The 72,089-nt window shown below is 39.3% G+C and overlaps 1 protein-coding gene across 1 annotated transcript; it reads left to right on the forward strand.

Moving 5' to 3' along the window:
• The first annotated feature begins 3,516 nt into the window (after positions 1 to 3,516).
• Positions 3,517 to 22,819, forward strand: RPA2 (replication protein A2). Its single transcript, XM_053704785.1, has 9 exons — positions 3,517 to 3,672; positions 6,919 to 7,028; positions 8,162 to 8,263; positions 13,498 to 13,611; positions 13,731 to 13,805; positions 15,244 to 15,357; positions 19,739 to 19,867; positions 21,927 to 22,021; positions 22,116 to 22,819. Exons 1-9 carry the CDS (start codon positions 3,657 to 3,659, stop codon positions 22,198 to 22,200), a joined length of 840 nt encoding a protein of 279 aa, XP_053560760.1. The 5' UTR covers positions 3,517 to 3,656; the 3' UTR covers positions 22,201 to 22,819.
• Positions 22,820 to 72,089: the final 49,270 nt, after the last annotated feature.

Below are 72,089 nucleotides of genomic sequence, written 5' to 3' on the forward strand. Positions count from 1 at the left end.
ATCCGTCAAAATCCGACTGTTTTCTGTGAAAAAGTGTTTGTTCTGAATGGACCCAGATGTTTTTGTGTAAAAAATTGGTGAATCCAGAAGTGTCTGGATGTGTTTGTGTGGAAAACATTTAAATTTGTGTATATCTGTCTAAATTAGACATGGATCTGGTTGTTTTTCTGCAAAAAAGTGTTGGTTTTGAAAGGACCCAGATGTTTATGTGTAAAAAATTGGTGGATCCAGAAGTGTCTGGATGTGTTTGTGTGGAAAACACTTAGGGGCTGATTTATCAAATGTCTGTCCGACAATATCCGATCAGCGGATCATGTTTGACAGACATCGCTGAATGCGGACAGCATTACGCTCTCTGCATTCAGCATTGCACAAGCAGTTCTTATGAACTGCTGGTGCAATGCCGCCCCCTGCAGATTCGCAGCTAATCGGACGATAGCAGGGGGTGTCAATTAACCTGATTGTATTCTATAGGGTTGATTTCCGGCGATGTCTGTCCGACCTCCTCAGAGCAGGCGGACAGGTTATGGAGCAGCGGTCTTTAGACCGTTGCTTCATAACTTGTGTTTCTGGCGAGAAGCCTGAAGGCTTGCCAGAAACACGGGGCATCAAGCTCCATAGGAGCTTGATGAATAGCTTACATCCCAACCTGCAAAAATTCATTTCAGGGAGATGGCTTCACCGGCTACTGCGCGCCCCACCCCTCCCCTCCCAGTTATATACTGGACACCTGGAAACCCTAAATAAGATAGAGACTTATCATTAAAGTGACTTCCCACTAAACTAAAAGTACCTTTATTGCACAACCACATACAACAAACCTATTTTGCAGTGATCGTATGTTTGTTGAATGTTTAAATATTTTAGTTACGTGCAGTAAGGTAGTATTTGTGTATTATTTTATTAAAATCAGTGGAGGCTTTTTGGTTACTGATGCATGCTTTAAGGGTTCCATAGCGTTCCAGCTTGTGAAGTACTCAGTATAGTTGTCTGTGTACGACTTTCGGATTTTGTGTTTGGGAGCGTGTGTGATTTTGAGTTTGAGAGGCTATTTGTAATTATGTTTTGTACTCACAGTAGAGTCAGTTTTATAAGGACCTGACAGCAGGGATGTCTATCTCCTCCCTCACAGGGGCGCACTCTCTTTGCCCTCTTTCTCAGTTCTCACTCAGCCTATGCTGCAGCTGATATTGCCTGCTGATAATTCTCCTCCTCCCCCAAGAGCCTTATCACCGCCTCCACAGCAGGAGGGAGGGTGGCAGACACTGTGGCTGAAAGTAAAAACAGAGCTGCTGTGACAATATCAGATAAGCCTGAAGAAACAGTATTGTATACTGAGAAACGCGTTGCTGTACTCTTATTGTATTAAATAAACACTTGATTTTAAGCAACTTGCTACTTTCTGAATCCTTTTGCATTTTCACTCCAAATACCTGACGGTATGGGCCAGAGAGGTGGATCCCCTAGTGCAACTACACACCACCTGCGGCGAGGGGAGAGAGACAACAGTCATCTGTGCTTTGTGAGCCAAGAGGAGAGTTTTACCGGACAAGTCTGAGGATCCGATCTGCCCAGTTTGCTCTACATTTTAGTGCTTCACCAAATGTGATTGTATTGTATTAAGTTTACCACTCCAGTTTTCTTATACAGAATTATGCTATGTGATGCCTTCTTTACTCTTTTTTAGAACTTTGCTGTGACAATGACTTCCTGCTCGATGACTTCACCGCAACTAAAGTAATTCTTTAAAGGGCCAGTAAACCTAGAAAATAATGTTATATAATTCTGCACAAAGTGCAGAATTATAGAACATTATATTAGTGCTAGCTTTATGCAACATATTATTGCGGTTACATTTTTATTAAAAAAAGAGGGTTTTTCAGACCCGCCCTCTGTGCTCTACTGAGCGGGTCTGTTTTTTTCACTGAGCGCATCTGGGCAGATGTCTAGTCACAGCCCGCCCCGATCGCGCCATTACACTCAATGTAGCTCTCTCCCGCTGTCAGACAGAGCAGGAGCATTGAGTGTAATGGCGCGATCGGGCCGGGTTGTGACTAGACAGCTGCCCAGATGCGCTCAGTGAAAAAAACAGAAACTCAGTAGATCACAGAGGGCGGGTCTGAAAAACCCTCTTTTTTAATAAAAATGTAACCGCAATATTATGTTGCATAAAGCTAGCACTAATATAATGTTATATAATTCTGCACTTTGTGCAGAATTATATAACATTATTTTCTAGGTTTACTGGCCCTTTAAAGAAGCACTGTTTCTGGATTTGGGCCACGTTGGATCATGGTACTTGTAGTTTGGAAATTGCATTTGCATTTCATTTGCAGGCGTAAGGGAGCAGCTATTACAATGAGGGAGACTCCCTGAACTTCAGGGAGAGTTGAGATGTCTGGAATAGGACCCTTAAATTTGTGTGTATCTGTCTAAATTAGACATGGATCCGGTGGGATCCGGCTGTTTTTCTGTAAAAAAGTGTTGGTTCTGAAAGGACCCAGATGTTTTTGTGTAAAAAAAGTGGTGGATCCAGAAGTGTCTGGATGTGTTTGTGTGAAAAACACTTAAATTTGTGTATATCTGTGTAAATTAGACAAGGATTCGGCAACATCCGGCTTTTACCCACACCCTTTTATTTTCTATGTTTCTTTAAGGCATTACCAATGAAAATAAAGTGAATGTCAATTTTGATGCTAAAGTGCCCGGTTTTTAAAAATTTGATTAAAAACAGGGGCACTTTAATTCATCAAAATTTACATTTCACTCCTGTTGAGAAAAAAAACAACTTACCTTTTAAACATGAAAGCCGCTCCAGCTTCCTTCACCCGTCGCAAAGCCTCTTCCTGGGTCTATCACGGCGTTGAATCAGACACTGATTCCCCAGGGGGGGGAAGCCGTGATAATTGGAGGATGACCTATCCATCATTTCTGACGTCAGAAATGGCTTGCAACGACCGGAGGAAGCCGGAGCTGCTGTCAAGTTTAAAAGGTAAGTTTTTTTCACAACAGGAGTTAAATGTAAATTTTGATGAATTAAAGTGCCCCTGTTTTTAATCATTTTTTTAAAACAGGGCACTTTAGCATCAAAATTGACATTCACTTTACTACACCAGTTTCGTCATTATCCTTCTTTTCAGAGTTAAAATGTTTAGCTATAGCTATAATAAAGTGATCTGCAGAAAAGACTCGAAAATGCAGGGACACTATCAAATACATTTTTTTTATTAAAATACGTGCTCCAACTTTGATTTACTGAAATTTATTTTATGTTACAGTGTATATAGGATGTGTTATTTGACTTAATATAATCGTAACAAAAAAAATAACACTCTTTGGGAGAGAAGAAAAAAAAGCAGTTTTGCCCTGTACAAACATGGAACCTGTAACTTTAAAATGTGAGCAAAACAGGTACTGTATGTCGAAAACTCCAACACCGTCGCCTAGTAGTGACGTTGGTTGAGAGTAAATTATCTGAAGCCATGGCACAGAAGGTACTCACTGATTGGTAGAACAAGTTGGCGCGGTTACGACAGCACGTTCTGATTGGATGTACAGGTTAGCGCGCTGAGGGTTGTTAACACCGATTTGGCAGAAGATTTCGCGGGCTGAGTACTGTAGACTTTGGTGTTGGAGAAAGGTGAAAACCCAACAACATGTGGAACAATCACGGTGAGTATCGACCACCCGTTCCGTAGCACAGTGCGTGATATTTGTTGTTCTCGAGACACGTTATGACAGTGCACGAATAAAGTTACGGAGTCTATGTATGCGCGTCATCTCGCATGATGTAAACACAAAATACGTAGCTTTCATTTGGCATTTTATAAAACAGGTCTCTAACTTCGGTTTTAGCGCGTGTTAAATATAAAAGTCCTAATAAATTAAAATGGGATTTAATTTTCCTGCGTCACAATTGCTACATACTAATATCCCGACTTGTTTGTCTTTTATTCAATTACATGTCTTCTAGCGTGGTGTTAAGGTTTAGTTAATGCAGACATTGTGAAGATTAAATTCAGTAGAAGTTAATATTGAAATGTTATGTGCCAAAAAACATGTTAATGCTTGCGTATTTAAACTCTTAAGTACCATGGTCCAGAGATAGTTATAAACCCATCAACCTGTCCCATCATGTAACAAATGGGGCATGCAGATGAAATGGGCTGCAGGGTGGATATAAATCAATTATTGTAAAAAAAAAAAAAAAAAATCTGTTTAAAGGGGCATAAAACCCAAACATTTTCTTTCATCTTTTAGAAAGAGCATGCAATTTTAAGCAACTCTATAATTTCTATTATCCTGCTTTATTCTCTTGATATCCTTTGCTGAAAAGCATATCTAGATAGTCTTAGTAGCTGCCTATTGGTGGCAGCACATAGATGCCTCATGTGATTGGCTCATCCATGTGCATTGCTATTTCTTCAGCAAAGGATATCTAAATAATAAAGCAGAATAGATCATAGAAGTCAATTTGAAAGTTGGTGCAGATGCAATGTACTGCTGTCTCACCATTGCTCCTTCAACAAAGGATGCCAAGTGAATTAAGTGCGTTTTAATATGATTATGTCCTGTTAAGGTCTATTTCTCAACTCTGTATGTTTATTTTATAACATTTTGCTGTGAAGAAGTATCTGTTATTTCTGCAGACACAAATTCTCATTTTGAGAACTACAGAGCCAAGATAGAAAAATTGCCCAAAATAATTTGACAGAAACCTCTGGGATAGCATGACGTGCTTACAACCATGAACATTACAGCATCTTGTTGAAAAATTAAAAATTAGTCTATATTTCAGGTTTTAGATTATAATGTATCTTAAATAGAAACTATTTTAGCAATGACTCCCCTGCAATTCTATGTACACAAAATCAACCCATACTAAGTTTTAAGAAGCTTGCTGAATAGAAGATTGGTGTTGAATAGATCTGCACAAGGACCTAAGTTTGAGGAGGGAGGGGCAAGCATTAAAAATGAAATGTAATTGGTTTAGTTAAATAAAAATATTTAAATGAAGGTAATTTTTATTCTTTTTCTCCTCCCAGTAAAGTACAGTTGAAAAGTTGATAAAATATGATCGATTAACCTATTAAACTGGAGAGAGTTTACTTTCCAGTAATTTTATTGATTTCAATGCATATATGATATATAACCAAATCAGTAATGGTCTGATATAACTAGGGGAAAAAAATCATAAACCTTTATTCTAAAAATGAAAACGATGATTTAAATCAAATCCACCCTAATGGGTGGCGCTTGTCTGTTGGTAACGTATGGGTATACTTCAGTTTATGGGGCTGTCAGTTTTTGTGAGTCAACTGAACAGCAGGCACAGTTTGTTTCTTGAGGGGTGCAACTGCACATCACTGCAGTTAAAGTGAAGGTAAATTTCCCCTTTGTATAAACATCCGGAATGTTAGCAATATTATTGATGTAGTTTAATTCATCAGTTGTAATGAAATGACTCTTAACTTTTTAATGTGCTGAAATTCAAATACCCCGTGCCCTGGCCACCTACTTCAAAACATACTTTTTTTTTTTTTTTTTTTTTTGAGCTAACTGAACTGTTCTCCCGTCGGTGCTCTAGTCATACGGCCCTCACTTAATAATTTATTATTTTTTTTGTGTGCCTAGCGCACCAATTGGAGAACAGTTCAAACTGTTAGCTCACAAAAAATTGTTTTGAAGTGGGCGGCCAGAGCGTGGTGTTGTTTACATTTTAGCACTACATTAAAAAGTAAGTTAAAGTGTATTTTCATTGAAACTTGTGAATTAAACTGTCTAAAATATGGCTGTATAAACACTCTGGATCTGTTTATACAAACGGGAATGTTTATCATGACTTTAAGGTTTTAGGTGGTTACTGTGAGGGTAACACTAGTGTAAGTTGCTACACCAAATTCTTTTTGGGCATAAGAAGCATTAACATCTGTATTTGTAGCTTTCAACTCTTTACATGATTTATCAGTTCAAGCAGCTCCATTGTCAAGAAGGAGTGCAGTCCTTTCACATGTTATCTTTCTCCTGCAGTTTCTGTGGCCTACCTTTTTTGAGCTTTATATTTCATTTAGTGTTATGTGTTTAAAGGGACACTGAACCCAATTTTTTTTTCTTTTGTCATTCAGATAGAGCATGCAATTTTAAGCCACTTTCTAATTTACTCCTTTTATCAATTTTTCTTCGTTCGCTTGCTATCTTTATTTGAAAAAGACATCTAAGCTTTTTTTTTTTATATAGTTCAGAACTCTGGACAGCTCTTTTTTTTATTGGTGGATGAATTAATCCACCAATCATCAAGAACAACCCAGGTTGTTCACCAAAAATGGGCCGGCATCAACTTACATTCTTGCATTTCAAATAAAGATACCAAGAGATTGAAGAAAATTTGATAATAGGAGTAAATTAGAAAGTTGTTTAAAATTGCATGCTCTATCTGAATCACAAAATAAAAAATTTGGGTTCAGTGTCCCTTTAAGTTTGTGAACAGATTTTTCTCAGGCTCTGCTTTGTTACAGAGAGGGAGACTATAAAGTGCATCACAGCAGCAGCTTATTCACTCCTTGGTATCTTTGCCATTGATCCAACATCACTATCGGCAATCTTTGTAATTGACAGCACTGATTTGTAATATTCCTATGCTAGGTTATCCTTCATTGTCAGGCTGTATCTGAGCCCTGCAGCCTCAGTACTGTTGTGGGTGCTAATTATTTTTCATTCCCTGGATTTGAACATGCATTTTAAAACTGGTTGTAGAAATTTGTATGCATATGAGGAGACCATTAAAATGGATGTTAACCAAGTAACTTAACGTTTTTAAGTTTGTATGTTATGTATCTCACATGCGCACACACTAATGGACATTTTGAGTTACATAATGGACTACAATGGTAACTGGATTGTGTTGTTTCCCCTCTTTAGGTGGATTTGATGGTGGTTATGGTGGTTCAGGGGCAGGTGGTGGTGGTGGCTATATGCAGTCACCTGGAGGCTTTGGATCCCCTGCACCCACACAAGGAGAGAAGAAATCGGTGTGTATGGCAGTGGTGTATTAAAAAAATAAACATTATAGGTGGAGAGATGCATTTCTAATTATGGTGTTTGATGCATGATATTTTACATAAACAGTATTAAAAAAAAAATACTAATGGGATCCTCAACACTTTTTTTTTTTCTCCCCCCTCAAAATTTAGGAGCCAGCCCATACATTTAGGAGCCAGAAACTCTGCACATACTTTTGGCCATATAGTGTGTGTATGTATGTATATAGCAACATCATAATATAAAACTATATATATTTTTTTATAGCTTATCTGTGTGTGTGTGTGTATATGTGTATATATATATATATATATATATATATATATATAAGTGTGTATTTGTAATAAATGAATAACTGAAAAATACAAAAGTTGTTTTTGTATTTTACAGTTGTGAGGCCTAAAAAAAGATCCAGCTGCACCAAGTTTAAATCAGATTTGCTAGACACCTCATTTTTAAGACCCTTTATTTGTAAAATTCATACCATTGTTTAACACCAGTCACTGTCTGGTTAGCTTGTGCATTACCACATTTTTTTAAAGGGATAGGAAAGTCAAAATTAAACTTGCATGATTCAGACAGAGCATGTCATTTTAAGACACTTTTAAATTAACTTTTATTTTTAAATGTTCTTCTCTTGGTTTCCCCTGTTGAAAATAATTTTTTTCTTTTTTTTATAATCTTTTTCCTTAGCATCAGTATGACCTTTATATAATTTTTAAAGCTGTTGTGTACCATAATGAACTACAGTAACATTCAAGGTGATTTACCCTCTAGCCGATGAGGTTGGGTTAATATTAGCATTATTGTCTTTTACTTTGAAAAACGTAGTCATCCGTACAAGACATTGATTAGAGTTAGTGCTTCTTATGCTGACAGTCTTCATTGCCTCTGCATTTAATTGTAACTGCAACTCTTATTTCAAAGTAGCACTGGTTACTATGAGTGCTACAACTCAAATATATAATAATACTTTTAGAATTCAAGAGGCATTTGTTTATTTGCTTAGCTATTAAATACAAGTTAAGGCATATTTGGGCATCTTGTAGCAATAATAACATAATTATTTTGTTTGTCTTCTTCTTCTTCTTTTTTTTTTTTTTTTTTTTTTTTTTTTTTTAAGAGATCCAGAGCACAGCAGATAGTACCTTGTACCGTGTCCCAGCTGCTTTCTGCCTCCCAGAGTGATGAGGTGTTCAGGATAGGGGAAGTAGAACTTTCACAGGTGTGTAATGATCTTTCTTGTAAGTAGAAACCAAATACACAAACATGGGAATTTCTCAGATTTTTTTTTTTTTAAATGAAAGGTCTGCATTGTAAAATTAGCTTTGGTGTACATGCTTGCAAACATGTTATAGAAATTCTGTTAAATTAAATACTTAAAAATGTTCAGGTATAGTGTGGTATACCTTGCAGAAATATTGCCTTAAGTACAACATTCTGTATTTTTTTAAACACTGTCCCAAATATGTATGGTCCTCAGAGAGAGTGAAAAAAGCCCAAAAGATGCCTTGGCTGATCTTATTTTTCAGGAAACTACTGTAGAGGAGATCCAGGATAGGATCAAAGCTCTTAAATTGGCCAATACCTTTTATCTGTGATGCCAACATGCAAATGATTAGACTGGGAGCTAAGATGTCTAGTTTCACTGTGCTAGCTCGCAGAGCCCTGTGGTTAAAATCTTGGTCAGCTGATGTCTCTTCTAAGGCCAAGCTTTTAGCTTTACCTTATAAGGTCTGTTTGGACCTGGTCTGGCGGAAATCATTTTGGAGATTACAGGTGGAAAGGGATCTTTCCTACCTCAGGACAAGAATAGACCTAGGGGTCGACAATCTTCTAATTTTCGTTCTTTTTGCAACTTTAAGGAACAAAAGTCTTCCTCTTCTAAACCAGAGCAATCCAGGTCCTCTTGGTCAGCCAGCCTTGGAACAAGGGAAAACAAAACAAAAAGCCCTCAACTGACACTGACTTTACTTTTTCAGGAAGGCCTGGATTCGTGATGTCCCAGATCCATGGGCTGTGGGCATAGTATCTCAGGGTTAAAAGATAGGATTCAAGTCTTGCCCTCCAAGGGGCAAATTTCTCCTGTCAAGATTATCCTGAAACCAGGTAAAGGAGGCCTTCTTAAATTGTGTAAAGGACCTTTCCTCCCTGGGTGTCATTGTACCATTTCCTCTAAGGGAACAAAGTCTAGGATTCTACTCAAATCTGTTTGTGGTTCCCAAAAAGGAAGGGATTCTTCGTCCCATCCTAGATCTCAAGTGTCAACAAATTCCTCAGGGTTCCGTCCTTCAAGATGGAAACTATTCGTTCCATTGGTCTAGGAGGGTCAGTTCATGACGACCAGTGACCCGAAGGACGCGTACCTACACGTCACCAGTTTCTCAGATTTGCTTTTCTTGTCAAGCATTTTCAGTTTGTTGCCCTTCCGTTTGGTTTGGCCTCAGCTCCCAGAATATTCACAAAGGTTCTGGGAGCGTTATTGGCAGTAATTTGATCCCATGGAATTGTGGTGGCGCCTTATCTAGGCGACATTCTGCTTCAGGCGTCATCTTTTCAACTAGCCCAATCTCATATAGAGATACTGTTGTCTTTTCTACGTTCCCACGGTTGGAAGGTGAATTTGGAAAAGTTCTCTAATCCCATCTACCAAAGTGTGTTTCCTAGGGGCAATCATAGATTCCCTGTCCATGAACATTTTCCCGACGGAGGTCAGAAAATCCAAACTTCTTGCTGTCTGCCTTTCGTCCATCAGTGGCTCAATGCATGGATGTGATTGGTCTGATGGTGGCATTCATGGACATCATTTGTTTTGCTCGGTTCCATCTGCGACCGCTGCAACCTTGTATGCTCAGTCAATGGAATGGAGACTATTCGGATTTATCACAGAGAATAAATCTGAACCCTCTAACAGACTCTCTTGGTGGATGTCGCAGAAACATCTGTCTCGGGGCACTTGCTTTCTGAGACTTTCCTGGGAGATTGTGACTATGGACATCAGGCTCGGGAGCTGTTTGGGCTTTTCCGAAGGCTCAGGGCCTTTGGCCTCGGGAAGAGTCTTCTCTTCCCATAAACATCTTGGCGTTGAGAGCTATCGTCAATGCCCTATCAGCGTGGCCTCATCTGTCTTTAGTCCGGTTTATCAGATTAGTCAGACAACATCACCTCAGTGGCTTACATCAACCACCAGGGAGGAACTCTGAGTTCCTTAGCCATTAAGGAGGTGACTTGCATTCTGCAGTGGGCTGAAGCCCATGATTATCTTCTATCTGCCATCCACTTTCCAGGAGTGGACACTGGGAGACGGATCTTTCATCCTGGGGAGTGGGCTCTCCATCCAGAAGTGTTTTCTATCAGATAACCCTCAGGTGGGCGTTCCAGCGTTGGATCTGATGGTGTCCCGCCAAAACTCCAAGGTTCCAAAGTATGGTTTGAGGTCGAGGTCCTCAGGCCGTTCTGATAGATGCTCTAGCGGTTCCTTGGAGGTTTTCTCTGACACATCTGTTTGCTCTCCTTCCAAGAGTCATTGATTGTATTAAACAGGAGGAAGCATAGGTGATCCTAATAGCTTCTGCGTGGCCTCGCCGGATCTGGTAAGGATGTCATCTCTACCCAAACCTTGATACTCTAACGCTGACTGCTTGGAGATTGAACGCCTAGTTCTGACTAGACGTGGATTTTCTGAAGCGGTCATTGAAACTATGCTTAAGGCTTGCAAACCTGTTACTCACAAGATTTACCATAAGATATGGAGTAAATATCTTTATTGGTGCAAATCTAAGGGGCTCTCCTGGAGCCGGATGAAGATTCCCTGGATTTTTTTGTCCCCAGGATGACCTGGAGAAGGGTCTATCGGTCAGTACTCTAAAGGGTCAGATTTCTGCATTATCTATCCTTTTGCACAAACGTGTGGCAGAATTATCAGACATTCAAGCCTTTGTTCAGGTCCTGGTAAGAATCATTCCTGTGTTTAAACCTGTCGCTCCCCTGTGGAGCCCTAATCTAGTTCTTAGTTTTGCAGCAGGCTCCGTTTGAGCCAATGCATGTTGTTGATATAAAATTATCTTGGAAGGTTGTGTGTTGCTATTTCTTCCGCTGGAAGAGAGTCTGCAGTGTGATTTTCCCGGTACCTTATTTTTCATGCTGATAAAGCGGTCCTTCATACTATACTTGGTTTTCTCCCTAAGGTGTTGGTGGATCGAAACCTTAATCAGGAAATTGTTGTTCCTTCTTTTTGCTTAACTTGGATGTTTTGCGGGCTCTAAAATTTTACTTACAAGCTACTGAAGATTTTCGGCAGTCTTCTGCCTTGTTTGTTTTCTCTGGAAAGCGTAAGGGTCGGAAGGCCACTTCTACTACTCTGTCTCTCTGGTTGAGAAGTTTGATTCGTTTGGCTTATGAGACTGCTGGACAGCAGCCTCCTAAGAAAATTACGGCTCATTCCATTAGGGCTGTCTCCATTTCTTGGTCTTTTAAATATTGAAGCGTCTTTGAAACAGATTTGCAAGGCGTCAACATGGTCCTCTGCATACTTTTCCAATTTCTACAAATTTGATACTTTTGCCTCGGCCGAGGCTTCTTTTGGGAGAAAGGTTCTTCAAGTGTTGGTGCCTTCTGTTTATGTCCTCATGCCTTTTTTTTTTTTTTTTTTTTTTTTTTTATCTCTCTCCTCCCTCCCTGTTCATTTTGTGTCCTCTAGCTTGGGTATTGGTTCCCCCAGAGGCAGAACATTTTACTTTCTGCAATGAGATTTTTTTTGAAATGGAAAATTTTCCTGTAGGTTATTTTTGAATAAAATGTTAAATTAGACAACACATCTCAGATCACTGCATGTTCTGCCTTGGGGTTGGTTCCCACTAGTAATTGGAATGACTTTGTGAACTCTCCATGTATTAGGAAAGAAAACAAAATGTATGCTTACCTGATAAATTTCTTTCTTTCCGGACATGGAGAGTCCACGACCCCGCCCTCTTCATAATTATAATTCAGCAGTTTTGTTGAGTAAACCTCAGGCACCTTTTAACCCTTGTGTTTCTTCTTTCTCCATTTTTTTTTCTTCGGCTGAATGACTGGGGATTATGGGTAAGGGAAATGACACTTAACAGTTTTGCTATGGTGCCCTTTGCTTCCTCCTTCTGCTTGCCAGGAGTTAAATATCCCACTAGTAATTGGAATGATGCTGACTTTACATGTCCGGAAAGAAAGAGAAATTTATCGGGTAAGCAAAAATTTTGTTTTTGTGTAGGATGTCATTGATGATTTAAATATAAAAAAATGTTTCTCTGATCTGTAGGATCTCGTGTGATGTCATGCAAAGCACCCAGGGCAGGGGCAGTTTAAGTTGTGAATCTCCTTCCTCTTAACGTTTTATTAAGAACTTGATCTATAGACATTACGTAATTTCCTTTTTTTTTTTTTTTCCTCTTTAATTCACATGCACAATGCATGGTTTTTATACTTAAAGAAAATATACATATCACAAAATACACAGGAACATCAAAAGGAAAATTAAGATTAAACAGCATTTAGTAATTATTTGAACACTGTACAATAAGTCTGACATGCTGAGCTTTGCACCACACACAATGATTACTTTACAACACAAATAGCTCAAACACTAATTTGACAAATTTTCACCCAATGTAACAGCAGATCCTTACAAACACAATTTATTCAAATACCATTTTCATCTAATACCAGTTTCAATTTAAAATATCTCCTAAGCTACTAAACCTAATCCCTTAAAATTTTGTTGCGATTCCTCGTTTGTACAGTGTCTCGGGCCATAGAATCACATTTCATGAAGCTCCCAACGCACAGTTTTTGTGCAGATGTTTCTTCCAGAGACAGTTTGGAACTCTGTCGTGATGCAACAGATTATAGACTATTTTTACGTGCCTTAGCACTTGGCAGCTCTGCTTTATGTATACGCATGGTCTTTCACTTTGTGGTTGAGTTGTTTTATTTGCTCCTAGCCGCTTCCACTTCACAATAATAGCACTTGAACTTTTTAAGAAATTTCACAAACTAACTTGTGGCAAAAGGTCGCATTCCATGACAGTGCCACGTTTAAAGTCATAGCGCTCAATTGTCTATGGCGATTTCATTGCTATGTGCTGGATTTTATGCACGTTATCACTAGGTGTAACTGAATCAGGACATTTTGCAAGCCGGTTGGTATTATGAAATAGCCGGGTGGGTGGCATTGTAATACATTGTAATAAAATTTTCTCCTATCCAAAAGCACATATTGTATAATTTAACCTGTATTTAATGTCGTAATAAAATGTTAATATTGGCTAATTTTTAGATTAATATTGTTTTTAATTTTAGCCTGGTGGTTAGTAAAATCAGCCGGGTTGTGCATCCATTAAAAAGATCCTTGGTGTATATAACATACACTTATGTTTTATGTATATTCATAATTGCTTTTCAAGTAATATGATCCTTATATTGCAGGTCACAGTGGTTGGGATAGTAAGACATGCAGAAAAGGCTCCAACAAATATTTTGTATAAGGTGGATGACATGACTGCAGCACCCATGGATGTCAGGCAGTGGGTGGACACTGATGTAAGTATTTAACACATTGCAAGTGCTGTTATGTTCTTGATGCAGCTGTCTTTATTAATCTAATTTTAGTATTAATCTATAGAGCACTACTTTTGACCAACTAATTTGTATTTTGTTAGGAGGCAAGCTGTGAAAATATGGTAGTTCCTCCTGGCAGTTATGTTAAAGTGGCTGGTCACCTTCGCTCCTTTCAAGTAAGTACATTTTGATTTAAAGGGACAGTCTACTCCAAAATGTGTGTTTTTTTTTTTTTTATTATTTATTTTTTTTAAAGATGGATAATTGTGCACAACCAACACTTTCATGTTGTACTTTTTTACCTCCTGATTACCTTGTTCTAAGCCTTTGCAGATTGCATTGCATTACTTTGCAGTACCCTTTCAAAATCTTTTGTACGACTACAGTGATCGACCAACTAGTGTGTAGAATGTTGCAGGGTTAGGCTTGTAAAATCTGTAGTAAACACTTCCAGTTCTCATTGCGTTTAAAAAGCCTACACTTTTGAGTGTTAAAGGGAAAGGGGAATAAACAAATGATAAAATATTTTTTTTTTTTTTAGCTACTCTTAATTATACAGTGTTTAATATTGCTTTTAATACTGCATGGAAAAGTTGAACAGAAGATAAATCTAAAATTAAAATGCACGTGTACACAACAACGGTTAAAGGGACAGTCAACACCAGAATGTTTGTTGTTTAAAGGGACACTCAGATTAAATTAAATGCTCACGATTCAGATACAGCATGTAATTTTAAACAACTTTCCAATTTACTTCCATTAAAAAAAGTGCAGTCTTTTATATTTACAATTTTTGAGTCACCAGATTCTACTGAGCATGTCCAAGAATTCAGACTATACGTATATGCATTTGTGATTGGCTGATTGCTATCACATGGTACAGGGGGGAGTGGAAATATACATAACTTTGAAATTTGTTATAAAAAAATCTACTACTCATTTGAAGTTCAGACTAAGTGCTATTGGGTTGTCTTATTATCTTGCATTTGTTGATTATGCAAATCTAATGTGTTGACTGGTCCTTTAAAAAGATAGATAATTCCTTTATTACCTATTCCCCAGTTTTGCATAACCAACACTGTTTTATATTAATACACTTTTTACCTCTGTGATTAACTGGTTTCTAAGCATCTTCTGACAGCCCTCTGATCACATGACATTTTATTTATCTGACTTTTAGCCAATTAGTGCAGTGTCTGCCACAAGTCACAGGCGTGATCCGTGTTATCTATATGGCTTACACGAAATAGCTCTCCCCTGTTGTAAAAAGCAAATATAAAAGCATGTGATTAGAGGCGGCCTTCAAGGGCTTAGAAATTATCATGAGCCTTCCTAGGTTTAGCTTTCAACTAAGAATACCCAGAGAATAAAGCAAAATTGCTGATAAAAGTAAATTGGAAAATTGTTTAAAATTGCATGCCCTATTTAAATCATTAATTTTTTTTTTTTTTTTTTTCACTTGACTGTCCCTTTAATCAAGTACCGGTTGCTTGTTGGCTGATAATGTACAGACATGTCCCTGTCCACCAATTTACAAGTATAACACGTTTTTGTTCACCAATATATATTTTCCTGTGTTGGCAACTTACATCAGTGTCCTTTTTTTCATTTTAGAATAAGAAAAGTGTTGTAGCATTTAAGATAACACCAATTGAAGATATGAATGAATTTGTATCGCACATGCTGGAGGTTGTCCAGTCTCACATGATTCTCAACAGCCAGGGAGCAGTAAGTTCTATATATTATCATTTCCTACCTAAACACTGTAATATGATGTGACTGGCCAAAAAATATTGGTTCCCCCCCCCCCCCCAAGTCAAATCCTTAGCATGATTATTTTTTTTTTTCTCTCCCTAAGAAATAATCACATTTCCAACCTTTTTCATTGTACCTGTCTAACTTAACTTTAAAGATACTAACATACTCATGTGCTGTAATGAGCACATACAGGGTTTGGACAAAATAATGTGAACACCTGGGAAATTGGCGATTTAAGGTGTTTGGACCACTATATGCCTTTTTATACAGCTTACAACCTTCTTGGAATAGATTCATACAACTTTTTTGAATAGTCTCCAGCGGAATGTTGTACCATTCGTCTTTCAGAACATCTGTCAATTGCTTCAGAAATGTTTGATGTTTGCTTCTTGCTGTGCTCTCCAAAACTGCCCACAGTGGTATTCAAGTCAGATGATTGTCTGGCCAGGATAGATGTTGAAGTTCATCTTGGTTCTCTACAGTCCAAGACTGAACTGTTCTGGCATTGTTTATAGCAGTCTTCTGCTTTCCAGGTTTTATGATCATGACACCATCCTTTTCTCGTTGGTTTCTACCATGGATGTTGTCTTTGTTAGAGGGACACTAAACTAAAAATTTTTTTTTCTTTAATGGTTCAGAAAGAGCATACAACTTTCTAATTTACTCCTATTTTTTTTCTTTCTCTTGCTATCTTTATTTAAAAATCAGGAATGTAAAGCTTAAGAGCCGGCCCATTTTGGTTCCGAACCTGGGTTAGGCTTGCTTATTGGTTTGCTAAATGTAGTTACCATAAAGCAAGCACTATCCAGGGTGCTGAACCTAAAATGGGCTGGCTCCTAAGCTTTAAATTCCTGCTTTTTAAATAAAGATAGCAAGAAAACAAAGATAAATTGATGGTAGGAGTAAATTAGAAAGTTGCTTAAAATTGCATGCTCTATTTGAATCATGAAATTAAAAAAAAAAATGGGTTTAGTATCCCTTTAAGTCAGGGGTGCCCAATAGATAGGGATCTACCAGTAGATCCCGAAGGCCCTTCTGGTAGTTCATGGCAGATGTGGTCTCAACACTGCGCATCAGTAGAGTATGGTTGCTAGGGATAGCGCTTTAACGCAGTGTGCAAAGGGACAGGTCGGACACAAAAACTGCTACAGGATTGGATCTTGAGGGACATCGATTACAAACAATCGATGTAGATGATTTTTGAACAACTGGCCTATCAAAAGCATGATTTGAGTGAGTACTCTCCCAATGGATATGGCGGTATAGTTAGCAGGCCAAGCGTCAATATATTATGCATGACGCACTATTGAAATTTATTTGTGCAAGCCTGCGGTGCAAAGTAAAGGTGGTCAGTGGCAGTTATTTGAATGCAATGTTTTGTAACATGGCGCAAGGGGTTTCTCCTGTTAACCAAAGTTAGTCAGTGCTACTTTTGTCGTCAGGATTAATCTGTTGTATCTTTATGCTTTTTAACATTCATGTGTTGCTAAATCATGCAACCTTAACCCCTTAACGACCAAGGACGTACGCCACACGTCCTAAAAAAAAAAATACAGTTAATGACCGAGGACGTGTGGCGTACGTCCTTGGTCTGGAAAGCAGCTGGAAGCGATCCTGCTCGCTTCCAGCTGCTTTCCGGTTATTGCAGTGATGCCTCGATATGGAGGCATCCTACAATAACCCCCCCTTGGCCATCCGATGCAGAGAGAGCCACTCTGTGGCCCTCTCTGCACCGGACGTCGATGACCGGTATCGTTGGTGGGTGGGAGCTTACGTGGGAGGCGGGTGGGCGGCCATCGATGCTCTGTGTGGATTGTTTGGGGGCGGGACCTACGGGGGAGCGCGCGTGTGCACGGGGGGTGGCGTGCGTGCACGGGGCGGGAGCGGGTGGGAACCGCTACACTACAGAAAAAAAAAGTTGTTAAAAAAACTAATAAAATTTAAATATTAAAAATGTAATCTAAGGGACCTGGAAGGGGTTGGGGGTTGTTCTTGGTGGGGGGGGGGGGAGCTACACTACAGAAAAGGGCATTTTTAAAAAAAAAAAAAAGGCAATTTTTTTTTACAAAACTGGGTACTGGCAGACAGCTGCCAGTACCCAAGATGGCGCCCATTAAGGCAGAGGGGAAGGGTTAGAGAGCTGTTTGGTGGGGGATCAGTGAGGTTGGGGTCTAAGGGGGGATCCTACACATCAGCATATGTAAATATGTTTTTTTTTTTTTTTTTTTTTTTTTTAAAAAGGACCAAATACCTTTTTATTTTAGTACTGGCAGAGTTTCTGCCAGTACTTAAGATGGCGGGGACAATTGTGGGGGAGGGGAGAGAGCTGTTTGGGAGGGATCAGGGGGTCTGATTCAGGTTGGAGGCTGAGCTCTACACTAAAGCTAAAATTAACCCTGCAAGCTCCCTACAAGCTACATAATTAACCCCTTCACTGCTAGCCATAATACACGTGTGATGCGCAGCGGCATTTAGAGGCCTTCTAATTACCAAAAAGCAATGCCAAAGCCATATATGTCTGCTATTTCTGAACACAGGGGATCCCAGAGAAGCATTTACAACCATTTGTGCCATAATTGCACAAGCTGTTTTGTAAATAATTTCAGTGAGAAACCTAAAATTGAGAAAAAAATTAACTTTTTTTTAATTTGATCGCATTTGGCGGTGAAATGGTGGCATGAAATATGCCAAAATTGGCCTAGATCAATACTTGGGGTTGTCTACTATACTAAAGCTAAAACTACCCCAAAAAGCTCCCTACATGCTCCCTAATTAACCCCTTCACTGCTGGGCATAATACACGTGTGGTGCGCAGTGGCATTTAGCGGCCTTCTAATTACCAAAAAGCAACGCCAAAGTCATATATGTCTGCTATTTCTGAACAAAGGGGATCCCAGAGAAGCATTTACAACCATTTGTGCCATAATTGCACAAGCTGTTTGTAAATTAAGTTAGAAACCAAAAGTTTGTGAAAAGTGAACGATTTTTTGTATTTGATTGCATTTGGCGGTGAAATGGTGGCATGAAATATACCAAAATGGGCCTAGATCAATACTTTGGGATGTCTACTAAAAAAAAATATATACATGTCAATGGCTATTCAGAGATTCCTGAAAGATATCAGTGTTCTAATGTAACTATCGCTAATTTTGAAAAGAAATGGTTTGGAAATAGCAAAGTGCTACTTGTATTTATGGCCCTATAGTTTACAAAAAAAGCAAAGAACATGTAAACATTGGGTATGTCTAAAATCAGGACAAAATTTAGAAACTATTTATTTAGCATGGGTGTTTTTTGGTGGTTTTAGATGTGTAACAGATTTTGGGTGTCAAAGTTAGAAAAATTGTGTGTTTTTTTTTTTCTTTCCATTTTTTCCTCATTTTATATATTTTTTTTATTTTTATAGTAAATTATAAGATATGATGAAAATAATGGTATCTTTAGAAAGTCCATTTAATGGCGAGAAAAACGGTATATAATGTGTGGGTACAGTAAATGAGTAAGAGGAAAATTACAGCTAAACACAAACACCTCAAAAATGTAAAAATAGCCTTGGTCCCAAACGGACAGAAAATGGAAAAGTGCTGTGGTCATTAAAGGGTTAAAGGGATATGAAACACCCTTTTTTTTTATGATTCAGATATAGAACATGCAATTTTAAACAACTTTCTAATTTACTCTGATCAATTTTTCTTCATTCTCTTCGTATCTTTATTTGTAAAGCAGGAATGTAATCTTAGAAGCCGGCCTATTTTTAGTGGGTAGCTCTCGTTGAGCTGGTCATTTGAATTTGAAAAGTAGATCCCAACACAAAGTGTGGGCGCCCCTGCTTTAAGTTCTCTGTGGGCTGTTTTTTGTGGAAACCAGGTCTTCAAGGTAGTTGAGTTCTGCTGTCACTTTTGCTGCAGTAATTCTGTGTTTGGTCTTAGTGTTTGATGGTCCCTATCATTCTGTTTTTGCCCACTAATTTTATTTGCAGATGAAGTCTTGCCATACTTTGCGTGAGCTGTCATAACTCTGGAGACTGTTGCTCTTAAAACACCAGTGTGGCTTTTACAGTACAGACGGTACTGCTTAATGGGCTCCTGATTTGTCCTATTTTACAGTCGGACAAGTCATTAATTTCATTGACCACTTTTACTCACCACCACTTTTTTTTTTTTTTTTTTATTATACTATAGCATACACAAATTTATATCTAAACTATATAATATTGGTGTTCAAATACATTTGTCAAACCCTTTTTAGTCATATTTAAATTATTCAATCAGAATAATTGTTTGTAAATGAAAATACTTAATTTCCTTATGGTTGAAAACTAATGCTTTGATTTGTGCTTTTTAAATTAAAGCAAACGGGAGGAGTATCTTCTCATGCTCTCAGTACTCCAGGACACATGGGAATGACAGATACATCAGGAGGATCTTTTAATGGAGGGAATAGCATGCAAACAAATGGACTGACTGCCCATCAGAGTCAGGTAAAGGATACTGATAACAAATTACATGGTTGTAATTACATGGCTCAACTTTATTTCCTTTTGTCCTTCTTTGTCTTGTGAATTTTGATGTGTTCTTATCTGTATATGGGAGGATAACAAAAGTAATATTGGGTTAAGGTTTTCTAGGTGTTGGTTTATAGTATGTCTATAGTATGGCTTCAGGCCACCTTCCTATGGAATGATGTGCACATACAGTGGATATAAAAAGTCTACACACCCCTTTTAAAATGTCAGGTTTCTGTGATGTAAAAAAATGAGACAAAGATAAATCATTTCAGAACTTTTTCCACCTTTAATGTGACCTATAAACTGTACAACTCAATTGAAAAACAAACTGAAATCTTTTAGGTGGAGGAAAAAAAACCCCTAAAATAATGTGGTTGCATAAATGTGCACACCCTCTTATAACTGGGGATGTAGCTGTGTTCAGAATTAAGCAATCACATTCAAAATCATGTTAAATAGGAGTCAGCATACACCTGCCATAATTTTAAAGTGCCTCTGATTTAACCCTGAATAAAGTTCAGCTGCTCTAGTTGGTCTTTCCTGAAATTTTCTTAGTCGCATCCCACAGCAAAAGCCATGGTCCACAGAGAGCTTCCAAAGCATTAGAGGGATCTCGTTGTTAAAAGGTATCAGTCAGGAGAAGGGTACAAAAGAATTTCCAAGGCATTAGATATACCATGGAACACAGTGAAGACAGTCGTCGTCACAGTGACATTACCAAGAACTGGACGTCCCTCCAAAATTGATGAAGACAAGAAGAAAACTGGTCTGGGAGGCCTACAGCAACATTAAAGGAGCTGCAGGAATATCTGGCAAGTACTGGCTGTGTGGTACATGTGACAACGATCACCCATATTCTTATGTCTGGGCTATGGGGTAGAGTGGCAAGACGAAAGCCTTTTCTTACGAAGAAAAACATCCAAGCCAGGCTACATTTTGCAAAAACACATCTGAAGTCTCCCAAAAGCATGTGGGAAAAGGTGTTAAGGTCTGATGAAACCAAGGTTAAACTTTTTGGCCATAATTCCAAAAGCTGTTTGGTGCAAAAACACTGCACATCACCAAAAGAACACCATACCCACAGTGAAGCATGGTGGTGGCAGCATCATGCTTTGGGGCTGTTTTTCTTCAGCTGTAACTGGGGCCTTCGTTAAGCTAGAGGGAATTATGAACAGTTCTAAATACCAGTCAATATTGGCACAAAACCTTCAGGCTTCTGCTAGAAAGCTGAATATGAAGAGGAACTTCATCTTTCAGCATGACAACGACCCAAAGCATACATCCAAATCAACAAAGGAATGGCTTCACCAGAAGAAGATTAAAGTGTTGGAATGGCCCAGCCAGAGCCCAGACCTGAATCCGATTGAAAATCTGTGGGGTGATCTGAAGAGAGCTGTGCACAGGAGATGCCCTCGCAATGTGACAGATTTGGAGTGTTTTTGCAATGAAGAGTGGGCAAATCTTGCCAAGTCAAAATGTGTGCTGAAAAACTCATACCCAAAAAGACTGAGTGCTGTAATAAAATCAAAGGGTGCTTCATTAAAGTATTAGTTTAAGGGTGTTCACACTTATGCAACCATATTTTTTTTTTTTTTTTTATTTCCCTTTATCTAAAAGATTTCAGTTTGTTTTTCAATTGTGTTGTACAGTTTATAGGTCACATTAAAGGTGGAAAAAGTTCTGAAATGATTTATCTTTGTCTCATTTTTTACATCACAGAAACCTGACATTTTAACAGGGGTGCGTAGACTTTTTATATCCACTGTATCTACTAGACCTAGGCCCCAGTGACTTAATTCTTCCCTTGTTTTAAGAAATTCATTTTACGAGTGATGGTGGCTTTTGATTTTCCGGATAGGTTATAGCATAACGAAATGGATATAAGGGTAACGAGAGAGACTAATATAATTTCCAATCCTTTTCTAGGTTCTTAAATAAGTGGGAGTCTGTGTTCAATAGATTAGCTTTCTACTAAGTGTGACTGGTTGCTAATTAAGTTTTAAGTAGGTGTATAATTGTTTCTATTTTTCAGATCTTGAATCTGATCAAAAGTTGTAGAGGAACAGAAGGAATGGCATTTGATGAGCTGAGAAAGAGACTTAATGGAATGAATGTAAATACAATCAAGTAAGTATGAAAGCCAAAATAATCTCTTCAGTTTACATGTTCAGCTGCTAAAGTTCAAGATATAAATTGCTCTAATGTAAATCTTCCCACCCAGGCAAGCTGTAGAATTTCTCAGCAATGAAGGTCACATTTATTCTACAGTGGATGATGAACATTACAAGTCAACAGACGGAGACTAAATTAAAAGTGGCTCCATCTTGATGTTTAATGCAACAGAAATGGTGACAATGATGCTGACTGGGGACCCATCTTCAAATATATGGTCCCCGCAAGTTGTTACTTCTCACATTCAAATCATGCAGTACTGGCATGTTTGACAGTTTGTTCATGTCAATATCAGTCTTTCTACAATTAAACTGTGATGCACTTAGTTTCTGTTTTTAGATTTCAAAAGGTTTAATATTAAAATAAAATATGTATTTTTGTTCCTCCACACACAAATATTTTGGATAATTTGCTTGCCTAACTATTCAAGAGTAAATGTAGGCTGCACTTTCACAGTGGAAAACCTTTATTGCAAAACAAGGATGACCAAATTGGGTTGGATAAAATACCAGATGCTGACTAGATTGGGCACTCTGATGTAAATGTATGCGTAGGAGACTTGGATTAAAAACTTTAAAACTTACAATCTTAATACTTAAGAAACCTGTATATAAAAATTTGTCTACATTGTAAGTTGAGTAATGGATATTTTCTTAAAACAAAAAAGACTGCTTGTAGAGTGTGCTGTTTTTCTCTTGTTTTTTTTTTTTTTTCTTTCAAAATAAAATGTAAATAAGTATTGGTTTAAAAAAAGTGTTGCTTTTTTTTTCCTGCTTGTTTTAAAACTGGGAAAATTCTGGTTTGGTTTGCCTTAAATTCTTTTACTAATCACTGACTTCACTTCAAACAGATACAATTTAGAAAGCTACCACTGTATGTCTGTAGTAAAAGAATATATATATAAAAAAAAAATGTTGTTCATACAGAGCATAAAATAATAATTATAAAAGTTTCCAATTTACTTTAATCAAATTTTCTTTGTTCCCATGGTATTCTTTGTTAGATATACCTAGGTGGGTGTTTGAAGCACTACATGGCAGGGAACAGTGCTACCATCTAGTGATCTTGTAAAGGGATTACAATCTTGCAAAACTGCTGCCATATAGTGCACCAGAAGTAAATTAGAAAGTTTTGTTTTTAGAAATTTAGAGGGTGGGTTGATTTCATAGGGTCGGAATAGTAGAACTTAGAATATTTAATTATACTAGAATGTCACTCTTGAGTTTTTGATCTTTGATACAGGTTGCACAGTATGTGAAAAAGAATATAGATGCTTAAAAATAAGTGGCTGCATTCTGTTTTGTAAGGTTTGGACAGCACACCTGTTTTTGGCTTCCAGAAGGCATCCTTTTACTTTTGTAGCTTTTTTTTTATTAATTAGTGACCACAAAATAACAGAAATATAAAAAACATAAATCTCTTGCATCATATAAACATTTTCTTTATCTGTTATACAAAGAAAAATAATAATTGAATCCGTCCCTAGTTTTCTTGCCTAATAAGAAATGTTCTTACATTACTTATAATTATCATTAGCCTAAATAGGGAACCTACCTTTCAGTATAGCCATACAGAAGAAATCTGACATCCTAAAGGGTAAAATGAACTGTCTCTGTACTCTATTCAGCAATGAGGTTATCATTTTTTTTTATTTTTTTTTAACCATTTTCTGAAGAAAAGTTTGACTCCCTTCTCATATAGCATATTTATCTCATATTGATCTAGTTTAATCTGCATAAGCATTTTCCTCTAACTCTCAAGCTTTTGCTATATTTGGATTTTAACAAACTCAAGATATTTCTTCCTAATATTTGGAATCTCTTTTCAGTTTCATATGTTTTATTATATAAAAAGATTATACGTTTAATGTTGGTGGATATTTCTATTGAGAAATCTGTTCAGCCAATATATGACCAGCTTCGAGAATTTTTGGAATTTGGGGCAGCGCCAAAAACTACTATATCTGCCTTAGATAAACTGCATCTAGAACATTTAGCTCTGTCCTGTGTTGACCATCTGGAAAGATTTGCCTGAGACAGATATGCTTTATGTATCCGTCTCAAATGAGATTCTCACACACTGTCTTGTAGTTTTAAAAACTCTTCTAATACTCTGGCAGATATCATCAACTGTAATCTCCCTAAATTCTTTTAACCACTTAATATGTATTTCTTTTTAATGGCACAATGAGTCCACGGATCATCTTAATTACTATTGGGATATTCACCTCCTGGTCAGCAGGAGGCGGCAAAGACCACCACCGCAAAGCTGTTAAATATCACCTCCCTCCCAACCCACTCATTCTCTTTGCCTACGTTAAGTGCAAGGAAGTGGTAAAGGTAGGTGTTAGAAAAGATTCTTCAATCAAGATTTTATTATTTTTAAAGTAGTACAAGATTGTGCTGCTTTGTCCTGTGGTGTAGCCGTAGTCCATATCAGTCTCTTCAGTAGAGCAGTGGTGGCTTTAGAGCAATGGGCACTTGTTGGACATAATTCTCACTGCGCCTCCCATACTGATACTGCCCTAATCTGAAAAACTGAGGGATCTTACTCAGTCTTTTACTTTTGCACAGGTCCATAGGAGGGAGAGGGCCTCTTAAACCTGGGAGCTGCCTTTACTGTCGGGCAGTTGAGGAGTTAAGTGCTGACTTGTTATCTGGGGGATAGGACTCTGAAACGGAGGCGCTTGATTATTGAGAGGACAATGAAGAGACTTATGTGAATATCAGCACTTAAAGGGACAGTCAACACCATAATTTTTGTTGTTTAAAAAGATAGATAATCCCTTTATTACCCATTCCCCAGTTTTGCAAAACCAACACTGTTATATAAATACACTTTTTATTTCTGATACTAACTGGTATCTAAGCATCTTCTGACCTCCCCTAATCACATGACTTTTAGTTATTTTGCATATAGTTGCATTTTAGCCAATTAGTGCAGTGTCTGCCACTAGCCACGAGCGTGATCACAATGCTATCTATATGGCCTACATGAGCTTGCTCTCCCCCGCTATGAAAAGTAAATAAAATAGAGGTGGCCTTCAAGGGCTTATAAATTATCATATGCACCTGCCTAGGTTTGCTTTCAACTAGAATACCAAGAGAACCAAGCAAAATTGTTGATAACAGTAAATTGGAAAGTTGTTTAAAATTGCATGCCATATTTGAAAAATTAAAGTCTTTTGGACTTGACTGTCCCTTTAAGACAGTTACAGCGCAGGCACTGGGGGCTGGATACTTAAACTTATGGTGATTCTTATCTCGCAGCGTTTTAATAATACGGTAAATGACTGCTTTGGCACGCCCATGATGGGCAGTTCTAGAGCAAGCATTGCTCGCCTTTTTCTGACTGCCTCTTCCTGTTAGTCGGAAGAAGTCTCGTTACCCATTTTTACTGCACATCTAGTTAAAGTAGCGCTTGGTAATAGTGTCAGCTGCGCATCTCTGGAGCAGATGCGTGTCGATTAGACTGCAGTGTTCTGGTGCTGGGAAACGGATCCTGTATGTGCAGTGAGGATCGTTTTTCCTCAGATAAGTAGGCACCTCAGCAAGGTACTGCTGAATAGTGGAGTGATCTGTAGGGTATTTCTTTTTAAAGACACGATGAGTCCACCGATTTCATCCTTGTGGGATATTCACCTCCTGGTCAGCAGGAGGAGGCAAAGAGCACCACAGCAGACCTGCATATATAGCTCCTCCCTTCCCTCACACTCAAGTCATTCTCTTTGCCTACGTTAGTGATAGGAAGAGGTAAAGTGAGGTATTAGATTCTTCAATCAAGAGTTTATTATTTTTAAAGTGGTGCCAGAGTGTGCTGCTTTGTTCTGGGGGTGTAGCTGTAGTCCATATCAGTCTCTACAGTAGAGCTTTTGGTGGCTTTAAAGCAATGGCAACTGGTGGGACATAATTCTCTCTGCGCCTCCCATATTTGTTTTACAAGATACGATGAGTCGACGGATTTCATCCTTGTGGGATATCGCCTCCTGGTCAGCAGGAGGAGGCAAAGAGCACCACAGCAGAGCTGTATATATAGCTCCCCCTTCCCTCCCACTCCAGTCATTCTCTTTGCCTGTGTTAGTGATAGGAAGAGGTAAAGTAAGGTGTTAGTTTAGATTCTTCAATCAAGAGTTTATTATTTTTAAAATGGTGCCAAATTGTGTTATTTTACTATAGGGTTTAGCCGTATTCCTTGTCAGCCTCTAGAGTAGAGCTACAGGTGGCTTTAAGGCAATGGGAACTGGTGGGGTTTTAGCCTCACTGTGCCTCCCATACTTGTGCTGCCCTTCTGTTGATGGTCTTAGAGAATTTTAATTAAGGCTCTTCTGTCTTCACAGGGCACCAGGAGGGAGAGAGGGCCTCTTGATACTGTGAGACTTTAATGCTGTTACTCAGCATAGGGGTAAGTGCAGTCTCTTATTTCTGGGGCTCTGCAGCATATCTCAGAATTGGCTGTACTCTGTCTTTCTGTTGGGGGCTATGGGCTCTGGTAAGGGCTTTCCCTTTGACAGTGTGTGGGTTCTCATGGAAAGAGAATGAGAACCGACACATTGATTTGTTTTTTTCTCAGGCTCTTCTGGCATTTGTTAAACTAAGCCTAGAAACGCTGGGATCTTTATTTAGGTGTTCAGTTAAGCTAGACTTTTGCCTGACGAATCTCTATTAGGAAGTTAACAGATTCCATATAGAGAATGGGGCTGACGCTGGGAGTGGTGTCGGAGTCGGGTTAATGGACTCCGGTGCATGGCGGTGTGTAACTTTTTTGCCGGGATCTTCAGGCTGTGTTTGTTTACCGCCCACGAAGGGCAGGGCTTAGCTGCGCATTTGTTGCTCTGACAGTGATCCGATCGGCAGCGTTCCTTACGGCTCCTAAGTCCGCTTGTTTTCTATAACCTCACAAGCGATCTTAGGCTTGCTGCTCTCGAGGGGATAGTCTTGGTCATGTGGGGACAGGTAGGAGCCGCAGCGGAGCTGTGGCGAGATGACTGTTTATCCAGAGTGCAAGTGTTTTATTATTCACTGAGACATTGTTCACTTGCAGAGAGTGTGAGTTTTATATGTAAAAACGCAGTTTCCTGTTTTTTCATTTATCGAGTATTGGGCTTTAAAACATGAACAAGTTTGTTTTTTTTAAAGGCACAGTGCACTCGTTTTTATTATCAGTTATATTAGGCTGAATATATGTTGTGCATTTTCACCTAATTATCAGTACCATGACCAATCTAATGCTTATTTTTATCATGGATGACATTCAACACAGTACATGTTCTATGTGTTTAAATGCCAATGTGGAACCCCCTGTTACTTTTTGTCCCTCTTGCACTGAGATGGCTTTACAGTTTAGAGAGCAGATATTTCTTTAATAAAAGTATATCTAAGGATGTTTCTCAGACTGATGAGATTCAGAGTATGCCGCAACTTTCTCCCCAAGCATCACAGCCTTTAACGCCCGCTCAGGCGACGCCTTGTTCTTCAACTGCGTCTGCTGCATTCACCCTGCAGGATATTGCTGCAGTTATGTCATTTACTCTTTCAGAGGCGTTATCTGCTTTGCCAGTACTGCAAGGCAAACGCAGGAGGAAAGAGGCCCATGTGGTCCATGCGACTTCTGATGCATTGATGGCGATTTCCGATGTACCCTCCCAAGGCTCTGAATTGGGGGGGTATGGAGGCTCTGTCCGAGGGGGATCTTTCTGACTCAGGAAATGTATTGCCCCCGACAGATTCGGACGTGATGTCTTTCAGGTTTAAGCTTGAACACCGCCATCTGTTACTCCGGGAGGTTTTGGTGACTCTGGACGACTGATTCAATTGTGGTCCCTCCAGAGCAATTGAGTAAGATGGACAGATATTTAGAGGTCCCTTCTTATTCTGACATTTTCCCTGTTCCTAAGAGAACTTCGGAAATTATTGCTAAGGAATGGGAGAGATCGGGTTTTCCATTCTCCCCTTCTCCTTTTTTCAAGAAAATGTACCCTATAGCTGACGCTATCCCTCTTAAGCTAAACAGGAAGGGAATTATTCAAAAGCCAAGTCCACTTGGAGACCCAACCAGTCTTGGAACAAAGGTAAACAATCCAAGAAGCCAGCTGCTGCTACCAAGTCAGCATGAAGGATCGGCCCCTAATCCGGGATCGGATCTAGTAGGGGGCAGACTTTCTCACTTTGTCCAGGCTTGGATAAGAGATGTTCAGGATACTTGGACATTAGAAATTGTGTCTCAGGGGTATCAGTTGGAGTTCAGAAATTCTTCCCCCAGAGGAAGGTTCCTTCCTTCTCGATTATCTGTCGACCAGATAAAAAGAGAGGCGTTCTTACGTTGTGTAGGAGACCTCTTTTCCATGGGAGTAATATGTTCCAATCCAGGGACAGGGGTTTTATTCCAATCTGTTTGTAGTTCCCAAAAAGGAGGGAACGTTCCGACCCATTTTAGACCTCAAAAGTCTAAACCAGTTTCTCAGAGTTCCATCCTTCAAGATGGAAACTATTCGGACCATTCTTCCATTGATCCAGGAGGGTCAATATAGGACTACCGTGGATCTAAAGTATGCATATCTTCATGTTCCTATCCACAGAGATCACAAGTTCCTGAGGTTTGCCTTTCTGGACAAACATTTTCAGTTTGTGGCCCTTCCTTTCGGTCTGGCCACGGAACCCAGAATTTTCACAAAGGTTCTGGTGTCTCTGCTGGCGGTTCTAAGACCGCGGGGCATTGCAGTGGCTTCTTATCTGGACGATCTATTCTGATCCAGGCGTCTTATCAACTGGCAAAGTATCATACTGACATTGTTCTGTCCTTTCTGAGGACTCACGGGTGGAAAGTAAATCTGGAAAAGAGTTCGCTAGTTCCACAGACAAGGGTTCCTTTCTTGGGAACTCTAATCGACTCTCTGTCCATGAAGATCTTCTTGACGGACGTCAGAAAGTTAAAGATTCTGAATACATGCCGATCCCTTCAGTCCAATCCTCGGCCGTAAGTGGCGCTCAGTGCATGGAGGCAATTGAATGATGTCCATTGCTGCTACCATCAATCCAGTTTGCTCGTTTTCATCTCAGACCTCTACAACTGAGCATGCTCAGACAATGGAATGGAGATTATGCAAATTTGTCTCCTCAAATAGATTTAGATCAGGAGACAAGGGACTCTCTTCTATGGTGGTTGTTGCCGGATCGTCTGTCCCAAGGGACGTGCTTCCGCAGACCCTCATGGGTGATAGTGACAACGGACGCCAGCCTGATTGGATGGGGAGCAGTCTGGAACTCCCTGAGGGCTCAGGGTGTGTGGACTCGATCGAAGTCTCTACTTCCCATCAATATCCTGGAGTTGAGAGCAATATTCAATGTGCTTCAGGCTTGGCCTCAGTTGGCTTTGGCCAAATTCATCAGATTCCAGTCGGACAACATCACGACTGTAGCTTACATCAATCATCAGGGAGGAACAAGGAGTTCCTTAGCGATGACAAGTAGCCAAAATAATTCAGTGGCTGGAGGCTCACTCTTTTTATCTGTTGGCAATACATCCCAGGAGTTGAGAACTGGGAGGCGGATTTTCTGAGCAGACAGGCTTTTTATCCGGGGGAATGGGAACTCCATCCAGAGTTATTTGCCAACCTGATTCTCAATTGGGGCAGGCCGGAGTTGGATCTTATGGCATCTCGTCAGAATGCCAAGCTTCTGAGATACGGGTCCAGATCCAGGGATCCCCAGGCCAAACTGATAGATGCCTTAGCAGTACCTAGGTTGTTCAACCTAGCTTATGTGTTCCCTCCATTTGCTCTCCTTCCCTGGGTGATTGCTTTAGTCAAACAGGAGAGGGCTTCGGTGATCCTTATCGCTCCTGCGTGGCCTCGCAGGACTTGGTATGCCAATCTGGTGGACATGTCATCTCGGCCACTGTGGAGTCTTCCTTTGAGGAAAGACCTCATTCAGGGACCCTTCCATCATCCAAATCTAGTTTCTCTGCAGCTAACTGCTTGGAGATTGAACGCTTGATTTTATCTCAGCGAGGGTTCTCTGATTTGGTCATTGATACCTTGATTCAGGCACGTAAGCCTGTTACTAGAAAGATTTATCATAAGATATGGCGTAAATATCTCTATTGGTGCGAATCCAAGGGTTACTCATGGAGCAAAGTTGGGATTCCAAGGATTTTGTGTCTTCTCCAAGATGGTTTGGAGAAAGGGTTGTCTGCAAGTTCCTTAAAGGGACAGATTTCTGCTTTGTCTATTTTGCTACACAAGTGTCTGGCAGATGTTCCAGATGTTCAATCTTTTTGTCAGGCTCTGACAAGAATCAGGCCTGTGTTTAGACCAATTGCTCCTTCTTGGAGTTTGAATTTAGTTCTTAATGTTCAAGGGGTTCTGTTTGAACCTATGCATTCCATAGATATTAAGTTATCTTGGAAAGTTTTATTTTTGGTTGCTATTTCTTCTGCTCGCAGAGTTTCTGAGCTTTCGGCATTACAATGTGACTCCTTATCTTATCTTCCATTTCGATAAGGTGGTGTTACGTACCAAACCTGGTTTCCTTCCTAAGGTTGTTTATAATAAGAATATTAATCATGAATATGTTATTCCTTCCTTGTGTCTTAATCCTTCTTCTAAGAAGGAGCGACTGTTACATAATTTGGACGTGGTCCGTGCCTTGAAGTTCTACTTGCAGGCGACTAAGGATTTTCGGCAATCGTCTTCTTTGTTTGTCGATTTTTCGGGTAAACGTAGGGGTCAGAAAGCTATGGCTACCTCTCTTTTTGGTTGAAGATTATCATCCGTTTTGCATATGAGACTGCTGGATAGCAACCTCCTGAACGAATTACGTCTCATTCCACTAGGGCTGTGGCTTCCTCATGGGCATTAAAAAATGATGCTTCTGTTGAACAGATTTGCAAGGCGGCAACTTGGCCGTCTCTTCACACTTTTTCAAAATTTTCCAAATTCAATACTTTTGCCTCGCCTGAGGCTGTTTTTGGGAGGAAAGTTCTTCAAGCAGTGGTACCTTCCGTTTAGGTTCCCTGTCTTGTCCCTCCCGTTTCATCCGTGTCCTATAGCTTTGGTATTGTATCCCACAAGTAAGGATGAAATCTGTGGACTCATCGTATCTTGTAAAAGAAATGGAAATTTATTCTTACCTGATAAATTTCTTTCTTTTACGATTCGATGAGTCCACGGCCCACTCTGTTTTTGTAAGACAGGTCTTTTTGCTAAACTTCAGTCACCTCTGCACCTTGGCTTTTCCTTTCTCTTCCTAACTTCGGTCGAATGACTGGAGTGGGAGGGAAGGGAGGAGCTATATATACAGCTCTGCTATGGTGCTCTTTGCCTCCTCCTGCTGACCAGGAGGCGATATCCCACAAGTAAGGATGAAATCGGTGGATTCATCGTATCGTAAAAGAAGTACATTTATCAGGTAAGAATACATTTCCTTTTTGATGCTGCCCTGCCTCTGGAAAACCTGAGAGATTCTAACTCAGGACTTTCTCTTCATTCTCAGGTCCATGGGAGGGATAGGACCTCTTAGACCTGGATTCTGTCTTGCTGCCAGGCAGAAAATGAGGTAAGTGCTGACTTTTTTTTTTCTGGGGGATTTGGAAAGTCTCAGAAACAAAGGAGGGCACTTCATTTATTTTATACATAAGCCTCATTATTACTTTATACATAAGCCTCATTATTACTTTCATAGTTTCCCCTTAGACATAGGGGACATTTGGGCAGTTTTGCAGCAGGCACTGGGGCTTCAGGTGTCTCAAACATAAATGAGACTCTTTATTTTCTTATATACGAGCCTCATGTTTTCACATAGTTTCTCTTTAGGATAGGGAACATTCGGGCAGTGTTGTAGACAGTGCTGGGGCTTAATGGAAATGGAGTCTCAGAGATAAAGGAGACTCTTTATTTACTTGTGCATCGCTTAGTCTCCCCTCAGACATAGGGGATATTTGGGCGAGGAGTCAGTGTAGCAGCAGGCCCTGGGATTTATATTATTGTTATTTTTCCCGGCGGGTTGGTAACTTTGGTGCCGACTGAGAGATTTTTTTATTAGCCACGCCTATGATGGGGATTATTTACGCGCCATTTTCACTCCGCTTCAGAAAATGCGGTGTGTCAGAGCGCAGTGAGATCTAGACTTTGCTTTCGGCGCCTGTACTGAGAAATGGTGACCGGGTGTTTACTTGGTGTGATGCCCACGAGGGGCGGAGTTGATATAAAAAAACGGCGCCAATGTTTTCCTTCCTCCCTGTCAGTTATGAGTAAAGGAGTGGAGAATGGCGGCGTATACTAATCTCTTCCTTTCTGTCACTTGCGGTTATCGGAAGACACAAAGGAATTTCTGTCTAACAGATTGCGCATAAGTTGGTGCTATTATGTGCTCAGTTCTTGTGGTATAGACAGGCTTTCTGACGCCTCAGTACCATCCTTTAGAACAAGCTGAGAGATTGATAGGGTTCTCTAACTCCCTCACACATCTTCAATGTTAGACCTAGGGAAATAAAGATGTGTTAAAGAGCCAGTGTCACTTGCTACTGAGTTTATGAATAGCAATGTTGATATTCTAATTTACTTGCTTCTGCACTCAGAACTAAGAAATCACTTTCAAATTTTAAAGAGACAGTCACATGCAGTGCCCTGCGGTTCCTTGCCATTTCCATTTGGAATTGCTGCACAAGACATTGCTTCTTTAATGTCATGGCAGTGTTTATGAACAGCAAGGTTGATATTCTAATTTATTTGCTTTTGCACACAGAAATAAGAAATTACTTTTAAATTTTAAAGAGACAGTCATATGCAGTGACCTGCGGTTCCTTGCAATTTCCATCTGGAATTGCTACACAAGATATTGTTTCTTTAATGTCATGGCGATGTCTATAAACAACTATATTGGCATGCTAATTTAGCTTGCTTCTGCACACTGAAATAAGAAGTTACTTTTCAGTTTAAAGAGACAGTAACGGTTTTTATGTGTCAATTTTTAATAATTTTTTTTTTTTTTTACTTTTTTCTAACCTTACTCCAACAAAGGCGTTTTCTGTTTGGGAGTCTGTGGAAGCTCACATGCAGTGCCCTGTGCTTCCTCTCACACTCCACCTGGAGTTGCTCTGCATTACATGTGATTACCACGTGGTAGACAACATTTCTAGAGGAATTATTTTCAATCATTTAGGGTGATTGATTCAGTAGTGGCTATTACGAATGGTGTAATCTATTCTAGTGCGTCCAGTAAGTTATAAGGAATGGAAGAAACCGCATTCCTTATATTTAATATGATGTTTCCCATAGCCTCCTCAGGATGGATTAGTTTCCAGCTTAGCTATGAGAGCTACTATAAAGGAGAGTTGGGTTTTTCAAAGGTCCTATGGACAAATAATTAGAAAAGGGATGTACACCAGGTTTTCCAAGGCAACCAGCTGTGTACTTTGCTACCATCACTAGTGCGACGGCATATTGGTTTGATGCGTTGTTTGATGCTACTAAGTCAGAAACTCCCCTGGATAGAATCCAGGATAATAGGATATCAGCTTTCAAATTGACTAATTCCTTTGTTTCAAATTCTTTCCTTCAAGTTATCAAACTGGAAGCATAGATTTTAGGTTTCTCTGTTTCAGCTCACAGAGTCTTATGGTTAAAACCTTGTTCTACGAATGTATGCTCTAAGTCTAAGCTTTTAGCGATTCCTTACAAGGGGAAGACGGACATATTCTCCTTTAAAAAAAAATAGAAAAAAAGATACAAATAGCCTGCTGTTGAATCAAAGACAGCATGACGGACATGCGCCCGATCCGGGATCGGATTTTGTAGGGGGCAGACTTTCAGTCTTCGCTCAGGCTTGGGATCAAGATGTTCAGAATCCCTGGGCAATAGAAAATAATGTCCCAGGGAATCAAATTAGAGTTCAAGAGTTGTTCCTCCCAGAGGCAGGTTTCTGCTTTCAAGATTATCTGCAGATCAGACAAGAGGAGAGGCGTTCTTGCACTGTGTAAGAGACACCTCAGACCTGGGAATGGTTGTTCCAGTTCCAATACAGGTACTGGGTCTGGGTTTTTTTATACCAATCGGTTTGTGGTTCCCAAAAGAGAGAGGGAACCTTCAGTCCACTTTTTAGATCTCAAGAGTCTAAACAGATTTTCTTAGTGTACCGTCCTTCAAGATGGCAACTATTCGTTCCATTCTTCCCTTGATCCAGGAGGGTCAATTTATGACAACAGTGGACTTAAAGGACGTGTACCTGCAGGTGCCATTCTCTAGTTGGACAAACGCTTCCAGTTCGTGGCCCTTTTCGGTTTTGCCACAGCTCTGAGTCTTTACGAGTGCTGTCGGCGGTGCTTCGGCTATGGAGCATTGCAGTGGCGTCCTATCTGGACGACATCTAGTCCAGGCGCCATCCTTACAGCTAATAAGATTTCACATGGACTTATCCGTGGTGTTATCCTTCCCGTGGTCTTACGGGAGGAAGGTAAATTTGGGAAACAGTTTCCTTAGTTCAATGACAAGGGTAACTTTCTTGGGAACCATAATAGATTCCATATCAATGACGATTTTTTTGACGGAATGTCAGGAAATCAGAGCTTATAGATACTTATTTAGTCCACTCCTCAGCCTTCAGTGACTCATTGCATGGAGGTAATCGGGCTGATGGCGATGGACATCATCCCGTTTGCTCGGTTCCATCTCAGATCTCTGCAGTTAAGTTTGCTCAGGCAATGGATTGGAGATTATACAGATTTGTCTCCTCAAATACTACTGGAGCAGGAGAGGGTTCTCTTCTGTGGTGGTTGTCTCTGGATCATCTCTCCCAGGGTATCTGCTTTCGCAGACCATCTTTGGTGTTTGTGACAACAGACGCTAGCCTTCTAGTGTGGGGAGCAGTCTGGGGCTTCCTAAAGGCTCAGGGGTAATGGCTTTAGCCAGAGTCTTTTCTTCCTACAAACACTCTGGAGCTGAGAGCGATCTCCCATGTTCTTCTGGCATGGCCTCAGTTAGCCTCGGTCCAGTTTTTCAGGTTCCAGTTGATCAAATCTATCATCAGGGAGGAACGAGGAGTTCCTTAGCGATGACAGAGGTGTCCATAATAATTCAGTGGGCAGAGGCCCATTCTTGCTACCTGTTGGCGAGCTACATCCCAGGGGTGGAACATTTGGGCGGACTTCCTGCGCAGGCAGTCCTTTCATCCAGGGGAGTGGGAACTCCATCCGGGAGTCTTCTCCAGTTTGATTCCTCCGTTTGCTTTTCTTACTTGGGCCAATGTTCGAATCAAGCAGGAGAGGGCTTCGGTGAATCTCATAGCACCAACTTCATGTTGTAGGATTTGGTATGCAGATCTGGTGGACATGTTATCTCTGCCACCTTGAAGACTTCTGTGGAGGAAGTACCTTTATAATCAAGGGCTCCACACAAATCTGGTTTATCTGGAACTGACTGTTTGGAGATTGAACACTTATTATCCAAGCAGGGTTCTCTGACTAGGTCATTGTGACCATGATTCAAGCTCGAAAGTCTGTTACTAGTCCAATTTATCATAAGATATGGCATAAATATCTCTATTGGTGTGAATCCATGGACTACTTATAGAGTAGATGAGATTCATAGAATTTTGTATTTTTTGAAAGGCTTATCGTCAAGTTCCCTAACGGGTAAAAACTCTGTCTTTCTCTATTTTGTTACTCAAACATCTGGTAGATTTCCCAGATGTACAATCATTTTGTCAGGCCTTGGTCAGGATCGGGCCTGTGTTTCTTAACAGTTACTCCTCCATGGAGTCTGAATTTAGTTTTCAGAGTTCTTCAAGGGGCTCTGTTTGAGTCTATTCTTTCCTTTAGATATTGAGTTGTTATCTTGGAAAGTTTTATTTCTTGTTGATATTTCTTCTGATCAAAGAGTGTCAGAGCTCTCAGCATTTCAGTATGAGTTTCCTTATCTTATTTCCATTCAGATAAGGTAGTTTTACGTACTAACTTAGGAATTCTTCCTAGGGTTATTTTTGTCCGGAACATTAATCAGGAGATTGTTGTTCTTTCCTTGTGTCCTAATCCTTCTTCTAAGAAGGAAAGACTTTTGCACAATTTGAAAGTGGTCTGTACTTTAAAAAAATTTCCTGCAGGCGACTGAGGACTTTTCGTCAGTCTTCTTTGTTTGTGGTTTTCTCAGGAAAACGCAAGGGACAGGAAGCTATGGCTACTTCTCTTTCTTTTTGTCTGAAGAGCATCATACGTTTTGCATATGAGACTGCTGGATAGCAGCCTCCTGAGAGAGTTATGGCTCCTTTCACGAGGACTGTTGCTTCCTCATGGGCATACACAAATGAAGCCTATGTGGAACAGATTTACAAGGCTGCAACTTGTTCCTCTCTTCACACTTTTTCAATGTTTTACAAATGTAACATTTTGGCCTCAGCTGAGGCTGTTTTGGGAGAAAGCTTCTTCAAGCAGTGGTGTCTTCCGTTTAAGTTCCCTGTCTTGTCCCTCCCTTATCATCCGTGTACTCTAGCTTTGGTATTGTATCCCACAAGTAAGGATGAAATCCGTGGACTCATCGTGTCTTTAAAAAGATAAGGAAATTTATGCTTACCTGATAAATTTGTTTCTTTTTAGACACGATGAGTCCACTGCCCGCCTTGTTCTCTGAGATAGGTTATTAATTTTTGTATACTTCAGGCACCTCTGCACCTTGGCTTTTCCTTTCTCTTCCTAAACTTCGGTCGAATGACGAGTGGGAGGGAAGGGAGGAGCTATATATAGCAGCTCTGCTGTGGTGCTCTTTGCCTCCTCCTGCTAACCAGGAGGTGAATATCCCACAAGTAAGGATGAAATCCGTGGACTCATCGTGTCTAAAAAGAAACTAATTTATCAGGTAAGCATAAATTTCCTTTTTTCTTGTTGTTACATACTCTATTAAAAATTAAAAATAAAAAAGGTTACCGTTTAACATTTAAAGAAACAGTACCATTTTTTGTTTAAACTCTAAAATTGCTTAAAAAATAAAAAACAAATTGTGACCAATTGTGAGTTAAGATGGAACAAGAGTCTTTGCAAGCTGTAACTTGTTCTTTACGTCTTGGTGCCAATGTGGAACCACCAATCCCTTCTGTCCCTCATGTATTGAGAGGACTTTAAAGGACCAGTCAACACAGCACAAAACCAAAATAAATATACAGCCACATAGAGGATTAAGTTTATAATGTATATGGGCATTCAAAAGAAAAACTTAGATAGTAAAATTATTATAAAACTTACTTTTCTCCTGTCTGTTTTACCAATTGTTCTGAGGCTTGACCACCTCCCACGCCTAGAGGAGGATGGGCTCACTGTGAGTGACAAATTTTATCTTCCAATCCAAGATTAGCCTATTTGCATTCCACCTCCCCCCCAGTGTGTGCATGTGAGTGTGCATGTGACCCCCCCCCCCCCCTCAGGCATGCACCATTGTCTTTATAAATTACAAGCAGGCACAGCATGAAAGGGAGCTGCTCTGCTAAACAGCATTTAGAGCAGGAGCTGTTCCCTTTCATGTCAGTTGGATTGGTGCCACATTATAGTGCTTCTCTTTCTAATATATTTTGGTGCACCCACATAATTGCAGCATAAATATTTATTTCTTTTTTAAGACATCATGAGTCCATGGATCATCTTAATTACTAATGGGATATACACCTCCTGGTCAGCAGGAGGAGGCAAAGAGCACCACAGCAGAGCTGTTAAATAGCCCCTCCCTTCCCTCCCACCCCAGTCATTCTCTTTGCCTACGTTAGTTATAGGAAGAGGTAAAGTGAGGTGTTAGTTAAAGATTCTTCAATCAATAGTTTATTATTTTTAAAGTAGTGCCAAAGAGTGCTGCTTTGTTCTAGGGTGTAGCCGTAGTCTATACAGTAGAGCTTTTGGTGGCTTTAAAGCAATGAGAACTTGTGGGACATAATTCTCACTGCGCCTCCCATGCATTGATGCTGCCCTAACTCTGATGACTTAAGTAAGATTACTCAGGCTCTATCCTTTCTCCACAGGGCTATGTGAGGGAAAGGACCTCATAAACCTGCTGAGCTGCCCTGCTGTCGGGCAGATTTTAAAGGTAAGTGCTAACTTTTTATTCTGGCTCTGGGAGATCTCAGAGGAAGTGGAGCACTTTATTGGGATATAATTCCTCATTCCTATAAAGGGAGGTGATCCTGTGACAGCAAATTTTTAGCACGAATTGTGGTTTGTATTCTGGGGTCCTCAATCACTTGGGACAAAGTAATAAGACTCAGGAGATGATTGTTTGAGTCTCTCAATTGGGCTATAATGCTACCTAACTTGCGGTAGCACGATCGTCCCCAATTTCTAGTATACATAATTGTGTGGTTCAGTTAGCTCCCAGTAGCCTCTCTATACGTATTAATGGTGACCGGGAGATTGTTTAGTGATACGCCCACGATGGGCGGAGCTACCTTTGACAACGTTTTTGGGCTGCACTTTCCCCTATTTCAAGGCACAGACATAATGAAAGTCCCGGGAAATGGAGTGTAATCATGCCCACGAGGTGTGGAACTACGTTGAGGCTGTGTTAGATTGCGCTCTCCACCTCAATTACAAATATCGGAAGGCAGAGCATCTAACACAGTCATTAGTTTTTTTCCCTCTCAATGCGGGTCCAGCCAGCGCTGTGAAAAGTACAGCGTTTCAGGCTTGCTTATGTTTTTTAACGTATCGTTTATACAAGGAAATAAACAGTTTAATATGTATTTCTTTTTCAAGATACGATGAGTCCACGGATTTCATCCTTACCTATGGGATTACACCTCCTGGTCAACAGGAGGAGGCAAAAAGCACCACAGCAGAGCTGTATAAATAGCTCCTCCCTTCCCTCCCAACCCAGTCATTCTCTTTGCCTGTGTTAGTAATAGGAAGAGGTAAAGTGAGGTGTTAGTTTCGTTTCTTCAATCAAGAGTTTTTTATTTTTAAATGATGCCAGTGAGTACTATTTTATTTCAGGGTGTAGCCAGGACCTGGTCAGCCTCTTGTTAGCAGAGCTACAGATGGCTTTAAGGCATTGGGAACTGGTGGGATTAATTTCTCACTGCGCCTCCCATACTGTGTACTGCCCTTCTTAATATGGTCTTAGCAATTTCTAACTAAGGCCCTGTATGTCTCCACAGAATGGCAAGAAGGTAAAGAAGACTTCTTCATAGCTGTAAGACTGTTCATGCTATTGCTCAGCACCAAGGTATGTGCAGCTCTTATTTTCTGGGACAGCACTAACAGCCTTTATTTCTATGACTCCCTAATTTTACTTCAGGGCCCCTCTACAGGTATTAAGGAGGATGCGGTGGGGGAGGATTAGACAGGGACGCTCAGGACACATTTATACTTCTATGTGGGAGCGCAGATGGACTTTGGGCTGACGCTGGGGCTAACATGGCTGATCCTAATCACGGAGCATGTCTCCACTGTATATGGGGTAGATCCGGTGTGTGTGTTTACTGAAGGGTAAGAAAGCACTTTATTGGGGCCAGACCGCATGGTATTACAGCTGCTCTTGCAGCGACATACGGCTCTCGGTTTCTTTGAGGGACAGACGCTCGGAGTTGGTTGACGCCCATGAAGGGTGGAGTTATTCTCCCGCGCTCTGGAAGCTGCGCGGCTATAGTCTGACATACGCAGCGTGGGTGAGAGAGAGATCGGAGCCTCACTGACTGCCGGGACCGCATGGTTTTATGTTAAAGAGCAAGTGGTCTTAGGCAGAGTATATTGGAACGGAGAGGATATTGAGGGGGCAGGTAGGTGCCTCAGCAGAGCTGTTGAGGCGGCAGAGGTAGCTTAGTTTAACGGACCTGTGTTTAAAAGGGATAATCCTTGCTTTTACATTTTATATTCCTCTTATGTCTCCGTTTTAATTTGGCTAGTGTGTGAGTGCTGTAACTTTGGGAATTAATTTTTAAAGGCACAGCTGCACGCTTTATTCAGAGGTCCTTGATTAACGTATTAGTTGCAATCCAAGACCAAGTCTGTTTTGTTTAATTGCTAACATGGATGATATTATGAATGTTACATGTTCATTATGTTTGAATGCAAATGTGGAACCTCCTGTTACTTTTTGTCCCTTGTGTACTGAGAGAGCTTTACAGTTCAGAGAACAAATGTTTTTTTATAAGGATTTAACAAAAGAGGATGCTTCTTAGGGTTCTACCGATGAGAATCAGAGTATGCCGCATCTTTCTCCCCAAACATCACAGTCCCTAACGCCTGCCCAGGCGCATTCCAGTTCCTCCGCAGTTTTGACTGCAATTACTCTAAAGGACATAGCAGCAGTTATGTCTTCTACACTTACGGAATGGTTTTCTGCCTTTCCCGTCCTGCAAGGCAAACGCAGAAGGAATTACGACCTTGTGGTTAATACGACTTCGGATGCTTTAATGGCGATATCAAATATGCCATCTCAGGGTTTGGAATTGGAGCCCTTATCTGAAGGTGAACTTTCTGAATCGGATAGCGCCCTGCTACCGACGGATTCAGAAGTAGTGTCTTTCCGGTTTAGGCTGGAACATCTCCGCCTGTTGTTGAAGGAGGTTTTGGGGACTCTGGACGACTGCAATTCAATCGTGGTTCCTCCAGAAAAATTGAGTAAGTTGGACAGATATCTAGAAGTTCCTTCTTATTCAGATGTTTTTCCAGTTCCCAAAAGAACTTCGGAAATTGTTGCTAAGGAATGGGAGAGACCAGGTATACCATTCTCTCCTCCCGTTTTCAGGAAGATGTATCCTATAGCGGATGCTATCAGGGATTCTTGGCAGACGGTACCTAAGGTGGAAGGTGCTATTTCCACCTTGGCTAAACAAACTACTATTTCTATTGAGGATAGCTGTGCCTTTAAGGACCCTATGGATAAGAAATTAGAGGGTCTCCTTAAAAAACTTTATGTTCATCAAGGGTTGCTTTTGCAACCGGCGGCCTGCATCGTCACGGTTACCACGGCGGCTGCTTATTGGTTTGATGCCCTGGAGGAATCTCTTTAAACTGAGACTCCTTTGGAAGAGATACAGGATAGAATTAAAGCCCTTAAGTTGGCCAATTCCTTTGTGACAGACACTTCTTTGCAAATTACCAAATTGGCGGCTAAGAGCTCAGGATTTTCAATCTTAGCGTGTAGAGCCTTGTGGCTGAAATCCTGGTCTGCGGATGTGTCATCCAAAACTAAACTTTTGGCTATCCCTTATAAGGGAAAGACCTTGTTTGGTCCTGACTTGAAAGAAATTATTTCTGACATCACGGGAGGCAAGGGTCACCTCCTCCCTCAGGATAAGAAACCAAAACAGAGGGGTAGACAGAGTAATTTTCGTTCCTTTCGGAATTTCAAGGGTATCCCCTCTTCCTCTTCCACTAAGCAGGATGGGGGCTATTCTCAACCCAAGTCCACGTGGAGACCCAACCAGGCTTGAAACAAGGACAAATAGTCCAAAAAACTGTTGCTGCACCCAAGTCAGCATGAAGGGATGACCCCCGATACGGGACCGGATCTAGTAAGTGGCAGACTATCATTCTTTGTCCAGATTGGATAAGAGACGTTCAAGATCCCTGGGCAATAGAAATAGTGTCTCAGGGATACAAACTGGAGTTCAGGAATACTTCCCCCAGAGGAAGATTCCTTCTTTCTCAATTGTCTGTAGACCAGATAAAGAGAGAGGCGTTCTTACACTGTGTAGAAGACCTCTCTTTCATGGGGGTAATCTGTCCTGTTCCAACTCAGGAACAGGGACAGGGATTTTATTCAAATCTGTTTGTAGTTCACAAAAAGGAGGGAACTTTCAGACCTATCTTAGATCTCAAGACTCTAAACAAGTTTCTCAGAGTCCCGTCTTTCAAGATGGAAACTATTCGTACCATTCTCCCATTGATCAAGGAGGGTCAATTTATGACTACCGTGGATCTAAAAGATGCATATCTTCATATTCCCTTCCACAAAGATCATCACAAATTCCTGAGATTCGCCTTTCTGGACAAACATTTCCAGTTCGTGGCCCTTCCCTTCGGTCTGGCCATGGCTCCCAGAATTTTCACAAAGGTTCTGGGGTCTCTTTTGGCAGTTCTAAGACCACGGAGCGTTGTGGTGGCGCTGTATCTGGATGATATTTTAATCCAGGCATCCTCTTACCAACTGGCAAAGTCTCATACCGATATTGTCCTTTCCTTGTTGAGAACCCACGGGTGGAAGGTAAATCTGGGAAAGAGTTTGTTAATTCCACAGACAAGGGTACCATTCTTAGGAACTCTAATCAATTCTCTTTCCATGAAGATCTTTCTGACAGACGTAAGGAGGGTAAAGCTCATGGCTACATGTCAGACCCTTTAGTGCAACCCTCGGCCGTCAGTGGCTCAGTGCATGGAAGTAGTCGGATTGATGGTGGCAGCTATGGACATCATTCCGTATGCTCGATTTCATCTCTGACCTCTGCAGCTGAGCATGCTCAGACAGTGGAATGGGGACTATACTGATTTGTCTCCTCAATTAACTCTCTTCTATGGTGGTTGTCACTGGATCATCTATCCCAGGGGACATGCTTCCACAGACCCTCTTGGGTGATAGTGACAACGGACGCCAGCCTACTAGGATGGGGAGCAGTCTCGGATTCCCTGAGAGCTCAAGGTGTTTGAACTTAGGCAGAGTCTCTCCTTCCAATCAACATTCTGGAATTGAGAGCCATCTTCAATGCGCTTCAGGCGTGGCCTCAGTTGGCTTCGGCCCAATTCATCAGGTTCCAGTCGGACAATATCATGGCGGTAGCATACATCAATCATCAGGGAGGAACAAGGAGTTCCTTAGCGATGACAGAGGTATCCAGGATTATACAGTGGGCGGAGTTACACTCTTGCCATCTGTCAGCGATCTACATCCCAGGGGTGGAAAAATGGGAAGCGGACTTTCTGAGAACTCCATCCGGAGGTATTTTCCAGCCTGGTACTCAGATGGGGCAGGCCGGAGTTGGATCTCATGGCATCTCGTCAGAATGCCAAGCTTTCCGAGATACGGGTCCAGGTCCAGGGATCCCTAGGCCGAACTGATAGATGCATTGGCAGTTCCTTGGTCCTTCAATCTAGCTTATGTGTTCCCCCCATTTGCTCTTGTTCCCTGGGTGATTGTGCGTGTCAAACAGGAGAGGGCATCAGTGATTCTTCTCGCTCTTGCGTGGCCTCGCAGGACTTGGTATGCCGATCTGGTGGCCATGTCCTCTCAGCCTCCGTGGAAGCTTCCATTGAGGAAGGACCTTCTCATTCAGGGACCCTTCCTTCATCCGAATCTGGTTTCTCTACAGCTGACTGCTTGGAGATTGAACGCTTGATTTTATCTAAGCATGGGTTTTCTGATTCAGTTATTGATACTTTGATCCAGACGCGTAAGCCTATTACTAGAAAAATTTACCATAAGATCTGGCGTAAATATCTTTATTGGTGTGAATCCAAGGGCTACTCATGGAGTAGAGTTAGGATTCCTAGGATTTTGTCCTTTCTCCAAGAAGGATTGGAGAAGGGGTTGTCTGCAAGTTCTTTGAAAGGTCAGATTTCTGCCTTATCTGTATTGTTACACAAGCGTCTGGCTGATGTCCCAGACGTACAATCTTTTTGTCAGTCTCTGACTAGAATCAGGCCTGTATTTCGACCTATTGCTCCTCCTTGGAGTTTGAATTTGGTTCTTAAAGTTCTTCAAGGGGTTCCGTTTGAACCTATGCATTCTCTAGATATTAAGTTATTATCTTGTAAAGTTTTATTTTTGGTTGCTATTTCTTCTGCTCGAAGAGTATCTGAGCTTTTGGCGTTGCAATGTGATTCTCCTTATCTGATTTTCCATTCGGATAAGGTGGTGTTACGAACCAGACCTGGTTTTCTTCCTAAGGTTGTTTCTAAGAAGGAACGTTTGTTACATAATCTGGATGTGGTCCGGGCTTTGAAGTTCTATTTACAGGAGACTAAGGATTTTCGCTAATCATCTTCATTGTTTGTTGTTTTTTTCTGGGAAACGTAGGGGTCAGAAAGCTACGACTACCTCTCTTTCCTTTTGGCTGAAGAGTATCATCCGCTTTGCATATGAAACTGCTGGACAGCAGCCTCCTGAACGAATTACGGCTCATTCCACCAGAGCCGTGGCTTCCTCATGGGCATTCAAAAATTATGCTTCTGTTGAACAGATTTGCAAGGCAGCTACTTGGTCTTCTCTTCACACATTTTCCAAATATTACAAATTCGATACTTTTGCCTCTTCTGAGGCTGTTTTTGGGAGGAAAGTTCTTCAAGCAGTGGTGCCTTCCGTTTAGGTTCCCTGTCTTATCCCTCCCGTTTCATCAGTGTACTATAGCTTTGGTATTGTATCCCATAAGTAAGGATGAAATCCCTGGACTCGTCGTATCTTGAAAAAGAAAAGGAAATTTATGCTTACCTGAAAAATTTATTTCTTTTTCGATATGACCACGGCCCGCCCTGTTGTTTTGCGACAGGTTATTATTTTTGTTAAACTTTAGTCACCTCTGCACCTTGGCTTTTCCTTTCTCTTCCTAACTTCGGTCGAATGACTGGGTTGGGAGGGAAGGGAGGAGCTATTTATACAGCTCTGCTGGGGAGCACTTTGCCTCCTCCTGTTGACCAGGAGGCGTAATCCCATAAGTAAGGATGAAATCCGTGGACTCGTCGTATCGAAAAAGAAATACATTTATTAGGTAAGCATAAATTTCCTTTTTTCTGTCATCAAACTGAGATAAATGAATCTTACTGCATTTAAATGGGCATCTCAGCAAAATATTTGAAGTGTAAGTAGGTGCTTCATTATTGAAATGCTAGTCTACCTCATTCCTGTGTGCAAAAAGAAAAAGTTACAGTTTAAAATTTAAAGACACAGTAACGTTTTTAATTAACAGAATTTCAGCTGTTTACTGTTTATTTCATCCTTTGTGACTTAGGATGGAACAAGAACACACAAAAATTACTTTTTAAAAATTAAAGAGACAGTAACTTTTTTTATGTGTCAATTTTTATTAAAAAATTTCAGGGAACCTTCAGGCCACTTTTTGGATCTCAAGAGTCCATTCTTCCCTTGATCCAAGAGGGTCAATTTAGGACAACAGTGGATTTAAAGGACGCGTACCTTCATGTGCCATTCACAAGTTCTAAGGTTTGCCTTTCTGGACAAACGCTTCAAGTTCGTGGCTCTTCCTTTCGGTCTTGCCACAGCTCTCAGAGTTTTCACAGTGCTCTGGGAGCACTGTTGGCGGTGATTTGGTTACGGGGCATTACAGTGGCGTCCTATCTGAACAACATTCTAGTCCAGGTGCCATCCTTACAGCTAGCAAGATTTCACTCGGACATGGTGTTATCCTTCCTGTGGTCTCATGGGTGGAAGGTAAATTTGGAAAAGAGTTCCTTAATCCCAAGCACAAGGGTAACTTTCTTGGGAACCTTAATAGATTCCATATCAATGAAGATTTTTCTGACAGAATGTCAGGAAATCAGAGATTCTCGATACTTGTCTAGTCATTCAGTCCACTCCTCAGCCTTCAGTGGCTCAGTGCATGGAGGTAATCGGGCTGATGGTGGCAGCAATGGACATCATCCCGTTTGCTTGGTTCCATCTCAGACCTATGCAGTTAAGCATGCTCAGGCAATGGATCAGAGATTATACAGATTTGTCTCCTCGAATACTACTGGAGCAGGAGACAAGGGATTCTCTTCAATGGTGGTTGTCTCTGGATCATCTCTCCCAGGGAACCTGCTTTCGCAGACCATCTTGGGTGATAGTGACAACAGACACCAGCCTTCTAGGGTGGGGAGCAGTCTGGGGCTCCCTAAGGGCTCAGGGGGTTTGGACTCAGCCAGAGTCTGTTCTTCTTTTAAACATTCTGTAGCTGAGAGCGATCTAAAATGTTCTTCTGGCCTGGCCTCGTTTAGTCTCGGTCCAGTTTATCAGGTTCCAGTCAATCAAAATGTCGTCAGTGGCTTACATCAATCATCAGGGAGGAACGAGGAGTTCCTTAGCGATGACAGTGGTATTCAAAATAATTCAGTGGACGGAGGACCATTCTTGCTGCCTGTTGGCGAGCTACATCCCAAGGGTGGAACATTTGGGAGGTGGATTTCCTGAGCAGGCAGTCCTTTCATCCAGGGGAGTGGGAACTCCATCCGGAAGTGTTTTCCAGCTTTTTCCTCCGTTTGTTTTTTCTTCCTCGGGCCATTGCTCGAATCAAGCAGGAGAGGGCTTTGGTGATCCTCATAGCACCAACTTCGCCTTGTAGGATTTGGTATGCAGATCTGGTGGACATGTCATCTCTGCCACCTTGGAGACTTCCGTTGAGGAAGGACCTTCTAATTCAAGGGCCCCTCCTTCACCCAAATCTGTTTTTTCTGAAACTGACTGCTTAGAGATTGAACACTTATTATCCAAGCACGGTTTTTCTGACTCGGTCATTGTGACCATGATTCATGCTCGAAAGCCTGTTACTAGTCAAATTTATCATAAGATATGGCGTAAATATTTCTATTGGTGTGAATCTATGGGCTACTCATGGAGTAGATAGGATTCCTAGAATTTTGTCTTTTCTCCAAGAGGGTTTGGAGGAAGGTTTATCGTCAAGTTCCCTAACGGGTAAAAACTCTGTCTTTCTCTATTTTGTTACACAAATGTCTGGTAGTTGTCCCAGATGTTCAATCATTTTGTCAGGCCTTGGTCAGGATCAGGCCTGTGTTCATACCAGTTACTCCTCCATGGAGTCTTAATTTAGTTTTCAGAATTCTTCAAGGGGCTCCGTTTGAGCCTATTCTTTCCTTTAGATATTGAGTTGTTATCTTGGAAAGTTTTATTTCTTATTGATATTTCTTCTGCTCGGAGAGTGTCAGAGCTCTCGGCATTTCAGTATAAGTCTCCTTATCTTATTTCCATTCAGATAAGTTAATTTTACGTACTATATTAGGATTTCTTCCTAAGGTTGTTTCTGATCGGAACATAAAACAGGAGATTGTTGTTCTTTTCTTGTGTCCTAATTCTTTTTCTCAGAAGGAAAGACTTTTGTTCAATTTGGACGTGGTCCGTGCATTTCAGTTTTACTTGCAGGCGACTAAGGACTGTCGTCAGTCTTCTTTGTATGTGGTTTTCTCAGGAAAACGCAAGGGACGGAAAGCTATGGCTACTTCTCTTTCTTTTTGGCTGAAGAGTATCTTACATTTTACATATGAGACTGCTGGACAGCAGCCTCCAGAGAGAGTTACGGCTCATTCCATGAGGGCTTTTGCTACCTCATGGGCGTTCATAAATTAAGCTTTTGTGGAACAGATTTGCAAGGCTGCAACTTGGTCCTCTCTTCACACTTTTTCTAAATTTTACAAGTTTGACAATTTTGCCTCGACTGAGGCCACTTTTGAGAGAAAGGTTCTTCAAGCAGTGATGCCTTCCGTTTAGGTTCCCTGTCTTGTCCCTCCTGTATCATCTGTGTACTCTAGCTTGGGTATTGAATCCCATTAGTAATTAAGATGTGATGATCCGTGGACTTATCGTGTCTTAAAAAAGAAAAGAAAATTTATGCTTACCTGATAAATGTATTTCTTTTTTGACACGATGAATCCACGGCCCGCCCTGTTCTTTTAGACTGGTTGTGGGTTATTGTAAACTTCAGACACCTCTGCACCTTGGCTTTTCCTTTCTCTTCCTAACTTCTGTCGAATGACTGGAGTGGAAGGGAAGGGAGGAGATATTTAACAGCTCTGCTGTGGTGCTCTTTGCCTCCTCCTGCTGACCAGGAGGTGAATATCCCATTAGTAATTAAGATGATCCGTGGACTCATTGTGTCAAAAAGGAAATACATTTATCAGGTAAGCATAAATTTTCTTTTTGCTTCCCTTGCCTGAACATTTTCACTATTAAATTTTTTTTAATTTTTTTAAAAATTATAATGTTCCCATTTTATAGTAAGTCTGTGTAATTTTGCACTTACAATTACTTATTTTATAATTATCATCCCTAGTTTTAAATTATAGGCTACCCATGCTACATATCTATTTATAAATGTATATTTTATATTGTCTTCCCTTTATCCTCTGCAGACAATATGGGTATTTAAATAATTTAATGGAATTTATATTTTTTATACCTTAGAAAGCACCCTACTTGCTTTTATAATTAGCAATTTATTTTTACTTTATAGGCTAACCCTGCTACTTCTCTTTTTAACATTTATTTTTCATAAAGTCTTTCACTGATACTCTGCAGGCAATTTGGAACTTGAAATACGAGAAATTTTACTTATCGTACCTACAAAAACACTCTATTCTCTTTTTAAGGCTAACCCTGTTGCATACCTGTATGTATAACAGTCAACCTCAATTTCATGCAGATATTTTCCGTTTGTTATTTCCACCTTTGCATGTAAGGTATTTTTATCTGTGCAAAGCACCCTCCGGCTTTTTCAAAGCTAAACCTTCCCCAAGCAAAGCCTTACATGCAAAGGGGTAAATAATAAACGCTAAATCTCTGCATGTAATTGTGGTCTTCTAATTGTAAACATGCAGATATGCAACAGGGTTAGCATAAAAGAAGAGATCGAAAATACAAAATACTTTTATTGGCTAACCCTGCTACATACATTTGTACTTTTTTTTGTATATTACAATCCTATGTTACCCAGCATGTCATTTTGCACCCTTTGAGAATTTTTAATTATAAAAGCAAGTAGGGTGCTTTCTAACGTCATCTTTCTAATTTTTTTTTGTTAACAATGCTACATAGCTTTTTTGAATGTACATTTCCTATATTCTTTGACTGATCCTCTGCAGGCAATTTGGCTCTTGAAATAATGTTAATTTTAATTACCATACCTTTAAAAGCACTCCATTGCCCTTTTTCAGGCTAACCCTTTTGCATACCTGTATGTAAATAATAATTTGAACTCCATTTCATGCAGATATTTTCCGTATTTTTCTGTGCAAAATCCTTTACAAGCAGCAAACTGGTTTTGCAAAGCTAAACCATTTCAAGGCTAACCCTTCCATGCAAAGGGGGGAAATAACAAACGGTTTTGCAAAGCTAAACCTTTTCAAGGCTAACCCTTACTTGCAAAGGGGGGAAATGACAAACGCTACATCTCTGCATGTTTTGCGTTCCTATAATTTGATACATACAGATATGCAACAGGCTTAGCATAAAATAAAAATAGATAGTAAACGCCAAATGCTATGAAAAGTATTTCTCTATCCTTTATTATTTTTATGCATGCAAATTTGCTCTCGAAATAAGGGAAAATTCTACAAACCCTGTTGCATATCTTTATGTATAAAATTAGTACACGGATAACAAAAGAACGGCATCCGCGCAATCTTCTAAAAACAACTTTATTTCACAATCATTAAAACAGGTGAAATGGCAGCAACTTGCACACAGAAGGCTGGTGTGGCACTAGTGGCTTACGCTTTTCGGCATTAAGCCGTAGTCATAGCCTGCAGTGCTTGGTGTCACACCGGTTTAAGTAATCACACACATTATCCCATTGGACAATTAAAACATGAAAACAACACCCACTCTCTTTAGTGCCAAAATTAACCCATACTAGACCATCTGATGAGTTAGCTTAACTAAATGCCTATGCGACAGAAGCAAGTCATAATATTTCCTACAGTCTCATGAATAAAAGCGGATAATATAACAACATAATGCAGCATATACAGGGACTTATTAAACAAATAGCTACAATTTCGTAAGCTTAAGAGGTTAATACCATAGCATAATGCAATATCTGGAAAAGGACTCACTTATTGATTTAAAAATGCCCAAACCAAATATCCGCTCTACCTAGTGTATTAGAATATGGAAACACAGAGCCCCCTAATTATACTAGGGGAGACACCTACTACTAATTATATTCTATGTATTAAGGAAACCAATGGATATGTACCAGAGGGTCATAAATAAATAAAAAATTAAAGAGAGTTTATAGAGAATTGGTGACTGGCTTGTAATCTAGAAAACAACTATCTCCAGAAATTCATGATGTCATATTTGGAGTTGAGGCCATTAGGAATCCTGGTTCCTAGTGTGAAAATCCAAAAGGCTTCTCTCAACTCCAAGATACGGTCAATAGAGCCACCCCTTTTGGGTTTCACAACTTTTTCTATAGCACACCACGAAAAGGTGGCAAGGTTACCACCATGTAAAACCCCAAAATGTTGTACAACAGGGGTGGTAGACCTAACCACCTTAAATGAAGAGAGATGTTCTCTCATGGCCACATTTGTACATACCCTGATGCTTCAACCATGAACTGGCATTACTATCTTTTGCAGGCAACAACGTGGGAGATAAGCGGGATCAAAAAGTGGGACCCTTTTTATAGGAACATCTAAGTCCTTTTTCTACAGTCTCTACCAGTTTGTCGTCTGCTTTAAGGATTTGAAAATGTTTACGAACAATTGAGCATATCTGAGTATATTGGCTGCTGTGTGTAGTAACAAAGGTGACTCCTTTAAATTGGTTTCTAGTATTACTATTAGACGCATTGGTTGTTAGGAGACTCTCCCTTGATCTGGTGTCCACTGACTGTTTGGCTTTCCAGACTGCTCTATGAGGATATTTCCTTTGTTGCAGTCTGAACTCCAGATCAGCGGCGAGTTGCCTGAAATCGTTGTTATCAGAACAGTTGCGTTTGAGTCTGATAAACTCGCCCCTAGCTATAGCCTGGGGGACATGTCTGGGATGGCAGCTAGTGCCATACAATACCGAATTACCAGAAATTGGCTTCCTATAGGCCTTAGTTTTAACTGTACTATTGGATAGCCCTACTAGAGTTAGGTCAAGATAATTGATAGTGTCCACATTAAATTCATATGTGAATTCTAAGCCCATCTGGTTTGAATTCAAATACAAACAAAAGTCTCTGGCCTCAGACTGTGAACCTGTCCAGATGAATAGCAAATCATCTATGTACCTCTTGTACAGAGATACATAGCAACAGAAGGTATTACTATCCCCAAAAATGTGGAAGAACTCCCAATAGCCGAGGAATTGATTGGCATACGATGGGGCGAAATTCGCCCCCATCGCCGTTCCACATTTTTGGAGATAGTAAACCCCCTAAAACATAAAATAATTATGTGTGAGGAGGAAACCCACCACCTTAACAATGAATAAATTAAATGCTTCGGTATACTCACTGAAGTTTTCAAGAAAAAAGCAAACCACTTTGAGGCCCTTGTCATGTGGTATGCAAGAGTAAAGAGAGACTGCATCCACAATCAGCCACTTGGATTCCAATGTCCAACTCACTTCTTTAGTTAGTTGTAAAACATGCTTGGTATCACGTAAATATGATGGTAATGAGATAACAAGTGGCTGAAGGATGCAGTCAATCCATTCAGAGAGATTACACAATAATACACAAAGGGCTAGTAACTGTGATTATGCATGGATACGCCAAGTGTCTGAAGATTTAACATTTGCTTGTGTCTGTTACGCTTTAAGCTGACCAACTCTTGCTTGTGCAACACGCTTAACATTACATTTGGGATATCGTATAGGATGTGACTTTCTGACTGAGCCTTACTAATACTTACACATCTATTCTTCCTTGCTTTGCATATCCTTTCCAAGCAATATCTCTTGGGACAGTCATATTTATTATTTTTAGTGGTGCATCACTTTAATTAGTTCTTTGCCACCTCTCTGCAAATTGTTATTCATGGGGATCCCCGACTCATATGTTTTTATGTATTTATATATTGATGTTTTCATAAATAAATGTATTTTTGAATTTTTGCACAGATTGCGCATGTTTGTCCCCTTCTTATACATAACTTTATAATCTTATAGGTGCTGTTTGTTCCTAGACTTTGGGACTGCACTGATTTGCGTGATCTTCTTCCTTGTTTTATATGTTTATAGACTTCCTCTTTCTAGGCTGCACTATATGATTTATGCTATTAATTAAGTGAAGTAAGCAGTACAGTTTTATCCTTCTCACAAGGTGAGAGTTGCTCGAATTCTGTCCTTTCTCCAAGTTGGATTGTAGAAGGGTCTGTAGGCAAGTTCTCTGAAGGGTCAGATTTTTTTTTTTTTTAAATATTTTTTATTGAGGTTTAATACAGAGTAAAACATACAATCAGTATTGTTATTGGCATATGAAAACAAAAAGGTATTGTGGTATTCAAGCATATTAGTAGAAATATACAGTCATACCTGTTACATCACAGATACGTTTAAACATATAAAGGGTGACCCTCACATTTTAATAAAATAATTTGAAATATTTAGAAGAATGACTTCCCACAATGATAAAGGACTCTCTCACATGAACCAATTGTAATGTGGGAGAAATAAGAATCAAAAGTATAACATACAATCAGTATCATAATTGGCATATGGACAGAAAAAGGTATTGTGGAATCAAGCATATTAATAGTGATACACAGTCATACCTGTTACATCACAGAAAAGTTCAAAACATATAAAAGGTGAACCTCACATTTCAATAAAATAATTTGAAATATTTAGAAGATGAATTTCCCGTAATGATAAAGGATTCTCTCACATGAACCAAATATAATGTGGGAGGAATAATAATACAATTTTTATCATATTATATAGGAAACATAGACAGACAAATGTTATAATAATAGCAGTATTTTACAAGGGAGACCCCGAAATGAGTCTCTGGTTAAACTCAAGAAATGCCGAAGTTCTATATAAGGGGGGGCAGACCAGTTAAAAGGGCTAGAATATTCATGTACATTTCCTATATTCTTTGACTGATCCTCTGCAGGCAATTTGGCTCTTGAAATAATGTTAATTTTAATTACCATACCTTTAAAAGCACTCCATTGCCCTTTTTCAGGCTAACCCTTTTGCATACCTGTATGTAAATAATAATTTGAACTCCATTTCATGCAGATATTTTCCGTATTTTTCTGTGCAAAATCCTTTACAAGCAGCAAACTGGTTTTGCAAAGCTAAACCATTTCAAGGCTAACCCTTCCATGCAAAGGGGGGAAATAACAAACGGTTTTGCAAAGCTAAACCTTTTCAAGGCTAACCCTTACTTGCAAAGGGGGGAAATGACAAACGCTACATCTCTGCATGTTTTGCGTTCCTATAATTTGATACATACAGATATGCAACAGGCTTAGCATAAAATAAAAATAGATAGTAAACGCCAAATGCTATGAAAAGTATTTCTCTATCCTTTATTATTTTTATGCATGCAAATTTGCTCTCGAAATAAGGGAAAATTCTACAAACCCTGTTGCATATCTTTATGTATAAAATTAGTACACGGATAACAAAAGAACGGCATCCGCGCAATCTTCTAAAAACAACTTTATTTCACAATCATTAAAACAGGTGAAATGGCAGCAACTTGCACACAGAAGGCTGGTGTGGCACTAGTGGCTTACGCTTTTCGGCATTAAGCCGTAGTCATAGCCTGCAGTGCTTGGTGTCACACCGGTTTAAGTAATCACACACATTATCCCATTGGACAATTAAAACATGAAAACAACACCCACTCTCTTTAGTGCCAAAATTAACCCATACTAGACCATCTGATGAGTTAGCTTAACTAAATGCCTATGCGACAGAAGCAAGTCATAATATTTCCTACAGTCTCATGAATAAAAGCGGATAATATAACAACATAATGCAGCATATACAGGGACTTATTAAACAAATAGCTACAATTTCGTAAGCTTAAGAGGTTAATACCATAGCATAATGCAATATCTGGAAAAGGACTCACTTATTGATTTAAAAATGCCCAAACCAAATATCCGCTCTACCTAGTGTATTAGAATATGGAAACACAGAGCCCCCTAATTATACTAGGGGAGACACCTACTACTAATTATATTCTATGTATTAAGGAAACCAATGGATATGTACCAGAGGGTCATAAATAAATAAAAAATTAAAGAGAGTTTATAGAGAATTGGTGACTGGCTTGTAATCTAGAAAACAACTATCTCCAGAAATTCATGATGTCATATTTGGAGTTGAGGCCATTAGGAATCCTGGTTCCTAGTGTGAAAATCCAAAAGGCTTCTCTCAACTCCAAGATACGGTCAATAGAGCCACCCCTTTTGGGTTTCACAACTTTTTCTATAGCACACCACGAAAAGGTGGCAAGGTTACCACCATGTAAAACCCCAAAATGTTGTACAACAGGGGTGGTAGACCTAACCACCTTAAATGAAGAGAGATGTTCTCTTATTCTAGTGTTGACATCCCTTGAGGTGAGCCCAATGTATTGAACTTTACATTGTGTGCATTCTAGCAGATAGATCACGTACTTGAAAGTGCAATTCAAACAGGATTTAATGCTGTACGTTTTCCCAGTAACATGACTAGAGAACATGTTAGTGATTTTTACATAATCATACGGTTTGCATTTTGCATGGCCACATTTGTACATACCCTGATGCTTCAACCATGAACTGGCATTACTATCTTTTGCAGGCAACAACGTGGGAGATAAGAGGGATCAAAAAGTGGGACCCTTTTTATAGGAACATCTAAGTCCTTTTTCTACAGTCTCTACCAGTTTGTCGTCTGCTTTAAGGATTTGAAAATGTTTACGAACAATTGAGCATATCTGAGTATATTGGCTGCTGTGTGTAGTAACAAAGGTGACTCCTTTAAATTGGTTTCTAGTATTACTATTAGACGCATTGGTTGTTAGGAGACTCTCCCTTGATCTGGTGTCCACTGACTGTTTGGCTTTCCAGACTGCTCTATGAGGATATTTCCTTTGTTGCAGTCTGAACTCCAGATCAGCGGCGAGTTGCCTGAAATCGTTGTTATCAGAACAGTTGCGTTTGAGTCTGATAAACTCGCCCCTAGCTATAGCCTGGGGGACATGTCTGGGATGGCAGCTAGTGCCATACAATACCGAATTACCAGAAATTGGCTTCCTATAGGCCTTAGTTTTAACTGTACTATTGGATAGCCCTACTAGAGTTAGGTCAAGATAATTGATAGTGTCCACATTAAATTCATATGTGAATTCTAAGCCCATCTGGTTTGAATTCAAATACAAACAAAAGTCTCTGGCCTCAGACTGTGAACCTGTCCAGATGAATAGCAAATCATCTATGTACCTCTTGTACAGAGATACATAGCAACAGAAGGGATTACTATCCCCAAAAATGTGGAAGAACTCCCAATAGCCGAGGAATTGATTGGCATACGATGGGGCGAACTTCGCCCCCATCGCTGTTCCACATTTTTGGAGATATTAAACCCCCTAAAACATAAAATAATTATGTGTGAGGAGGAAACCCACCACCTTCACAATGAATAAATTAAAAGCTTCGGTATACTCACTGAAGTTTTCAAGAAAAAAGTAAACCACTCTGAGGCCCTTGTCATGTGGTATGAAAGAGTAAAGAGAGACTGCATCCACAATCAGCCACTTGGATTCCAATGTCCAACTCACTTCTTTAGTTAGTTGTAAAACATGCTTGGTATCACGTAAATATGATGGTAATGAGATAACAAGTGGCTGAAGGATGCAGTCAATCCATTCAGAGAGATTACACAATAATACACAAAGGGCTAGTAACTGTGATTATGCATGGATACACCAAGTGTCTGAAGATTTGCTTGTGTCTGTTACGCTTTAAGCTGACCAACTTTTGCTTGTGCAACACGCTTAACATTACATTTGGGATATCGTATAGGATGTGACTTTCTGACTGAGCCTTACTAATACTTACGCATCTATTCTTCCTTGCTTTGCATATCCTTTCCAAGCAATATCTCTTGGGACAGTCATATTTATTATTTTTAGTGGTGCATCACTTTAATTAGTTCTTTGCCACCTCTCTGCAAATTATTATTCATGGGGATCCCCGACTCATATGTTTTTATGTATTTATATATTGATGTTTTCATAAATAAATGTATTTTTGAATTTTTGCACAGATTGCGCATGTTTGTCCCCTTCTTATACATAACTTTATAATCTTATAGGTGCTGTTTGTTCCTAGACTTTGGGACTGCACTGATTTGCGTGATCTTCTTCCTTGTTTTATATGTTTATAGACTTCCTCTTTCTAGGCTGCACTATATGATTTATGCTATTAATTAAGTGAAGTAAGCAGTACAGTTTTATCCTTCTCACAAGGTGAGAGTTGCTCGAATTCTGTCCTTTCTCCAAGTTGGATTGTAGAAGGGTCTGTAGGCAAGTTCTCTGAAGGGTCAGATTTTTTTTTTTTTTAAATATTTTTTATTGAGGTTTAATACAGAGTAAAACATACAATCAGTATCGTTATTGGCATATGAAAACAAAAAGGTATTGTGGTATTCAAGCATATTAGTAGAAATATACAGTCATACCTGTTACATCACAGATAAGTTTAAACATATAAAGGGTGACCCTCACATTTTAATAAAATAATTTGAAATATTTAGAAGAATGACTTCCCACAATGATAAAGGACTCTCTCACATGAACCAATTGTAATGTGGGAGAAATAAGAATAAAAAGTATAACATACAATCAGTATCATAATTGGCATATGGACAGAAAAAGGTATTGTGGAATCAAGCATATTAATAGTGATACACAGTCATACCTGTTACATCACAGAAAAGTTCAAAACATAAAAAAGGTGAACCTCACATTTCAATAAAATAATGTGAAATATTTAGAAGATGAATTTCCCGTAATGATAAAGGATTCTCTCACATGAAACAAATATAATGTGGGAGGAATAATAATACAATTTTTATCATATTATATAGGAAACATAGACAGACAAATGTTATAATAATAGCAGTATTTTACAAGGGAGACCCCGAAATGAGTCTCTGGTTAAACTCAAGAAATGCCGAAGTTCTATATAATTTTTGCATAGACCTGTTTTTTTTTAAATATGGTTCTGAATACAACTGACTAAATGTATGGCTGTACATTAGAGAACCCACAAAGGACAACTGCAGTATATTAATGTTAAGTTACACTAGAGTACAGTCATATTGTTATTCTCTAACTTCCAATGTGGCGCGATTGCATAATATATGCACATAACCTCGGCCGCTGACAGAGCAACACACCAGGTATTAAAAAATTGGAAAACCTATATGTATACTGTATGTTACACTCAATGGGGTTGTGGATGTGTAGGACTAACAGTATATTGGTAGAATACTATATGTAGTTAGCTATATATAAGACACCATTCCATTTATTTCAGGACCATTGGTAAGTCTATAACAAAGGCAGTATAAGTTAAAAAAAAAAATAGTTCAGAGTAAGTGAAGAGGATGATCAGTATGTACCCTCAGTCTTCTCATGACATCAAATAATAGAGAGCCTCAGCCCCTAATGGTAGCACTATACATATGTGGTACTTTACATATTATATTGGGGTCTACTAGATTAAAGGTTCTTTAGATAGCCTTGTTACCGCCATTATGTTAAGAGATAGAAGACAATGAAGCCTCTGTTATTTCAGTGTCGCAGTCTGACATTTTTCTACCTATTACTAATGTGTCATTCAGGAATATAAAACTCAGTGGGAACAGATTTAAATAGCAATAAGTCCACAGCTAACTATAGTTTAAGAACTTTTATAGACAATCAGTACCTTCCATGGAAGGGTGAACAAGTCTCGCCATCAACCAGTAAAAATTGCTTAACCAAGAAAGTAGGTTAGAGAGTCCCATGCAGGTTATAAAGATAATTTTTCTCCAACATTGGTGTGTCCGGTCCACGGCGTCATCCTTACTTGTGGGATATTCTCTTCCCCAACAGGAAATGGCAAAGAGTCCCAGCAAAGCTGGTCACATGATCCCTCCTAGGCTCCGCCCACCCCAGTCATTCTCTTTGCCGTTGCACAGGCAACATCTCCACGGAGATGGTTAAGAGTTTTTTGGTGTTTAAATGTAGTTTTATTCTTCTATCAAGTGTTTGTTATTTTAAAATAGTGCTGGTATGTACTATTTACTCTGAAACAGAAAAGGATGAAGATTTCTGTTTGTAAGAGGAAGATTATTTTAGCAGACAGTAACTAAAATCGATTGCTGTTTCCACACAGGACTGTTGAGATGAAGTAACTTCAGTTGGGGGAAACAGTTAGCAGACTTTTCTGCTTAAGGTATGACTAGCCATATTTCTAACAAGACCATGTAATGCTGGAAGGCTGTCATTTCCCCTCATGGGGACCGGTAAGCCATTTTCTTAGTTAAACATAAAAGAATAAAGGGCTTCAAAAAGGGCTTAAAAACTGGTAGACATTTTTCTGGGCTAAACAATTGCTTTACTAGGCATATTATGCAGATTCTAACTAATTATTGGTATTATAATCTTGGGGAACGTTTAGAAAAACGGCAGGCACTGTGTTGGACACCTTTTTCAGATGGGGGCCTTTCTAGTTATAGACAGAGCCTCATTCTGGGACTGTATAGGGGTTAAATGTAAAAACGGCTCCGGTTCCGTTAATTTAAGGGTTAAAACTCTGAAATTTGGTGTGCAATACTTTTAATGCTTTAAGACACTGTGGTGAAATTTTGGTGAATTTTGAACAATTCCTTCATACTTTTTCACAAAATTTCTAAGCTCTTGTCAAGTACTTCATTCTGTTCCTCGTCCTTCCATAGCGCAGTGCATGGAAGTAATAGGATTGATGGTTGCAACAATGGACATAGTTCCTTTTGCACGAATTCATCTAAGACCATTACAACTGTGCATGCTCAGACAGTGGAATGGGGATTATACAGACTTGTCTCCGACGATTCAAGTAGATCAAAAGACCAGAGATTCACTCCGTTGGTAGCTGACCCTGGACAATCTGTCACAGGGAATGAGCTTCCGCAGACCAGAGTGGGTCATTGTCACGACCGACGCCAGCCTAGTGGGCTGGGGCGCGGTCTGGAATCCCTGAAAGCTCAGGGTCTATGGTCTCGGGAAGAGTCTCTTCTCCCGATAAACATTCTGGAACTGAGAGCGATATTCAATGCTCTCAGAGCTTGGCCTCAACTAGCAAAGGCCAAATTCATAAGGTTTCAGTCAGACAACATGACGACCGTTGCATATATCAATCATCAGGGGGGAACAAGGACTTCCCTGGCGATGAAAGAAGTGACCAAGATAATTCAATGGGCGGAGGATCACTCCTGCCACTTGTCTGCGATCCACATCCCAGGAGTGGAAAATTGGGAAGCGGATTTTCTGAGTCGTCAGACATTCCATCCGGGGGAGTGGGAACTCCATCCGGAAATCTTTGCCCAAATAACTCAATTATGGGGCATTCCAGACATGGATCAAATTGACTGTGTCTCTTTAAATTTTGCGGGCAAAATTAGGCTCGTGAGGTTGCAAAATGCTGTTATTAAATGTGTCATTCTTGGCGAGTTTGTCATTTCCGGCGTCTTAGTTGACGCCAGGATTCCTTGCACAAGGTTGCGTCTGTTATGACGCGAGTTGCGTCATTTCTGGATTTTGTTGGTGCCCAAAAATCTTTTCAACTTCCTTTTGCATCGCGCGTAATACTTGGCGCCAAAAAAATAGTTTATTTTTCACCCCACTTCCTATGTGCCTCTTGCCTTCTATATGCCCAGAAGGTTATGCTGTTTGCATTTTTTTCCCATTCCTGAAAATGCCATATAAGGAAATTGTTGCTTTAATGTTGTTTTTTCTTTACTATTTTGAAAGATGTCTCAATCTGATCCTGTCTCAGAAGCAACTGTTGGAACCCTGCTTCCTGATCACAGTTCTACCAAAGCTAAGTGTATATGTTGTAAGTTAGCTGAGATTATATCTCCAGCTGTAGTATGTAACAGTTGTCATGATAAGCTTTTGCACGCAGAAAATGTTTCCAGCAGTACTAGTACAGTATCTGTTGTTCCTTCAACATCTAATGTACATGCTATCCCTGTTGATATGAAAAATTATATTGCTGATGCGATACAGAAGGCTTTGTCTGCTATTCCGCCTTCTAATAAACATAAAAGGTCTTTTAAAAACTTCTCATAAAATTGATGAAATTTCTAATGACTGACAACATACTGAAATATCCTCCTCTGATGAGGATCACTCTGATTCAGAAGATCCTACCTCAGATATTGACACTGACAAATCTACTTATCTTTTCAAGATTGAGTATATTCGTTTCCTTGTTAAAAGAAGTGTTGGTTACTTTGGATATTAAGGAGCCTAGTCCTCTTGATATCAAAACTAGTAAACGTTTAAATTCTGTTTATAAACCTCCTGTGGTTACTCTTGAGGTTTTTCCAGTTCCTGATGCTATTTCTGATGCGATTTCTAAGGAATGGATTAAGCCTGGTACTTCTTTCATTCTTTCTTCTAGGTTTAAAAGGTTGTACCCTTTGCCAGTGGCTAGATTAGAGATTTGGGGAAAAAGTCCCCAAAGTGGATGGGGCTATTTCTACTCTTGCCAAACGTATTACTATTCCTATTCCTATGGAAGACAGTACTTCTTTTAAAGATCCTTTAGATAGGAAACTTGAATCTTATCTAAGGAAAGCTAATTTATATTCTGGCTATATTCTCAGGCCTGCCATTTCTATGGCTGATGTTGCAGCTGCATCAACCTTTTGGTTGGTTAGCTTAGCGCAACAGGTAACAGATCCTGATTTGTCTAGCATTGTTCGTTTGCTTCAACATGCTAATCATTTTATCTGTGATGCTATTTTTGATATAATCGAAATTGATGTTAAATCTATGTCTTTAGCTAATTTAGCTAGAAGAGCTTTATGGCTCAAATCTTGGAATGCTGACATGGTATCTAAGTCTAGATTACTATCTTTTTCTTTCCAAGGTAAAAATTTATTTGGTTCTCAGTTGGATTCAATTATTTCAACTATCACTTAGGGGAAGGAGATTTTTTTGCCTCAAGATCTAAGGGTAAATCTAAAGCTTCTAATCGTTTTCGGTCTTTTAGACAGAATAAGGAACAGAAAACCAATCCTTCCCCTAAAGATTCTGGTTCCAATTGGAAACCTTCTTTAAGTTTTAAGAAACCAAAGCCAGCCCCCAAATTTGCATGAAGGTGCGGCCCTCGATCCAGTTCAGCTGGTGTGGGGCAGATTGAAATTATTCCAAGACATTTGGGCAGATTCTGTTCAAAATCAGTGGATTCAGAGTATTGTCTCTCAAGGGTAAAAATAGGATTCAGAGTAAAACCTCCTGTGAGAAGATTCTTTCTCTCTCACGTTCCAGCAAATCCGGTGAAGACTCAGGCTTTTCTAAAGTGTGTTTCAGATCTAGAGCTTTCACTGGTAATAATTCCAGTTCCGTTTCAGGAACAGTGTTTGAGGTTTTATTCAAATCTATTCATTGTCCCAAAGCAAGAACATTCATTCAGGCCAGTTCTGGATCTGAAGTTTTTGGTAAGAGTCCCAACTTTCAAGATGGTGACTATGAGGACTATTTTGCCTTTTGTTCAGCAAGGTCATTATATGTCCACGATAGACTTACAGGATACATATCTTCACATTCCGATTCATCCAGACCACTATCGGTTTCTGAGATTCTCTTTTCTAGACAAACATTGCCAATTTGTCTCTCTTCCGTTTTCCTAGCAACATCTCCAAGGATCTTTTTGAAATCAGAGAGCAGGGTATTGCGGTGTTTCCTTATTTGGACGATATCTTGGTACTAGCTCAGTCTTTACATTTAGCCGAATCTCACACAAATCAACTAGTGTTGTTTCTTCAAAGACATGGTTGAAGGATCAGTTTACCAAAGAGTTTCTTAATTCCTCAGATAAGGGTCACCTTTTTAGGTTTCCAGATAGATACAGTGTCCATAACTCTGTCTTTAACAGACAAGACTTGAATGAAATTGGTTTCTCTTTGTCGAAATCTTCAGTCTCAATCATTCCCTTCAGTAGTTATGTGCATGGAAGTTGTAGGTCTCATGACTGCAGCATTGGACGCGATCCCCTTTGCTCATTTTCATATGAGACTAGACATGTGCACGGCTAAAAAATTCGGTTCGTTTTCGGTTCGGATCGATTCGGACTTTTCGAATTTCGTTTCGGATCGAATCGGATTCGGCAAAATTTGAATAAATTCGTTTCGGATTTATTCGGATCCGAATAAATTCGTTTCGGATTTATTCGGATTCGGCTGAATTCGGTTCTATTCAGTACCGAAATTCGGTATGTTTTTAGTACACTAACACCCATTTAGTACACTAAGTCAATAACACCCATAAACTACCTATGAACCACTAAACCGAGGCCCCCCCCACATCGCAAACCCTATAATAACATTATTTAACCCCTAATCTGCCGATCGGATATCGCCGCAACCTACATTATAGCTATTAACCCCTAATCTGCTGTCCCTAACACCGCCGACCCCTACATTATAGTTATTAACCCCTAATCTGCCTCCCCCAATGTCGCCGCAATCTAACTACAAGTATTAACCCCTAATCTGCCGACCCGATATCGCCGCCGCCTACATTATAGCTATTAACCCCTAATCTGCTGTCCCTAACACCGCCGACCCCTACATTATAGTTATTAACCCCTAATCTGCCTCCCCCAACGTCGCCGCAATCTAACTACAAGTATTAACCCCTAATCTGCCGACCCGATATCGCCGCCGCCTACATTATAGCTATTAACCCCTAATATGCTGTCCCTAACACCGCCGACCCCTACATTATAGTTATTAACCCCTAATCTGCCCCCCCAACGTCGCCGCAATCTAACTACAAGTATTAACCCCTAATCTGCCGACCCGATATCGCCGCCGCCTACATTATAGCTATTAACATCTAATCTGCTGTCCCTAACACCGCCAACCCCTACATTATAGTTATTAACCCCTAATCTGCCTCCCCCCAACGTCGCCACAATCTAACTACAAGTATTAACCCCTAATCTGCCGACCGCAAATCGCCGCCACTATAATAAATGTATTAACCCCTAAACCGCCGCACTCCCGCCTCGCAAACACTATAATACATTTTATTAACCCCTAATCTGCCCTCCCTAACATCGCCGCCACCTACCTACAATTATTAACCCCTAATCTCCCGCCCCACGTCGCCGCTACTATAATAAGGTTATTAACCCCTAAACCTAAGTCTAACCCTAACACCCCCTAACTTAAATATAATTTAAATAAAACGAAATAAGTTTACTATAGTTAAATAAATGAATCCTATTTAAAACTAAAGACTTACCTGTAAAATAAACCCTAAGATAGCTGCAATATAACTAATAGTTACATTGTAGCTATTTTAGGATTTATTTTTATTTTACAGGCAACTTTGTATTTATTTTAACTAGGTACAATAGTTATTAAATAGTTAATAACTATTTAATAACTACCTAGCTAAAATAAATACAAATTTACCTGTAAAATAAATCCTAACCTAAGTTACAATTACACCTAACACTACACTATCATTAAATTAACTAAATAAATGAATCATATTTAAAACAAAATACTTACCTGTAAAATAAACCCTAAGATAGCTGCAATATAACTAATAGTTACATTGTAGCTATTTTAGCATTTATATTTATTTTACAGGCAACTTTGTATTTATTTTAACTAGGTACAAAAGCTATTAAATAGTTATTGACTAATTAATAGCTACCTAGTTAAAATAATTACAAAATTACCTGTAAAATAAATCCTAACCTAAGTTACAATTAAACCTAACACTACACTGTCATTAAATAAATTAACTACAAGTACCTACAATTATCTACAATTAAATAAACTAAAGTACAAAAACCCCCCACTAAATTACAAAAAAAACCAAACACTAAATTACAAAAAATAAAAAAATATTACAAGGATTTTAAACTAATTACACCTAATCTAAGCCCCCTAATAAAATAACAAAGCCCCCCAAAATAAAAAAAATGCCCTACCCCTATACTAAATTACAAAAGTTAACAGCTCTATTACCTTACCAGCCCTGAACAGGGCCCTTTGCGGGGCATGCCCCAAAGAAAACAGCTCTTTTGCCTGTAAAAAAAAAAACACAATCCCCCCCCCCACATTACAACCCACCACCCACATACCCCTACTCTAACCCAAACCCCCCTTAAATAAACCTAACACTACCCCCCTGAAGATCTCCCTACCTTGAGTCGTGTTCACCCAGCCGGGCCGAAGTCTTCATCCGATGGGGCAGAAGAGGACATCCAGACCGGCAGAAGTCTTCATCCAAGCGGGGCAAGAAGAGGTCTTCCATCCATCATACAAGTACCAAAATACAAACAAACACTAAATTACAAAAAATAATAAAATATTACAATAATTTTAAACTAATTACACCTAATCTAAGCCCCCGACTAGCTATTAATATAGCTTCAATATAACTAATAGTTACATTGTAGCTATTTTAGGATTTATATTTATTTTACAGGCAACTTTGTATTTATTTTAACTAGGTACAATAGCTATTAAATAGTTAATAACTATTTAATAACTACCTAGCTAAAATAAATACAAATTTACCTGTAAAATAAATCATAACCTAAGTTACAATTACACCTAACACTACACTATCATTAAATTAACTAAATAAATGAATCCTATATAAAACTAAAGACTTACCTGTAAAATAAACCCTAATATAGCTGCAATATAACTAATAGTTACATTGTAGCTATTTTAGCATTTATATTTATTGTACAGGCAACTTTGTATTTATTTTAACTAGGTTCAATAGCTATTAAATAGATATTGACTATTTAATAGCTACCTAGTTAAAATAATTACAAAATTACCTGTAAAATAAATCCTAACCTAAGTTACAATTAAACCTAACACTACACTATCATTAAATAAATTAACTACAAGTACCTACAATTAAATACAATTTAAAAAACTAAACTAAAGTACAAAACCCCCCCCCACTAAATTACAAAAAATAAAAAAATATTACAAGAATTTTAAACTAATTACACCTAATCTAAGCCCCCTAATAAAATAACAAAGCCCCCAAAATAAAAAAAATGCCCTACCCTATACTAAATTACAAAAGTTAACAGCTCTATTACCTTACCAGCCCTGAACAGGGCCTTTTGCGGGGCATGCCCCAAAGAAAACAGCTCTTTTGCCTGTAAAAAAAAACACAATACCCCCCCCCACATTACAACCCACCACCCACATACCCCTACTCTAACCCAAACCCCCCTTAAATAAACCTAACACTACCCCCCTGAAGATCTCCCTACCTTGAGTCGTGTTCACCCAGCCGGGCTGAAGTCTTCATCCGATGGGGCAGAAGAGGACATCCAGACCGGCAGAAGTCTTCATCCAAGCGAGGCAAGAAGAGGTCTTCCATCCATCAGAAAAGTACAAAAAAACAAACAAACACTAAATTAGCAAGAATAATAAAATATTACAATAATTTTAAACTAATTACACCTAATCTAAGCCCCCTACTAGCTATTAATATAGCTACAATATAACTAATAGTTACATTGTAGCTATTTTAGGATTTATATTTATTTTACAGGCAACTTTGTATTTATTTTAACTAGGTACAATAGCTATTAAATAGTTAATAACTACCTAGCTAAAATAAATACAAATTTACCTGTAAAATAAACCCTAACCTAAGTTACAATTACACCTAACACTACACTGTCATTAAATTAACTAAATAAATTAATCCTATATAAAACTAAATACTTACCTGTAAAATAAACCCTAATATAGCTACAATATAACTAATAGTTACATTGTAGCTATTTTAGCATTTATATTTATTTTACAGGCAACTTTGTATTTATTTTAACTAGGTACAATAGCTATTAAATAGATATTTACTGTTTAATAGCTACCTAGTTAAAATAATTACAAAATTACCTGTAAAATAAATCCTAACCTAAGTTACTATTAAACCTAACACTACACTATCATTAAATAAATTAACTACAAGTACCTACAATTAAATACAATGAAATAAACTAAACTAAAGTACAAAAAAACAAACACTAAATTACAAAAAATAAAAAAAATTACAAGAATTTTAAACTAATTACACCTAATCTAAGCCCCCTAATAAAATAACAAAGCCCCCCAAAATAAAAAAATGCCCTACCCTATACTAAATTACAAAAGTAATCAGCTCTATTACCTTACCAGCCCTGAACAGGGCCTTTTGCGGGGCATGCCCCAAAGAAAACAGCTCTTTTGCCTGTAAAAAAACACACAATACCCCCCCCCCACATTACAACCCCACCACCCACATACCCCTACTCTAACCCAAACCCCCCTTAAATAAACCTAACACTACCCCCCTGAAGATCTCTCTACCGTGTCTTCACCCAGCGGGCCGAAGTCTTCATCCAATGGGGCAGAAGAGGACATCCAGACCGGCAGAAGTCTTCATCCAAGCGGGGCAAGAAGAGGTCTTCCATCCATCAGAAGTCTTGATCCAGGCGGCATCTTCTCTGTTCATCCATCCGGAGCGGAGCGGCAGCATCCTGAAGACATCCCACGCAGAGCATCCTCTTCTTTCTTGATCCGACGACTAGGTGACTGTACCTTTAAGTGACGTCATCCAAGATGGCGTCCCTTGAATTCCGATTGGCTGATAGGATTCTATCAGCCAATCGGAATTAAGGTAGGAAAAATCTGATTGGCTGATTCAATCAGCCAATCAGATTCAAGTTCAATCCGATTGGCTGATCCAATCAGCCAATCAGATTGAGCTCGCATTCTATTGGCTGATCGGAACAGCCAATAGAATGCGAGGTCAATCTGATTGGCTGATTCCATCAGCCAATCGGATTGAACTTGAATCTGATTGGCTGATTGAATCAGCCAATCAGATTTTTCCTACCTTAATTCCGATTGGCTGATAGAATCCTATCAGCCAATCGGAATTCAAGGGACGCCATCTTGGATGACGTCACTTAAAGGTACAGTCACCTAGTCGTCGGATCAAGAAAGAAGAGGATGCTCTGCGTGGGATGTCTTCAGGATGCTGCCGCTCCGCTCCGGATGGATGAACAGAGAAGATGCCGCCTGGATCAAGACTTCTGATGGATGGAAGACCTCTTCTTGCCCCGCTTGGATGAAGACTTCTGCCGGTCTGGATGTCCTCTTCTGCCCGATCGGATGAAGACTTCGGCCCGCTGGGTGAAGACACGGTAGAGAGATCTTCAGGGGGGTAGTGTTAGGTTTATTTAAGGGGGGTTTGGGTTAGAGTAGGGGTATGTGGGTGGTGGGTTGTAATGTGGGGGGGTATTGTGTTTTTTTTACAGGCAAAAGAGCTGTTTTCTTTGGGGCATGCCCCGCAAAAGGCCCTGTTCAGGGCTGGTAAGGTAATAGAGCTGATTACTTTTGTAATTTAGTATAGGGTAGGGCATTTTTTTATTTTGGGGGGCTTTGTTATTTTATTAGGGGGCTTAGATTAGGTGTAATTAGTTTAAAATTCTTGTAATTTTTTTTATTTTTTGTAATTTAGTGTTTGTTTTTTTTGTACTTTAGTTTAGTTTATTTCATTGTATTTAATTGTAGGTACTTGTAGTTAATTTATTTAATGATAGTGTAGTGTTAGGTTTAATAGTAACTTAGGTTAGGATTTATTTTACAGGTAATTTTGTAATTATTTTAACTAGGTAGCTATTAAACAGTAAATATCTATTTAATAGCTATTGTACCTAGTTAAAATAAATACAAAGTTGCCTGTAAAATAAATATAAATGCTAAAATAGCTACAATGTAGCTATTAGTTATATTGTAGCTATATTAGGGTTTATTTTACAGGTAAGTATTTAGTTTTATATAGGATTAATTTATTTAGTTAATTTAATGACAGTGTAGTGTTAGGTGTAATTGTAACTTAGGTTAGGGTTTATTTTACAGGTAAATTTGTATTTATTTTAGCTAGGTAGTTATTAAATAGTTATTAACTATTTAATAGCTATTGTACCTAGTTAAAATAAATACAAAGTTGCCTGTAAAATAAATATAAATCCTAAAATAGCTACAATGTAACTATTAGTTATATTGTAGCTATATTAATAGCTAGTAGGGGCTTAGATTAGGTGTAATTAGTTTAAAATTATTGTAATATTTTATTATTTTTGCTAATTTAGTGTTTGTTTGTTTTTTTGTACTTTTCTGATGGATGGAAGACCTCTTCTTGCCCCGCTTGGATGAAGACTTCTGCCGGTCTGGATGTCCTCTTCTGCCCCATCGGATGAAGACTTCGGCCCGGCTGGGTGAACACGACTCAAGGTAGGGAGATCTTCAGGGGGGTAGTGTTAGGTTTATTTAAGGGGGGTTTGGGTTAGAGTAGGGGTATGTGGGTGGTGGGTTGTAATGTGGGGGGGGGAGATTGTGTTTTTTTTTTTTACAGGCAAAAGAGCTGTTTTCTTTGGGGCATGCCCCGCAAAGGGCCCTGTTCAGGGCTGGTAAGGTAATAGAGCTGTTAACTTTTGTAATTTAGTATAGGTTAGGGCATTTTTTTTATTTTGGGGGGCTTTGTTATTTTATTAGGGGTCTTAGATTAGGTGTAATTAGTTTAAAATTCTTGTAATATTTTTTTATTTTTTGTAATTTAGTGGGGGGGGGGGTTGTACTTTAGTTTAGTTTTTTTAATTGTATTTAATTGTAGGTACTTGTAGTTAATTTATTTAATGATAGTGTAGTGTTAGGTTTAATTGTAACTTAGGTTAGGATTTATTTTACAGGTAATTTTGTAATTATTTTAACTAGGTAGCTATTAAATAGTCAATATCTATTTAATAGCTATTGAACCTAGTTAAAATGAATACAAAGTTGCCTGTACAATAAATATAAATGCTAAAATAGCTACAATGTAACTATTAGTTATATTGCAGCTATATTAGGGTTTATTTTACAGGTAAGTCTTTAGTTTTATATAGGATTCATTTATTTAGTTAATTTAATGATAGTGTAGTGTTAGGTGTAATTGTAACTTAGGTTATGATTTATTTTACAGGTAAATTTGTATTTATTTTAGCTAGGTAGTTATTAAATAGTTATTAACTATTTAATAACTATTGTACCTAGTTAAAATAAATACAAAGTTGCCTGTAAAATACATATAAATCCTAAAATAGCTACAATGTAACTATTAGTTATATTGTAGCTATATTAATAGCTAGTAGGGGGCTTAGATTAGGTGTAATTAGATTAAAATTATTGTAATATTTTATTATTTTTGGTAATTTAGTGTTTGTTTGTATTTTGGTACTTGTATGATGGATGGAAGACCTCTTCTTGCCCCGCTTGGATGAAGACTTCTGCCGGTCTGGATGTCCTCTTCTGCCCCATCGGATGAAGACTTCGGCCCGGCTGGTGTGAACACGACTCAAGGTAGGGAGATCTTCAGGGGGGTAGTGTTAGGTTTATTTAAGGGGGGTTTGGGTTAGAGTAGGGGTATGTGGGTGGTGGGTTGTAATGTGGGGGGGGGGGATTGTGTTTTTTTTTTACAGGCAAAAGAGCTGTTTTCTTTGGGGCATGCCCTGCAAAGGGCCATGTTCAGGGCTGCTAAGGTAATAGAGCTGTTAACTTTTGTAATTTAGTATAGGGTAGGGCATTTTTTTTTATTTTGGGGGGCTTTGTTATTTTATTAGGGGGCTTAGATTAGGTGTAATTAGTTTAAAAATTCTTGTAATATTTTTTAATTTTTTGTAATTTAGTGGTTTTTTTATTTTTTGTAATTTAGTGGGGGGGTTTTGTACTTTAGTTTATTTAATTGTAGATAATTGTAGGTACTTGTAGTTAATTTATTTAATGATAGTGTAGTGTTAGGTTTTATTGTAACTTAGGTTAGGATTTATTTTACAGGTAATTTTGTAATTATTTTAACTAGGTAGCTATTAATTAGTCAATAACTATTTAATAGCTATTGTACCTAGTTAAAATAAATACAAAGTTGCCTGTAAAATAAATATAAATGCTAAAATAGCTACAATGTAACTATTAGTTATATTGCAGCTATATTAGGGTTTATTTTACAGGTAAGTATTTAGTTTTAAATATGAGTCATTTATTTAATTAATTAAATGATAGTGTAGTGTTAGGTGTAATTGTAACTTAGGTTAGGATTTATTTTACAGGTAAATTTGTATTTATTTTAGCTAGGTAGTTATTAAATAGTTATTAACTATTTAATAACTATTGTACCTAGTTAAAATAAATACAAAGTTGCCTGTAAAATAAAAATAAATCCTAAAATAGCTACAATGTAACTATTAGTTATATTGCAGCTATCTTAGGGTTTATTTTACAGGTAAGTCTTTAGTTTTAAATAGGATTCATTTATTTAACTATAGTAAATTTATTTCGTTTATTTAAATTATATTTAAGTTAGGGGGTGTTAGTGTTAGGGTTAGACTTAGGTTTAGGGGTTAATAACCTTATTATAGTAGCGGTGACGGTGCGGGCGTGAGGTTAGGGGTTAATAATTGTAGGTAGGTGGCGGCGATGTTAGGGAGGGCAGATTAGGGGTTAATAAAATGTATTATAGTGTTTGCGAGGCGGGAGTGCGGCGGTTTAGGGGTTAATACATTTATTATAGTGGCGGCGATTTGCGGTCGGCAGATTAGGGGTTAATACTTGTAGTTAGATTGTGGCGACGTTGGGGGGGGACAGATTAGGGGTTAATAACTATAATGTAGGGGTCGGCGGTGTTAGGGACAGCAGATTAGGGGTTAATAGCTATAATGTAGGCGGCGGCGATATCGGGTCGGCAGATTAGGGGTTAATACTTGTAGTTAGATTGCGGCGACGTTGGGGGGCAGATTAGGGGTTAATAACTATAATGTAGGGGTCGGCGGTGTTAGGGACAGCAGATTAGGGGTTAATAGCTATAATGTAGGCGGCGGCGATATTCGGTCGGCAGATTAGGGGTTAATACTTGTAGTTAGATTGCGGCGACGTTGGGGGAGGCAGATTAGGGGTTAATAACTATAATGTAGGGGTCGGCGGTGTTAGGGACAACAGATTAGGGGTTAATAGTTATAATGTAGGTGGCGGCGATATCGGGTCGGCAGATTAGGGGTTAATACTTGTAGTTAGATTGCGGCGACGTTGGGGGGGCAGATTAGGGGTTAATAACTATAATGTAGGGGTCGGCGGTGTTAGGGACAGCAGATTAGGGGTTAATAGTTATAATGTAGGTGGCGGCGATATTCGGTCGGCAGATTAGGGGTTAATAAAATAATGCAGGTGTCAGCGATAGCGGAGGCAGCAGATTAGGGGTTAATAAGTGTTAGATTAGGGGTGTTTAGAGACTCGGGGTACATGTTAGGGTGTTAGGTGCAGACTTAGTGTTTCCCCATAGGAAACAATGGGGCTGCGGTGTTAGTTTTTTTTCAGCCGAAACTCCCATTGTTTCCTATGGGGAAATGCCGAATTTTAACGAGCTAATTCGGATTTATTCGGAGATACGGCAGCTATTTCGGATTCATTCGGTAGATTCGGAAGTATTTTAATTCGGAAATCCGAATCGATCCGAATCTCCGAATTTACCGAATTTACTGAAGTTCCGAATTAATCCGAAACGAACCGCACATGTCTATATGAGACCTCTACAGCTTTGTATGCTAAATCAATGGTGCAGGGAATATACTCGGATATCACAATTGATATACTTAAATCCCAATATTCAACTCTCTCCGACTTGGTGGCTAGACCATCACCGTATAGTTCAAGGGGCTTCTTTTGTTCATCCTACCTAGACTGTGATCACAACAGATGCAAGTCTTTCAGGTTGGAGAGCTGTCTGGGGATCTTTGACACAAGGCACAAGGGGTTTGGAAACTTGGCATATGTCAATCATTAGGGTGGGACTCACAGTCCCCTAACTATGAAAGAAGTATCTCGGATACTTTCTTGGGCGGAATCCAGCTCTTGTCTAATTTCTGCGGTGCATATCCCAAGTGTAGACAATTGGGAAGCAGATTATCGCAGCCCTCAGACCTTACATCCGGGGGAGTCGTCTCTCCATCCAGATGTATTTTGTCAGATTGTACAGATGTGGGGTCTTCCAGAAATAAATCTGATGGCTTCTCATCTAAACAAGAAACTTCCCAGGTACCTATCCAGGTCCAGGGATCCTCAGGG

Source organism: Bombina bombina, chromosome 3 (genome assembly GCF_027579735.1).
Source record: "Bombina bombina isolate aBomBom1 chromosome 3, aBomBom1.pri, whole genome shotgun sequence".
NCBI classification, from domain to species: domain Eukaryota; kingdom Metazoa; phylum Chordata; class Amphibia; order Anura; family Bombinatoridae; genus Bombina; species Bombina bombina.

Bases quoted from the DNA above. Each gene is read 5' to 3' on its own strand.
- RPA2 (XM_053704785.1), top strand. The intron at 13,612-13,730 runs GTAAGTATTTAA...GTATTTTGTTAG, and splicing joins GGCAGTGGGTGGACACTGAT to GAGGCAAGCTGTGAAAATAT. The intron at 13,806-15,243 runs GTAAGTACATTT...TTTTCATTTTAG, and splicing joins GTCACCTTCGCTCCTTTCAA to AATAAGAAAAGTGTTGTAGC.